A 68,638-nucleotide genomic window follows, 5' to 3' on the forward strand; every position below is an offset into this window, starting at 1 on the left:
AGCAGCCTTATCCTGACCGGCAGCAAAACAAAAAATAACGCTTACTGAAAATGTTATTTATAATTTGTCACTTTTTTGTCTCTCGGCCATATTGGATTTAACAAAAATAATTTATTGCATTTGCAGCTGATGGCCAGTAGTTGATCGTGTATTTCATGATACATTAGTGTCCACTTCAGTGGTCTGTGTGCATTTATAACAATAAAAATCCACAAGAAGCACAAGAAAATGGCTTTTAGACAGCTGTCCACTGTAGTGACCGCTATGCATGAAAGGGTTAAAGGAAGTTCAATGTTTCTGTGTGACCAGATCAGGTTGCAGAAGCTGAAAGCTCATCAGAAACAAACTAAACAGAGAAAGCTTCAGGCACATCCCATACCTTTATTTTATGAAAAATTATAATCGCCTAATAAATCCCAAACTATCTGGATTCAAAGCATCTGAGAAATTAAAATGAGAAATACAGACCTCCACACTCAACATTACATCTCATTTTCACCGTATTTATGCGGTCATGATTAGACACTGTCAGTTTTTTTTGGGGATTTATGGAATCAGTGATAATAATTACATAAACAGGCTGCTAACGTACGCCACGTCCCAGATATTTGACGCAATGTACTGAGGGAACCAGCAGTGAGCGAACTCAACCAGTTGGTCCCAGCTTCATGAACAACAGCAGGCTGTGAGCGTGGGAACAAACTGAGAGGAGGAGGGAGAGAGGACGATGTACGGCTGCAGGCAGAAAAGACCGGCCTCATCCTGATCCTCAAAATAATTCATCTGGGTGACATTTTAATTTATTTCTGATTTGAATTTAAACTCACAGGGTGGCTGCATATTAACTAAATGTTCTATTTTTTTTTAAACGTAAGCCTCTCTAAATGACGAGTCACCTGGCCAAGATGACACCGACACAGACACACACACAGTGAAAAACATAAAGGGCGACTGATAGCGTAAGCAATAAACCTGAACAGTCAGATGTGGCGATGTGGTTGGAAAACGTCTGAGCAAAATCATCAACCAAAACATTTAAATCCAGATGTTTAAATGTTTAAAACAGGCTTAAACTCACCCAATAGAACAAGTTTGGTGCCACTTTCAAGAATGTAGAGCAAAATATTTAAATGTTTGTTTACACTTATCTTGGTATAAGCGGGTGGCATTAAGGCATTTTGTAAGTTTATGTTATTTTTGATGTTAGAAATGGAGGTAGAATGTCAAGAATGGCTTCATAAAGTGGTTCAATCTTTACTCAAACCAAGCAGATCATTGAGTGTTGTAGTCAGGAATTAGTTTGAAAGTTTTGATAAATCTTCAAGTTCTACAGTAGAGATCACTGAGATGTATTTAAGCACTATAAACAGCCATTCATATAAATTATAAATCCATATCCAAGCAAAGACATAAAAGTCACTGTACTGAGTCACAAAATGACGATAAGATCAAATATAATCAATCAGTGTATTTCTACCAGTTGCTCACTGACCACTCCTATTTCTGTGTAAACACCAACTCAATCTCTGAAGCACCAGTTTTGATTTTGACTTGAAAAACAGCGTTATTTTTGCTCTTTATCATTCAAAACTAGCTTAGAATAGCACAAAGTCTGCTGAGCATTATTAAAATGCTGGAGTTGTTGAAGCATAAGGAGCAGATCTAACAATATCGTCAGCATAAAGATGGAAACTGGTGCATATTAAGACCGCTGACGTAGAAAATACAAAGAGGAGCCTCAGAACTGATCCCTGGGGAACACCTTCAGCCGCACAAACAACACTAGAGGTGACTGATTATTATTATTACTTCATAATTACATCAAATGTTTTTGTCCAAAACTGACGCTATTCATGTGCAATTAGTGCATAAAAAGGTGATAATAAGGGTTATAACAACTAAATATTCAATTTACCTTTACTGTTTCATCTTGGTATGAGCTGTTTTGATTGATATTTAAACTTTTGTCTTATATTCCAGCCTCTTTGTCAGCTGAGCAGGAGCCATGGAGATTTAATTAGCAGAGGGCCAATAACTCCCTCAGGTTGTGGGCCCAGAAATGTGACAATGCTAGTTTCCACTTTTAGCTCACAGTGTCTGATATCACCAGGACGCTCGAGGCCAGTGGTTCAGGCTTTATTAGATCCTGATACCTGAACTGTCGACTCTCGTGAAGCTACATGCTGTTGCCTCACAGCAATACCTCGGCCTCTGGCAGCAGCACGTATCACCTTAGAAGGACAGGAAGGAGCCGCATGAATGCATCAAGGAAGCAAAGTTACTAGGAAATCACCTGGTCAAAATCTTGGTGACAATGTGAACGACGACGAATGAATAGAAGAAGAAAAAATCCTTGATTTTAGTTGGTGATTTAAGCATTTATTTGAGATTGTCTAATAATTTTAGCTTTTTATTTTTAGAGGTCATGATGAGTTTAGCTAATTTTGAATCCTGACCGGCCTGCAGTTAATCATCAGACAGCAGATTTAAAATTAGAAACAATATTCCACTGGAGCACGCCTGTCCTTCACCCACAGCTGTAGGTCTGGAGGGTGGAGAGGTAAAACATCCATCTGGAGACGCAACGCATAATCAGTAACACACATGTTCACCACGATCTCCAAACACAACGTGTGCCTTCTCTGACATGTCCTTACATAAAACTGACATTTCTGCATATTTAGTGGGATTTTATGGAATAGACATGATTGTGATGTGAAGGAAAAGAGCACATTGTTTTTCCTGTTTTTCTCGTTAGAGTCAACTGGAAGGAGGATGGATCAAAGCATATCTGTGTTAGAATGTCCTAGTCAAAGTTCAGATATATGTGTTGTTCCAGCACATAAAATCCTGATTGAATGTGCTGAAGCTTTTGGATTTAACGTCATCTCAGACATCATTCGGGATTTAACGTGAAAAAGTTTCATGAAACGTAAACAATTTAGCAAGGCGCTATATCGCTGTTATCCCAAATTACAGATTTAGTTTTTGTGTCTCTGTTAATGTACTTTAAATCTGACAAATTCCTTCCTTAATACTGTTATTTTTTGACTAAATAAAAAAAAACAATAATCAACTATAATCATACACAAGACAACAACAAAGCAGCATAAATGTTGAACAAATGAAAAAATAATGATTTAAGAGTTTTTGTGATTTTGAGAATAAAAGCTCTTTGTTACAACACGCTCTCATCACACTGTTTTCCAAATAGGAGTTCTTGTTGTAATTACCCAATATCTATGTGAACATGTTTGGGTCGGGGTGAACAAATCTGTGAAAACGAACGTCTACACACGGATTAAAAGCTTTTTCAGGTCGCACTTTCTGCCTGCTTTCTCTCAAACCGATTCCTTTGATTTCAGACTAGCGGGATCAGACTCTGTCTCAGACATCATTCGGGTAAATTTCCACTGGACTGAACTACTAACTCGCCTGCCCTCAATATTTTTCTAATACAGGTCACTGGGCTGTCTGTGCTTGTCACAGAAAGACTCAAAAGATAAAAAAAAAAAAAAAAACACTTTGTCCTAATCAGCAACAGCAGAATGACATTAGGGTTTCTAATTAGAAAACTTAGTAGAGTTTTTTTTTTTTTTGAAGAGATCAATAAGTTTCAATCAAATGTTAAGCCTTGAGCCGAGACCACTGACTGTGCTAGAGATGAGCTTCTGCTGGCGATTTCTCTTGATTTCACATATTAAAAAAAAAAAAAAAAAAGGACTTTACTGAAAAGTTTTGGTTTCCTTATATGGTACACAATAACTATCTAATAATAATGCATTCCCCGCACTTCAGTTCATTGTCATTTATTGTAAAATATTGTCACATGTGAAATTATATATATATATATAAAAAAAAACACAGACAAATATATAACATGGTGGGTTATTATATTTAGGCTACATGTTGTCCTAATCTACGAGTTCATATTTTGACAGAGTCTTAAAGTTTAAAATACAGTTTACATACTGACTGCATGTAAACTTTTGAATTTGTGGAAAATTAAAAAAAAAAAATGAAAAAATGTTCTCAGCAAGTTTTCTGTCATTTAGCAAATAGAAATAATTTTCATAATTCTAACTAAGCTAAAACAAGAAAGGTTTGGTCTGATTTAACTTCAGACAGTGAAAATAAAATGTGTTCTCATCTTTTTATCCGGTGTATGCAAACGTCTGGTTTCATTTTATTGATTTGTATAATCCAGGGAGTCATTTTTGCCCTCAGTTCAGCTAAATACACTAAAACTTGCTCAAGGACACAAACATGACATTTTAAAAAAAGACAACTTAAAATTTTTTCTGGTTATTTAGTATAATTTAGTTAAGGAAATTTAATGCAAATATTCCAGGAAAGAACTTCATTTGTTATATCTATATTTAAAACATTAGCTTTTTTTTTTAACCTAAAGCTATTAAGAGCCATTTTGACAGGTTGCAGACCCTTTGCTGTGGCCAATAGTGACTCCACAGTATTGGTTGAAGTAGATCGGTATAGAAGCAGATTTGTCTATGTAAGGTTATAACATCAGGCGAATCAAAACTGAACAACTTGGACATTTGCTGCTGATGTTCAACTCAAGTTCGAGTAAACGGTTCCTCAGTCAGAGTCTGGTGTCTCTTGATAGTTTGTTTCTATGGTCTTTCAAAGAATAACCATGACAGAAATATTCACAATGGCAGCCATGCTTTTATCAGAAGTGTCTGCTGACGCTCGTCTCCTAACACTCTGCCCTCCTCTCCGCCTCCCTGTTGCCTCTTGATGATCGATGGCAGGTTACTTAAAATCCTTCTCCTTCAACGCCTGCACTCGTTTACTGTTCAAACTCTTGTTCGCACACATTAGGGATCGCTTTTCTTTCACTAATTGGTTGTTTTTGTACCTATTTCATTTTATTTCTGCTGATATTATGACAATTATAAAAACTTTAGTTGCAAATAAAAATTCATTATTGTGCAAATTAAATAAATCTCTTTTACATTTTAACTTTATGACACTTTCTGAAGACATTTTACATTTTCTTTCGCTGCAACTTTACAAACCAATGTTTCTCTTATAATTTGCTGGAATCTCACAGTCGGTTCTAGTCGACTTTAAATAGATTATGCAAAGTGGGATTGAATAATTTGCTGTCATTTCCTACCCAAAACAGACCGGCGGGAAGCAAACAAAAAAACAGCTGAAGCACAGAACACAGACGGAGTAAAATGACCCGCATCCGTCAGCCCACATTCAGGAGCTTCAGCGAATCCACAGAAAGTTGATGCTGAGGCAGTTTGCATAATTTCACACAGCTCCTTCTGCTTGTACTCGGTAGTAACCTGCTGGGCTGTTCTGACGAGATTCAGAGAAGCAGGATCTGACTAATTTATTTCTTGAAACCGTAAAGTTCACAACGTGCTCCTACCTTTTTGTGAAACTTAAAACCAGTTTCCCCTTCAGCGACAATAAGTACCAGACTACTTCCTGGTTCAACTTTAGTAAGTTTTGCATATTGACGAGAAATATGTTTATATAAAGTCATAAACCTTATGTCTCCTGTAATCAACAGGATGATTGTAAATATATAATGCACAATATGTGTTATGGACACACACCATGGTTCAGACCAGTAGTTAATCGTTACAATGACAGTCATGCTGACGTTCTGTTTGTGGTTAAATAGAAAAGAAACAAACAAAAAAACTTCGCAGCACTGAAAGCGTCAACCTAAGGAGGCTGGGCTTCCACTGATTCTTATAGACATCTTCTTCATATATTTCATTATTATCAGGTTTGTGAAAAATGTTTAAATATCTACCTGATTTGCTGCCCTGGTTTATTTCAGAGCTTCCACACGTTAAAAACCTGATCAGGGTCAAGTTATTGCACTTAATTTAGACCTTTGACCTCACTAAATGATCACCAGGTTCAACTTTGACAATCAAGCTCTTCAAAACAACATGTCTGGATATTTATGAAAAAAAAAAAACTATAGGAAAGTTCACACAGTTGTAGCTATTTATAATGCTATTTCAGATCACATGAAGGCAAAACAATGCGGAGCATGCAGGAGGAAGCATGCAGGTCGGCAGCACACGGCGAAAGCTGAATGGAGGGAAGGAGGGAGGGAGAGAAAGCAGGCGTGCCCATTCAGCATGCTCCGGGGATTACAGAAGCCTATTTAAAGTTCAGCGCCACAGACGCTTCCCCCCATGTCGAGAGGACAGGAGGCAGATCCCCGGGACGTGCAGGACGAGGCAGAGCTGCTTGGAGGGTTTTTAATTTAGAGTGTGCAGCGACAAGGAAGCAGCAGAGGAGACGGACTGATCAGAGGCGCTTCGGCTGGAAAACCACCAAATACTTACGCTTTTTTTCCTCCACACATTAAACAGGCCAGGTAGGAAAAGCAACTTTCTTTGGATTTGAAATGAAAAAAGTAAAATAAGTACAATAGTAGTGGCGTGGATTGTTACAAAACCAATGTTGTATTTGCTGCAATATGAAGTTATACAATGATTAGTTTCTAGGAAAAAAGGAGGTGTGTCAGTAAGACGTTCCTGGTTTTGATCTGACAGCGAGAGCCGCTAGGGAACTCTTTCATCGAAAACGGTCTTGTCAAGCTTCATTCTTTACGCCTGAATCAGTCACTTATTATTACAGTTAACTGTCTGCAGGCAATACTGACCTTTTTCATAGATGTTCAGCCCTCCCTCCGCTGTCACACTGAGGCAGCACCTCTCTCTCTCTTAGACAAGCAAACATGAAAGCTGAAAATGCAAACACAGTGTTTATCCATGCAGATGACGAGATTACTGAAACACTGTTTGATGAACGAGAGCTCACACTCTCCCAAGTTTTACCGAGAGCAGAGAACAGCCTCTTAAAGTCCATCAAAATGGACCAGAATGATTTCATTAAAGACGACCTTAAATGTTTGAGAAGGTGATTCTTGATGCAACTTAAGACGCTTTGTTGCTGTTTTACTTGTGTTGCTTAAGTACATGGGTTACATCACTATGAGTAAGTACTTACTAAAGGAAACTGTATGCAGATTAGGAAGGAGGGACTTGGAAAGAGGAATAATTTCCTTCTTTTGACTATGTCAGAAAGGTGTGCTCCATCTAGGCATTTTTATATATTCATCAAATACTTTCTTTCACTTACAAAACAATTGACAAATCTCTTGTTCAAAATGTACTTCTTTTAAACAATGATGGAAATGATAGTTTATATGGTCTCTAGATGATATTAATGTAAATAACTAAGAAACCAGGACAGTTGGTCTGAAGCAGAAGCAAACAAAAGGTTCTGCCTGAGGCCTCCAATATATAAAATATATTAAAACAGTAACATATTGGTCACTTATACTGCAGGCTATTGCTTTTATGAACAATACAGTCATAAAAGAATAGAAAAGTGTGGACCTTTTTCTCATTTTAGCTGCAGATAATTGATACCTGCAACACAACTTTTTATATCCGCAATTTCTGTTTAGTGCTTTGAATTTAATGTGAATTTAAGGACTCACTAGTTAACTAAGCATGTATTTAAGGCACAAAGCTCTTATGATTAAGCGTGGGTAATTTATAGTAAAAGTGCCGTGAAGAACAGCACTCGCTGGTCACAAGTTGAAAAAGACTCTAATTTATCAAACTTCGACTGTATCAAAACGCAGTCAGAGGGAGAACTGAAGGTATTTCTCCACATGGTTTGCTTTGGTTGCAAAAGAGTGAGAGAGAGCAACACTTCCAAGCACATAGCCAAAAGACTGAATGTATTCAGTTTTTCAGTTTCTGAGTGTTTTTCAGAAAATAAGCTAAATAATTCATGCTAACAGCAAAAAGGTTTTAAATACATACTTTGAATTAAGTTATATCTTTATTTCCTTGTAGTTGTTAAAGGGAAATCAAAATTGACTACGATCCTTGTTAAGATATAAAAAAGGAACAGAGATCGAAAATTTAATAGGAATATCTTTGAACAGACACACTCCTCGGTGTTCACGCAGACATTTTGAAATGGTTGGACGGCAATTGTTGCAGACAGGTTGAACTGAAAAGTGAATACCTCCACAGACGTGCATAAACATGTCATTAAAACGATGAAGACCTGTTACGATACATTGGCACAGATCATAATCGGGCCTCCAGCATCGAGCGTTGAATGAAAACGTAAAACAACATTTCAAGTCTAAGCATTAATATTCTTCATCTCCGATCCTGTACCACTGGCCTCTTTTGTGTTTTCTTCAAAACTTTTCTTTTCCCCCTTCCCCTTTGCAGCCAGTGTGTAGGTCTACGTGTTTGCCATCTGAGGTTGTTTTTCCCCTCCAACATCCCAGCTCTGCGTTTGCTGCCAGACCCTGACAGCCAATCCGGATCTGCACCCAAAAATTCCTCACCACTGACCAGGGCCTTAAAGTTCTGGGTGTTTGTGTGCAGAAAAATACAAACTCGGTTTTACCCCTACTTTTTTTTTTTGTTGCTTTCTTTCATCTTTTAAAACGAGTGCTATATTTTCTGAGCCCCTTGTTTCTCGGGTAGGATGTATAAATCCAGCTAAACAAATGGACTCACTGTCCGTAAGACGTCTAACGTTACAGAGCCACACCTGTGTGAAACAGAGAGGAGGAACGAGGAACTGAGGACGAAATGCAGCTTTTTACAGCTGAAGATTACATAAGTTTCTTATGTTTATTGGAAAAAAGTCTGTAATGTCCCAGCAGCAGCAGAGTCTGTGTACGCTGTCAAGTCTCCAATGGAACCGCCTCACTGAGTCAAGCACCAGCAAAAAAAAAAAAAAAAAGACAAGCACACCGCTCTCCTTCATGTTGCAATCACACTTTAGTGTTTGTCATTAGATATCCAAATCTGTCCCTCTGTGAACAATGGGGCTCAGGGGATTAACACACTCGAAGGTTTTCCCACAGAACGGCGCCACGGTGGGCATTTTATTTCAGCGAGGCCTGGGAGAGCTCGAATGAATCCTCCAGGCATCTGCATCCACCTTTATGCTTTCTAAAATGTTTTGTGACTTTAAAAAGACGTGAAGGCTTTATTTGCAATTCTCCTAGATCACCAGGTGTCTGTGGTGTGAAATGTCTTAAGAAATCGCACCTTGGCAACACAACTCTCTGAATCGCATTCCTGCTTTAAGTCGGAAAATCAACATGATTTGCTCACATTGATTGTTCAGGTGATGTGTAAACAGCAGCAACAGTTCACAAAAAAAACCTCATGTCAAACACGCAGTTCGGATTAGTAACATATAATCGTCTACGATAGTCTAACATATTTTAAAGACAGATTGAAATTCAGATCTCAGATTGATCTGAGTTAGAAGTTAAATGGGTAAAAGTTAGCTGATTGCAGGGAGTCTTTGACTTTGCAGCAATTCCTCGTACAGAGCAGCCATGTGAAGGCAAGTTCATCCTTCAACAGGAAGAAGAGAGACACACAAACACCTTTCTGTGTCCACATGGTTGACAGCAGCAGTAGCTTCGTCGGTGGAGCAGCTAAACGGTTAAACTATGAGGCAGTGGAACAAGCAGTAGGATAAAAACTGGGACCGAGTGCATCGTCTCAGGAGAACGTCACATTGTTGGCAGCAATATGGCAGCCAATGGACCCTTCCAGAGAGGCGACTCTGTTAATAAATGTGGAAAATATGAGTGCAGAAAGATTAAATCAGACAAAAACCATCAGAATCACAAACAAACCGTATCTTTCAAGATGTTTTATGCACTTTGAGACCTCGTTGGATTTTTGAATTTGGAGTTGATGAGAAAACTTCAGGAAGTGTCGCTTTTGATTTTTGCAACCTGTAACCTAGAAGCGTCGCTCACACTACAAAAGGACATAATTACACAACTTCCTTAACGCCTTTGTTACCTTATGTCTCCGGTACTCAGATTGGGCTCCTTTGTTGTTAATAAGCTGAACTTTTAATATTGGTGAAATAGTAAGCAATAGCTGAAAATTAGTGTTTTGAACAGGGATGATGAGTTTGTAGGTAAGGCACTTTGCCAATGTTAAAAATGCTACAGTACTCTGGGCTTTTTAGGATGCTGACTGCTCATAAATATCACATACAACCACATGAAATCATTTTGAAAAATATGTCATAGGAGCTCCTAGAAAAATAAATCTAAAAATATAGACTGGATCTGTTTGTATTTAAGTTATGGATCACTAGGACACGTTCTGTATCAAACACTTGCAGCTTTTTGCCATCATCAAACAGTTAACAGTGATTTATCAGAAGAGTACTCAGAACTCTGACAATCATCCAGTCCTTGCAGACCGTAAAAAGAAACTATTATAGTCTCTCTGGTCCCTGCGCTCCATTTTTAATGACCCATTTGTTAACCTAATTAGACTCAAATTAAAAAAAGACACTTTGTGTCTCCAAGCGAAGGACCCCATCGTCTTCGGTCAGATGAATTGTTCAGATTTGGTCTGACTTGTTTTGTCTGGAAAAGAAACTATCCCGACTGAATGGTGTAAAACTAAATGCTAAAAAAAAAAAAAAAAGCTTGTATGAATAAAATATGCTGGTTGGGAAGAAATGTGTTTCCCTGCAGATATCTGGACCTGTTCGCCTGTTTTAGCCGGTACATGTTTGCATCACGTCACCTCGGTGTAAATCCACGGCCGACTGTTACTGCGTAGCTGATCTGTTCCTTGAAGTGCATTAGAGCGCTGACGTCCCTTGGCCAGGATTAGGGAGCGGGAGGGACGGCGGTGGTGATGGCACAGTAAACAGCGACTGAGTGGCGGGTTGCTGGGCCACACTGCCATTCAGTGATACTGTCAGCCCACATTAAGCTGCCGTGGCTCTGAAGTGCAGCATCATAATCCCATTAAACTGTGACCAGGTGACGAGACGGGGGGAACTGCGAGCCGAGCTGCAGGCGGATAAACCTGCTTTATCGAGAGCTGGAGAGGAAATGAAAGTCACTGTTGAGTTCTGGTAAATTCATTTTATATATTTACGTTTGTTCATTCCTCTCTGCCTTCAGACGGCGCGGTCATGGGTGTGAAGATGCTGCAGTGTTTTCCTTTCTACAGACGGTGCAAAGAGCGATGCAAGAGCAGGGAGGCCCCCCCGGCAGCAGGTGGGAACACTGTTCACGTTTTGTCAGGTTAATGCAAACTTCTTTGTAAGGATTTCACATGGCTACCACAAGTTAAATAGTAGTGTTAATAAGTAGGGGCGAGGATATGGACTTTAAGTTTTATTACAATATTTTGTGGTACTATTGTGATGACTATAAGAGTGAAGATAAGAATTATTTATTGCAACTTTTTCAGGGAATTGTGTAGATGCCATTTACTGCTAAATTGTAAATGGTATCTACACCATTTACAATTTCATACACCATTTCACCCCCATCATGAAATGGGGATGATTACCATGAGCAGGGAAACGAAAGCTAGCCAGAGTTGACCAGGAGATGAATGAGGACAATCCTATTAGAAGCAGTAAAAAACTTGTAAACAAAGACATTTTTTTAGCTGAGAAAGAGCTACAGTAGAATGGGTTTACATGCGTATTAAAAACATATTAATGGATTAAAATGGGCCGGTTGAAGTTCAGACCTCAGTCAAAAAAAACATGTGAAAATATTTGAAAAATGATCATTGATGCTGTCCATTCAGTTTGACTGAGCTTCAGCTATTTCGCTAGGAACGGGCAAACGTTTCCGTCTCTAAGACAGAGGCGCTTCTACAAAGTATAAAAATGGGTGCAATGCTTTTCAAATCATTGATAGAGTCGTTTCAAAGCATTGTAGCATTTTTTTTGGTCACATATATAATAAATGGACAATTCCAATGGAAAACAATAAAGTCAGCAGCTGTAAAATGACCAAATGTAAACAACAAAAACAAAAATTAAAACGTATGAATACTTTTGAAAGGCTATGTCAGTGCAAGGTGCCCAAACAAAACACTATACGAGTATGAAAACAAAAATGAGTAAAGTTAGCTTAATTGTTTTGTATTTTACACTAAGAAAAAATTTAGAGTAAAGTTAGCTTAACTGTTTTGTGTTTTACACTAAGAAAAAATGAGTAAAGTTAGCTTAACTGTTTTGTGTTTTTCGCTCACAGTTCCCACAGAGGAGACGAAGCCTCGTCTGTCCTCCACGACGTCCTGGGGCAGCGAGGGCGAAGGGGCGGGGAGCCTCAGCCGGGGATCCCAGATCTACTTCTCCACCAAGGCCCGGCTGTCCTTCAGACACCAGCTGGACAGCAACATCAACGCCGTGGACGCCACCTACTGAGCAGAGCGGAGAACTGCAGGGGAGGCAAACGGACTGGGAGTCTTCAAGCGTGAGCTTTGCCTTTACCCTGAGGAAAACAGACTGGATGTGTCAGTTCAGCTCTAAAAAAAAAAAAAAAAAAAAAAGGAAAAAGGAAAAATGAGGACTCATTATAGAAACTGATGGGACGGTCGTTTACAGCTTTCTTCACCAACAAGTGCATTACTTTTTTTTCATTTTGCAAGTTTTCTATTCTGCTCTTTGTGTTTTGATATTTGTGATATAATAAAAATTCTTGTTTTCGCTTTGTTCATCAGATCATCACGGCTGATTTTAAATTGACCTTTTTTTTGTTGTAGAGATTTATTATGACTAACTCAATCTGAAGCACAGAACTATTAACTTGTTCCAGTATGTTTGACTTTCTAAATTCACAAGCTTGTAGTGAATTACTAAAAAGCAAAACATGATTTTTAATATCTTTTGTTACAAAGGTCAAATATCCCAGAATTCGCACACGAAAACGTCACTCCAGCTGTTTCATGTAATGTTTTGAAAAGGACAAAGTAAACTGAGCCATACTGCGACTTTTCCATTTCTCTGCTGTTATTTAATTTTCACTCTGATCCAAACTCTGAAATATGAAATGTTTTAATGCTACTTTAATGTGCTTACCTACAATAACATGTTGACATATGTGGGGATAATTTCCTTACTGACAACCTAAACTAATATATTCTGAGCTGCAGTGGTCTGCTAACAAAATTTGTAATAAAACCTGTTTTTATATCAAGTGACTCTGATGTTTTGCTTTATTTTACATTTTCAGTTAGACATTTACAATCACTCATCACGGCAATAATATCATTGATTTATTTTCTTTTTTTAAATTATTTTTTATTAAGTGAGGACTTAATATGAAGAAATTGACTAAAAATGTGGTCAAAATCAATTTCTCTGTTTCTCACCTGAACAAGGAAATGGAAAAACTGAAAATAAACTCCTGGGAAAGAGCAACAAATTAAGCCACAAATAGAGTTCAAGTATCCAACCAGAACTAAGACAAAAGATTATTGATGGACACAAATGACACAAACTGATGTGTGATTTGGTGAGGAACAAATGAACACATCTTAAAAGAGTGTGTATGTATACATTTGGGCTTTTGTGGATCACTTTCGTCTTGCGTGGATTAGAGAAAAATCCAAAATAAATTTAATCTTGTCCTACCAAGTCTTGCTTTTAGAATTCCCCAGAGTTGTTTGTTGCCAAATCGTTCCGCAGTGTAAAATAGAGTCAAATCTGTCATTAAATAACCCAGAATGAATATAAAATTTTCCAACCAAGTAGCAAAAGGTTCTCTCTCCACATTCATCTAAAACACAACACAGACGAGGCATCTTGTCCTGAAATATTTATTAAAGAGTATTCACAGTTATAAAAAAAAAATTAAAATTAAAAAAAGAAATCAGTCCTAAATCAAACTCCACACACACACACACAGTGGCATCCTCACTGTGTGTGTGGCTTGGAGATGACTCCGTCTGGGTATCGCTCCTTAAAGCGGGCCACGACCTCCGGGTCCAAAAGATGAATGCCGTCCAGCTGGTTCCCCAGGGTTATCCTGGACAGAGCGCGAGAACGCCAACATTTAGTCCACAAAACAGGTTTAAGATTGACATTTCAAAATTCCACACTCACATTTCCTCATATTTTTTGGAGCATTCTTGACCTTTGAGTGGAAAACATTTACCAGAAACCACAATGAAACTCGAGTCTGATCAGGCGAGAGGTTATGTTAAGGCCTCTGCTCTGACTTTTACAAGATTTATTTTAACATTTAAAACATCTAAGGATTCTGTGCAGCGTCGTTAGTAATTTTTTATCTTTTTTTTTTCCATAAAAAGTGAGCATTAAGGTTTAATGTCTTGATTTAAACCCTGATTTAAGGTGGCATAGAGTAAAATGGTCCCGGTTTAAGATTATATTTATCCGTAGATTCTTTCAGTAAAATAAAAAAGATCTGTGAAACGAGACATAAAAATTATTGGTGAGACGACAAAAAAACCAAGAGCAAGAAAAAAAATAAAAAAAAGACTTGAATCAATCTAAAAACAGAATCTTCATTTTTCCAGATTCAGATCAGAATCCGTTAGGTGATGCAACAAGAAATTCAAATTCAAAAACATTATCGATCCCACAGGGAACCTAAATGTTGACGTAACTCATATTAATTCAACATTCCTCAAAGAGTTATTATACATGGTGATGGCAGTGGGCAGGAAAGATCTCCTGCAGCAGTCTGCGTCACAGTGAATTTGAAGAAGCCTCTGACTGGAGACACTCGGCGACAAAGACGATGAACTTTGATAAACAGATAAACTGTTTCCTCCTAAACAAGTAAAGGGTTACCAGTTGGGCTGGACGTTGTGAGGTCGTCCGAAGAGCTCGATCTTCCTGGTGCCGGGCGACAGCCGCTCGATCATGCCATAGATCTCATCTGGTTTGTGGCTGGTGGAGCGGACCTGAGTCAGAGAGCGCAGACGATTACGAGCGGACAGGAACTGGAAATAATAACCTGTGTCTGAAGATGACTGGAGCTTTACTTCGGCCACGATGACGTCGCAGTCCAAACCTCGGTTGAACCCCTGCGTGCTTCCCTTCACCCCCACCTGAAGACAAACCAAAACACGACGCCCACGTGGTTTTCAGGCGTTCGCTTTCTGCAGCGGCAGGAAGAACAACTGATTGGACTTTAATTTACCAGACAGTGCTCCTTCCCGTGGTTCAGCCAGTGGCCCGTCCTGCCGGTGCGAATGATTCGCTGCAGCTGGTTGGTTTTCACCCAAATGATCTCGTCGACGCGCTCGTAGCTGAGGGGACGCCATGTTGAAACAATGAGGAGGGGAAGAATAAAGAGCGGGTAACACATGACAAACAAGCAGCACCTACCCCCATTGGCTGAGACACTCCCGGCCCAGCTCCATTGCTCTGTAAAAGGACAAGATCCATCTGTTAAATTTGGTATGAATTAACTTGCCTTAAATTGAGATTAAATATGGATTTGATGGGTATCAATGGAGGAGCAGTCTTACGACGGACAGAGTGTGTTTACTGGTAAACTGAGCGTTGAGGGTTGCTTCGTTTACCTCCCAGTGACCCAGAGGAAGAGGAAACCGTCATCCTGCAGGGCGGGAATGCTGAGTTTCCTCATCTCATCGTCGGTCAGCGTCCCGTACGGCAACTCCATGTGGATGTCCCAGGGAGGGTCGGCCATCACCACGGAGAACTTCCCCAGGATGGACATGTCCAGGTAGCGGATGTCGCAGCAGATCCACTGAGGACCAAATAGCAGCTTTACAACCCGTGGAGGGAAAAAAAAAATCTCCTCGTCCTTCTCGGCGGCGGGTTTTTCCTCGTTTCTCTCACCTGCGACGGGAAGAGTTTGCCCACGTTGCTGTCGGCGTCTTCGGCGTGCAGCCCGATCTCCGGGGTCCCCGACTGGGGCCCCATCAGGCTGCTCTCGGCCTCGGGGGGGCTGTCGATCTCGTAGTGCACGTACTTGCAGGTGTCCATGTGGAAACAGGTGTTGAGGAAGGAGCAGTCGCCGAGGCTCTCGTCCGTGTGCTTGTTGATGATGCGGCTGAAAGACAGAAGTTGGAAGCTGGTTGACAAAACTCTTGGTGCTGTAAATCTTTGCCATGTATTTAAAAAATATATGTAAAAATTTGTATTTAAATTATCATTTTAAATACTAGCAAAAAAAAAAAAAAGCTATTGACCTTTTCCTTTGATGATGAATTTGATATTTAAAGACATCAAATTCGCTCTCAGGAACAGCTTAACCCAACATACAGTACTTAATGTGCTTTAATATTAAAACCAACGGTAACAGTTTCTCATTAGTTTTCCTTTCTAAAATGAACCTCATTTAAGAATTTAAATTAAAACTATTTTCTTACACACAATTTCCTAGATGACCAAAACCATGTAGATAAACTCATAGAAAACACCACACTGTCAGCGGGAGGCATGTTTTTCCTGAATTATTTTCTTTGCTGAGCTCACTATTGATTTTTCTACAGATTTTCCATAAATAAAGAAGTAAATAATAAATAAAAGCACAAATTAACGACACTAGTAAATATTTGTAGTATCAGTTGACAGCAGGAGTTTCTACAGATGCCTTTTCTTTAAAAAAAAAAAAAACAACAACAAAAAAACAAAAAAACTTTATTTTGGAGTTTGTTTTGATTTTACATTATAATTTTTTTAAACCACAAAGCTTTTCAAATGAAGATTTTTAAGCAGCTAAGGATTGCTTACACAGATGTTTGACAGCAAAAACGCCCTCCTACCTCAATAACTGAGTGAAAATGTACACTGGTCGTTCTGATGCTGGTGCAGAATAAATATATATTTAAAGAGCAATTACAGCTCCATCTTCTGACTGAAAAGGGCATTTTGCATTTATATTGCACTGTGAAGATGTGGTGTTTATTCTCTTATTTCCATATACTTTTTAAAAGCATACACCGTATTTTTCGGACTATAAGCGCTACTTTTTCCCACTCGGCTTATGGCCCGGTGCGGCTTTTCTGTGGATTTTTCTTCAACCACCAGGGGGCTCTATAGCAGGAAGTGAATCCTTGGAAGTCAAAATTGAAAATAAAAGAAGAAAGTGCTAATTTTCATTTAGAACAAGCACATGCTAGCAGCAGGCATGACGGAGAAATTTATTCAAACTCATATGATGCAGCTTTTAAGTTGAAGGTCGCTTTGATCAAGCCACTGCAGGTAAGCTTGGCGTGAACAATCCATGGTTCAGTGTTGGAGATGCAGGGCTGCGTCTTTAATAGCAGGTTTATTAAGGACGCAGCCCTCTGCTGTGTCCTTGAGAGCGGCGGAGATATCAGTGGCTTATACCCAGGTGCCGCTTATATATGCACGTTTCCAGTTTTTTTTTTTTTGTAGGTGTGGCTTATAGTATGCACCATACTATAAGCCACACCTACATATAGTATTTTCCGGACTATAGACCGCACCGGTCTATAGTCCGGAAAATACTATATGTTTGCGCTAAATATTGTCAGAGAAATTCAATATTTTCAGAATAAAATATTTAAAACAAGTTGGAAAACCGTTAATAAATTAAAATGTTTGTTAAGCAGAAGGCATAAATAACCTACCGGAAATGGAGCTTCGTGCAGGGCTGCGGTGTGTCCCCAGAGCGGACGCACTCCTCTTTTGTCCCGTGATCGCAGAACTCCTGGACCTGAGCTCGACCACGAGACCTGAACTTCTCCACGATGGACTGCTCCTTGGCTGTGCTGGCATTAAGGAGCTCCAGGATCTCCTGACTCATCTTTAAGACAAAAATAAAATAAAAGCACTGACAATGAGACTCCTCTGGTCACTCTCCTGCCTATTCAGGTGCTTCCAGAAATATCTAAAACATCTCGTAACCTTCTTGCTCTGCTGCTCCTTGGTGGACTGCTGGTTCAGGAGACTCTCGATCTCCATGTCCACGTGAGACGACTGGCTCTTGCTGCTGCGGCCCTTCTTCTCGGCTCCGCTTCCTGCCGCCGAAGATCCCGCCAGCTGCAGCGAGGAAGCCGGCGTAATGGAGGAGGAGGACGCGTGAGGAGGAGACGCGGAGCTCTGAAGTTTAGGCGAAAAGCCGCCGAGGGTCTGGTCTTCGGCTTTTCTCTTGACCCCGGCTCTTTGGGCTCCGGACACAGAGCCAATCATGGCCCACAGTTTTGTGTGGTCCACAGCCACGACGACGGTGGTGGGCGGAGAAGAAGTTGTGGAAGAGGAGGAGATGGAGGTAGGCTGCCGGACCTCGATGAGCTCCTGGGCGGAGAACTTGAGCAGCAGACTCTGGATGCATCCGTGAGTAACCGTACCTTCCGCCTGTGTTGATGGAACGCAACATGGAAACGCTAAATAAAGGGACGGAAGATGCCTTACGTCGCTGTTGGGAGACTTACACTGTTGAGCTGATTTGTGATGGCCAGCGAGTCTGTGGGCAGCGAGAGGCTCAGATCGGAGAGATATCCCAGCAGCCTCTTCTCCAGCTCAGGGTCCGGTGGCTGCTCCGTCTCCCCCTGAGAAGTAGAGGGAGCTGATGGAGCTGGGCTGTCGCTCCTGGCTGTGGAACCCTCAGCGCTGAGCCCGCCGTCTGAGTGGAGAACAAGACTGATGAAATTTGTAGGAAAGGAATCACAGGGAGAACACCCAGGGCATTGGGTTTATTCCATAACTTTGATTCATATTTACTGCATAACTATTTGCTATGTTTGAATGGAAATATTTGAATCTAAATGCACATTTTTGCCTACTGTGTTGGTCAGTGTTTTGTAGGTCGGTATTTTGTAATACAAAATCTGGATGGAGATCGTTGGATACGTGGATAGTAGAATGGTGGATGATCGGCTGATCGAGGATCGATACGTAATGGATGGACAACTGAGCAATGAACAGTGACTTCATGCTTCGATTGATGAATGGATTTGATCGTCATATGTTAAAACAAAAGGTTACTTTTTGGTTAGTTTTCGTTTTACATATTATCTCTAATAAATGTGAGATCCTAATAATATTTTAATTTCCCGTTTTATCATCGGTGGTTCATATCAAATTTATTATCTTAATACAAAGTCAGCCATCGGATCAGTGGACTCCTAAACGGGTTGCATAATTTTTAAAATATTCAAAATGTAGAAGGTGTACATTAGTTATATGGCAGTAACAAATATTTTAACAGACACATAATAAAAGAAAAGGCTCTTTGAATATCTGATGCTTTCAATTAACCCTTGCGCGCAGGCGATCTCACTTTAATCAAGCTTTCCAGTGATTGTTTCTATTATTTTAACATAGTAATAACCGGAACAGCAACGATGTCCGCAAGCTGCAGACCCCGCTCCCGCCGCCGTGCACATCCCGAACTTCACGTACCCGTCCCGGACAGCTGCGCCGGGTCCTTCCGCCGTCGCTTCAGCCTTTCCCGCAGCGAGTCCAGCTGCTTCTTATGGGCCTGAATGTTACTCCATGTGTCTGACATGATGAGCTCGATCACCGAGCTGTGCGATCACAGAAATTGGTCACAGTGGACCAAAACACAGGGTGAAAATAATCCGCGCTCCAGACAGAGAAGTATGAGTGGTGCACAGGAAAAAAAAGCGCCGGAATGAAATACTGTTTGACAAAGAAACATTCCGTTTTGTCAAAAAAGGCTCCTAATTCCGAACATCACGGGTTGTTATTTTGTAATTTTATTTGTAATTCCAAGAATAACTTTTCTTTATTAGCATTCATTAAATATATAACAGTTATGCTTAAGATAAAACACTTTTAGATTGGATGTCCTGATTTACACTCCTTCTAGGTTGGTGGCGGTAATGCACCAAATGCTGTCTGCCAACCATCCGCAGACAAGCAAGAAGAAGAAACTTATCAAAGACAACTTCCGGTGTCCCTAAAAGTAAAAGCCCTTTTCCTTTGTGGAAAAATTGCTCTGCAGTATTAAAATAATAATAATAATAATAATAATAAAGGAACATTAGCAGCTGTCCATATAGCCAGGTTTTATGTTTAAATGTAGAACTAGTTCAAAAAACATCTGAGAATTTTTTTTTCCGTTACTCGTTGGGTTCCTCCGAAGCTGTTTTTCAAAGATGGCGGAGAAAGAGGAGAGTAGTGGAGCTGGAGAAGCCAAAACTGAGCTGCAGATCATCAAGGTAGGTTATCCTGGATCACCATCACCCAGTTTGATATAAGCAAACATAGCCTCTGACCATTGCAGGTCCTTGGTATGATATGGAGTCATAGCTTATTTTCAGTCAGCTGTTGTTATACTGTCTCACTATTGCTTTCTTCAAATACACGCTTAAATAACATTCATAAGAAAGTCTTGAATTGCGGAAAGGTAAAGTGAACTCTAAAGGCTAGTATAATTGTAGGCATCATAAGAGACAGCTTTATCATCAAGTAAGTCACATTCAATTTAGAGCTCTATGTCATGCCGTTTTTTCTACTTTTTATGTCGCTGGTGTTCGCTTAAAAATGCAAAGAAAGATTTTTGAAACAATGTCACCAGGTAACTATGAATCTGTTCAAATGTTGAGCAGATCCATAGAACAATTCGTTCATGGTTGTGCCATAGTTTTCTTCAGCTGAACAGAAACAAATCAGATGTTGCTATCTATTATCTAGAGTTAGCACACAGCTTCAGTTATTACAGCTAGGAACTAATGATCAGGCCTGAAATCAGGATAGAGTGTTTCTCTCAGACTTCCTCAGACATATAAAGACAGTTACAAAGCCAGCCTTCTATCACCTGCAGAACATTTCCAGGATTAAATGACTATCTTTAGTCACATTGATTGTGTCCTCAAAGGTTTTGTCTTGTTTTGGTTTTTCTGTCATTGTATGTTTTTTGTATCAGTGGTCTGAATTGCTCTCACCACTTGTCCTCTACCAACACAGGAGCTGGTGGACGAGCTGCATAACTTCAGAGATTGCTACTTTGAGACGCACGGCGTGGAGGAGGCCGGTCGGAGAGACGGTGACGTCAAACAGAAGATGGAGGAAACACTGATGAGGCTGGAGGAGAAAGAAGGTGGCTCTAGATTTTCATAATCAAAATGTTCATAACATTAATACTGTAAAATATCATTCACAAATTAATTTTTTGTTTGTTTGTTTGTTTCTGTCAGACATCTTAAAACACAACGCAGAGTTTCTGCTGCAAAAAGGCAGGTGTCTGAACGTGACCCCGGACTTCAGCGCTGCAGCCGAGGAGTGCTTGTCCCGAGCGGTGAAGCTGGATCCCTGCCTGGTCGAGGCCTGGAACATACTGGGGGACCAGTACTGGAAAAAGGGAGACCTGGTTGCATCCAAGAACTGCTTCACTGGTGCCCTGCAGCATGTATGTCACTTAGACAAGGAGCAGTGATTGTTTTCTCTGTAATCTAATCACCTAATCACTTCTTTATCCTTTTACTTATTGTAGGAGAAGAATAAGGTATCGCTACGCAACCTCTCCATGGTGCTGAGGCAGCTGCCAACACCCAACAAAGATCAACATGGGAAGCATGTGCTGGAGAGTGTGGACCTGGCCCGGGAAGCGGTGCAGCTGGATCCCGGTGATGGGACTTCATGGTGTGAGTAGAATAATAGCGAGTAATCTCTAGGTGCTTCTTTAAACACTTTACTTTTAATTCATTGTTTCATGTTTTTCAGGCATTCTTGGAAACGCCTACTTGTCTCTGTTTTTCAACTGTGGTCAGAACCCACAATTCTCCCAACAAGCTCTGAGCGCCTATGCAAAATCTGTGAGTTTACACAAGGATACCCTCGTTATTCCCGCTGTTGAAACTGAAAAATTCGCTAATATGGTTTCCTTCCGATGGAGGCGGCGGACAAGATTGCCAGCAGCATGCCAGATCTGCACTTCAACAGAGCCAACCTCTTCTACTATGAGGAGATGTTCGGCTGCGCGCTTGAAGGCTACAGCCGAGCGGCGGCGCTGGACCCAAACTGGGAGGAGCCGCTGGAGAAGGAGAAGCAGCTGCTGGAGTATCTGGAGAAAGTGACAGAACTCATCCAGAACAAGGTGGGGCAAGCATGCTTCTCTTTCCCACCACTACCCTATGTTTTGTTGTTGTTGTTGTAATTTCTTTAGAACAGTTCAGTAGTTCTACAACAAAGAGTTTTAAGTTGCTCCATAGTGTTGTTTTCAAGTTATTTTTCTAAAATATAAGAAAGTTTGCTATGTAGAATGCTATCATAAAACATTAACATTAATGAATGATGTAATACTATACTGAGTTGAACCTGTCTTCTTTAGTTCGTTTGTATTTTTATATGAAAATTTACATTGAGAATGCTTGAAAAGTGCTTGAATTTTACTGTGGAAAAAGTGTACAATCCCTGTTTTGACCACAAGGTGTCAGCAAAGTGCAGCTATGGTTGTTCTTTGCCCAAGACTTTTTTGTGTGTGTGTGTGTGTGCGTGTGCGTGTGCGTGTGCGTGCGTGCGTGCGTGTGTGTGCAGGGCAAGGTGAAAACCCGTCGGCTGAAGACGATGTTGTCAAACCTCAACACGTCCGCTCTGGGGCCGTGCTCGTCCCCGCAGTTCCGCGCTCCGTCCGGCCGAGTGGGCAGTCTCGAGCCGCGGCCCCTCTCCTCTCTCACGCATGGCCACAATGGCGGTGTGGCCGCCCTGGGGAAGGTGGTGTTCAGCCTGGCCTCTCAGGGTCGCATGGCCTTGTAAGTGCAACTACTCTCCAACTTTAGGCTTTATAGTTTGATCTCTCAGTCAATACTTTCCTGAGTGCTGTCTAATCAAGATGTACTTAGAAATGAGATCCACTCCTGTTACACTTTGTGAGATTCTGGTTTTTGTTACCACCTTGTTCGTTCCCTGCAGTACGTTTGGGATGGTCGACAGCGAGGAGACGTGTTTGGTGGTGATGGTTTACAACACGGCGGACAACTGGGGCGTCCTGATCGGCGACTCCGTTGTCGTCCCCGAACCCAACGTCAAGCGTCACAGCATCACACATAAAGACAAGGTCAGCATTTCCTGCGTCTTTTTGTCAGATTTCAATTTAGGGTCTGTGGGTCTAACCTCCTCGTGTCTTCTTTGCGACAGTCGTACGACTTTAAAAGCATACGCGTGGATTCTCCGCTGCTCCTCATCGTCAACGGGAAGTTACAGAACGCCCAAAGTCAGATCCCGGTTTCTGTCAGCTACCACTGAAACCTTTGGCTGGAGTGAGTCGATCGGTTAGGTTTTTCAAATTTTCCAATTCCGTGCCTGATTTTTCACCTTTTTTTCTGTAAATACCCCTCACTTTTTTGGTTGTTTATATTTATGATCCTACTTAGTTTTTTTTTCCAAAACAGGGTTATTTTATAAATGAATAAGCTTGTAATGTGGAGTCCTGAATTCTGTTTTCTTGACGTAAAGAATACATTTTTTTTCTGTGAAGTTTTTGTCTGTGTGTTATCTTAAAAAAATAATCCTTATGGTTGAATCGGCGCAAAGCCGGACATTTTAAAGACAGCTCTCCGTGTGGCACAGCCGTTTGCAGATTTTCAATAGGTAAATAAGTTATAAAACTAAGTGCAATTCATGTTTCGTTTTGTAAAACTATTTCCAGAACATTTTATTTAATATTCTCAAACATTCAGTCCCAGCCTGGATTTCACATAACCACCAGCTTTGGTTGTTTATTACGGTGCACTGGTAAACATGTTTACAATTTATACCTTCAATAATAATTCTATCAGTTAAATAAACATAAAAAATATCAATAATAACTACTGAATTATCTTAGTCAATGTGAACTAGATGATCTACACAGATGGAAAATAAAAGTCACCAATAACAAAAAAATCTACTATTACATAAGCATATAATATAGTCAATTAATGCAAGAAATACACTTATAGTATTCATAAGTCATCAGAACACACCAGAAAAAAAAAAAACATCTGTAAATTTGACAGCAAGCATAAAAGTAAAGATTTGCTTTCAGTGCTTATTGATGAAGGACTGGTTCTTGTCTCTGGCCGGAGAGCTGAACTGGAAGAAGGTCTTGGCTCGGTCGGCCTCCAGGCAGGAGAAGAAACGAGAATCGCCGAGGGGGGCAGCAGAGAGGAACTGAGGGCTTCTCTGAGGGGTCGCCTGCCGGGCCATCGCTAAGTGAAACCCAGGAAACAGACGGATGGCATTTATCGTTGCTCCGATGAACGAAGACAACTTGTATTAAACAAAAGAGTTTATAAATGTGCCTTCTCAACACTGCCTTGCATTATGAGTTTATTTTGTTATAGCTTCTTTTGCTTAAAGGTGTTTCACCTCTGACCCTGCATCTAATGGCATAAATAAACCGCTTAGGTATTATAGAGCAAAAGCTGTCAAAAACATGCTACTTCTGTTCTGGAGAAAAAAAAATAAAGATGACTTTAACACTATGCACAATCATCAGAATTACTCAAGATTTGGGTGAATTAACACCTGTAGCACATAATGGTAAGGTGTTATTTTCATAGATCATTCTTTAAAGGGGCTAAAAAAATTTAGTTCATTGGCTCTGGCCTAATGGTCTGGAAGCAGCGCACTTTGATGGGCATCACTGCATGACGCCAGGAAGGATCTGAAACTACGTTCAGGTAAAACTCTACACACTCACACACGCAAACCACATCGTCTGGAAATGCTGATTCCAGTTTTACCTGGTGATATAGTGACTAATATCTTTGTTTTTTTGTTGTTGTTTTTCCCCCACAGGTACTTACAAACTATCATTTAGGGAACCTGGTTTAAAAACTTGAAAAACAGGATGGTGTGTTTGCAATACCGATGCTCAAATCTCGATTTCCATACAGCAGCGGCGTCTCTCGCTCCCCGGCTCCCACCACCATGTTACGCAGCCTCAGGGAGTCGTACAAGCCCTGTAGCTTCTGGTATTGCCTGTTCCTCTCCATCAGCCTCTCTGACACCTCGCTGTACTTCCTCTTGTACTCCTCCATCACCTGAGAAAAAAAAAAACATTAAAGAGTTGTATCATTTCCAAAAGTTCAAAGCTGAGTTGGATATATAACAATGATCTCTATCGATCTCTGAGCATTTTGTGCAAACTGCATCACACAAGTACTGTATTGTATTTTTTTTTTCAATTAGACAGAAATTGGAGGATGTGATGAATACGTTGTTTCTTAAAGTAAGTTGCAGCTAGAAGATTTGCAGCTTACTTTCTTCAGCGAGGCGATCTCCCCCCTCATGGCGGTGAGTTCTATTTCTCTGCTCTGGTTCTGCTGGTTCAGAACTTTCTCCATCTGCTTCAGCTGTGTGTCAGCACGGGAGAGACTGTATTCTTGGTACATACGCTCCTGATGGACCTGCACACACAAAATTTGACTAGTTAGGCTTTGCTTTAAGGGAGAAAACGGAGCAGGTTTTACGTGCAAATAATGAGATACTTGACCTGGTAGCTCCAGAAGGCAAGAGCACGAGAACTGATGTCCAGGACTATGTCTGGTCTCAGACCTGCCAGCACCATGGCTTTATACTCCTCACAGGGCGACAGCTCTGTCCTCACAATGTCCAGCTTCCCGGACAGGGCAGTGGAGCACGCCGGGCAGATGGCAGGAGAGCGACTGAACTCACCAGACCCGTGCTGATCACAGAACACGTGGGAGCAGGATGTGACCCAGGCGAAGCCACTCAGCTTTGCCCGACACTTTGGGTAATTGCACAGCAGTGTGTCGTCACCGAGAGACATGGCCATCATTCTGAGGAAAAAAAAGAGCAAATTTTCTTAGAGTCCAAAATATTAATACTGGGAAAATACATCTATAGTAGGTAAGCCAAAACATTCTGGGCAATACATGAAAGTTCAGAATTTATTACAGAAATCAAATGTAGATTTTAATATTTTCTGGTATGTCATCAGTATCAATATGTAGTCTTTTGAAAAACGAGTTGTCTCAATTTTGCCCAGTTTTAAAAAAATATAACAACCCTGCCAATTCTTCCAAATTGGCCAAAATGTCTGCTGCTTTCAAATTTAAAAAAGAAATTTAAAGTGAAAATAATTTACTTTCAGTTAGTACGTAATTTATAAAGTACTAAAACTTTTCTTATGAAGTACTTTTTCCACAGTATTTCTCATCAAATAATAATGACCCTTGAGTGCTTAGACTACGTTTCAACTACTACTTTGGCTGCTAATGCTAACTTTGTAAGTTATTACATTTTCTGCTTCTTTTTACCAACTTTTAATTTTTTAAAACAGGAAACCTACAATATAAATTTACATTATATTTTTATGAAGTAAATAACGATATTTATACATTTAAAATTAAGCTATGTTTCCAGCAATTAAATGCTAAAATTAGCTAGAGAGCTAATTGTGGTTTAGCTTGCCCACTAACTACAGCTAATTAGGGTTGGTTTTTGTCGCGTCACTTCTGTGTTTATTAAAGGCGTTTCCTACTATTTATTTATTATTCATATTTTTAAAACAACCTCTTACAGCACTTTTCATTAAAATACTAAAATAAAAACATAAAACAGGCATAAAACTTATGTTTTATCATCCAACGGCTAACTCTTACCAGTTAATTCTTCCTCTAGCTGTTAGCATCAAGTGGCGCTATACTAAAGATTGAATCTGACTGTTAATAATACTAAAGATTATATTAGTTATATAAATATATAGTTATATAAATATAACTAATATACCTCAGTATTACAACCTTCAAACGACTAACGTTGATCTTATGTACCATAAGCAAGTCGGACTATGTAACCTATTATTAATTACAAGAATTAATAGTGTCAATCAGTGGCTTTCAAAGTAGGTGCCGCGGCCCATGGAGGGCCACCAGAGGGAGTAAGGGGGGGCCAGAAAAAGCTGAATGAAAAATGAAAGCAAAAATAATAATAATAATAATAATAATAATAATAATAATAATAATCATCATCTAATAAATTTACTAACCATACATTTTTAATTATATTTTTTAATCATAAAATAAAATCTGTTTTTTAATAATTAATAAAATCTAAGTTAAAATAATTTATTGAAATGTTATTTACCATGCTCATCTTTCTGATTGGCTGCCAGTCAAATTTATTAAGCTACTTTGCTCCTCAAGCTAATGTAGCAAGTGTGAAATGGACATGTTTCTGACAAGAAAGACTGAAGAACTTATGGCCAACTAAAATCAGAAGGTATGAGGCAGAGTTTATGCTAAATGAAGGTAATAATTATTCAACAGTGATTGAAAATGAGAAAAAAAAAACATTCTAAAATTTGATGTTTTTTACTTATTTTGTAGCATTGCCTGTGATTTTGCCTGTAGGGGGTTTCCACCCAGAAGTTCATGCTGTTTGTTGTTTGGTCATGCATGGAAACGTTTGGGAGCCCTTTGTATAAGTTACTGACCTACACCAGGGTCATTTTAAGCTGTACAGAATTTATGTAAATATTCTTGGTGGACTAAGAAAATGACATTCTTCTGACGACTATATATCAACTTTATTCGACAGGTTTGTGTACACAAATAGGACATTTCAAATTGTTACAACTTTGCTCCCAGTGAAGACGTTTAAAATATAAATATATGAGAAAGTTAGTTAGTTAGTTAGTTGGACTTTTCTATGTTGCTTTGGCTTCTTCGTCTCTGACTGGATAATGACAATTTATTACCAGCTTCATCCAAATTCGTCACAAGGTCTTTTGCTTTTGTTCTGGGATTGATTTTCAAGTTTTGCACCAAAATCTGTTCATGTCTGGGGCACAGAATCCGTCTTCTTCATGAACGGTATAATGGCTCGACATTCCCATGATGTTTATTCACATAATTGTTCAAAATGCTAGAAGGTGTCACAAACTCATTGAGGTTCACAATCCCCTTCCTGATAAGTTGTCTGATTTAATTTGATTTTCCATGATTTCAACGTGGTTTAGGAAGCAACTTGTTTTAATGTGTTAGATCCACAGACCTGTCTCCAATTAACTCAACTAATTGTGATAAGCTTGCATAATTGTCTGCAGTTTCCCAAATTGTACAGGGTATTGTAATCTTGACTTTGAAGAGTAATAACAATCTCTCTCTCTCTCTTTTGATGGCATTCAGGAAAAAAATAATAATTCTGGCAATTCTAATAGACCTAAACATGAAAGGTTTAGTCTGGTTTAATAGTCAATGAGAGAAATACCTGTTGTTTCTCTTAAATGCTGTAAATACCTGGTGATAATTTAGAGGGATTTCCCTTTTGGAACTGAATTACATAACTAAATCTGCAGTTGTGTTTTGAAGTAAAGGCCAGGTTACACTGTAATAATTGCTCTGTGTGTTTTAAATGTTACTTAAAACATGGTGCCTCCACCTCCTCCTCCTCCTCCTCTCTCTCCCCCCTCTGTAGCTTTTTTATCCATCTCTCCACGTGGTACAGGAGTAAAGGCAGGGGGTGAAAGAGGGGCATTGTGCTGTGCAGCAGTGGATCCGGGGGTTCATAGTGAGAGAGGGGAGATGCTCACTCAACTGTGTCCAGCTCGCCATTGTCGATGATTCCCCGTCTATTCTCTTCCTTTTAAATAGAGCTCCAGTGTAAGATGCGGGCTTTTTTGTAGTAGTGGTGGTTGGAGGGGGTAGGGGGGTGGGGTAGTTGTATTATGGACTCGGTGATAACACACGAATTACATACGTGGATGTGGAATGGCCCCACTTTGCGCACAACGCTGCTGTTGATAATTGGCCCTATGGAAATCAAAAGGTTAGAAATATTGACCGTGGCACAATAACAACACTACAAAGTCAGAATTTCATAGAGATCAGGTTATCAGGCAACCTGCCTTGTTTATAACGAGACTCACTTTCTTTAATAACTGCGGAAGCCAGGAGTCACCTGTTAGATTTGTTTTACTGTTTATTGTAGTTTGATCAAATATTAGATAATTACCATTATAGAATAATCACAGCGCCCTCCCCCCTGCCCCCCAGTTAAAAAGTCAGCACTTATGCCCTCTTAATTATTTTTATTTTATTTATTCATTTTTTTACGGCGTCCAGTAGTCCAGGGGTCACTTTTTATTTATAGTTTATTGGTTCGGTGTGAGTGCAAAAAAAGGGCAAAAAATAAATAAATAAATAAATGAAGCTGAGAGGGAAGGGAAGAGAGAACCCAGGGAGGTTGTGAGTTACACGCTATTGAAATGCAAATATCATAGAACAAGGAGTGGTTCAGTGTGTGTGTGTGTGTGTGTGTGTGTATGTATGCATGCAGCGGAGCAGCAGTAGGAGAGGAGGGGCACAAATTGGACAAGTTTTTTTTTTCTTTTTGAAGCTGGGGTGGGGTGGTGGGGGGGAGGAGAAGGGACTTTAGAAAACAGCCACACACACACCGCAGCTCCATATGACACGGTGCGGCCAGGCGGATTTCCATACAGCAACTCTTTTTTGTTGTTGTTGTTGTTGTCTTGAACTTTCTTCTATGCAGAGATTTCTCCTTTTTCCTCCTTTGAGGTTTGACTTAAGAATTTGTGAGAACTGTGCTCATTTGGGAGATTGAATGCGCGCAGGAGCTCGTTCAAGTGCGCAAAAAGAGGAAAAAAAAAAAAACAACGAAACGTGTCTGGTGCCATTCGAGCGACTGATGCCCCCCTCTCTGTCTGACTCGCCGTGAATCATGTCACGCCGGAAACAGAAGAGACCCCAGCAACTCGTCAATTCAGATCCGGGGGGCCCGAAGTTGCTGCAAGGTGAGAGACTACCTTTATCTTTCTTTTGGTCGTTTAAGTGTTTTATTTCAGAGAAAATGAAGCTAGGTGAGCGATTCACTTTTAGAGTTGGCAACAAAAAATTGAAGAGCACCGATGTTCGCGTGATCATATTACAAACAATCCATCTGAGTTGATGGTCCAAGAAAAGTTTACATGTTTGTCTTAGGTTTAAATTAGGCAGACTGTCTAATTATTTAGTGCACCAACTCCCACTAAAAGAAGCCAGAGTCACTTTGGTGGATGCCTACAAATTTCCTCTCTGTGAAGTGAATAGAGCAGGATTAGCCATCTGTGGTCATTTTCACGAGCTGCCCATCCTTTAGGAAACTAACAGGCTACTTAAGGCTGACTGCTGGAGCTCTTTTATTAGCATGAAGCACTCACAATAACCTGCGTTGTCAGGGGGAAGGGAAGGGGGTTTTTTTTTTTTTTTTTTTTTTTTTTGAGGTAAAGATTAATCTTCCACTCCTGAATTGTCTTCATTCTTTGCAGTCCATCTATACTTTTCTTCCTCATGCACCCCTCTTTTCCCATTTTCAACCCTCACAATGCCTCCTCCATCCCCTTTTCTTTCCCAGCTCTATTGACTGTATACTTCTGCACAGCTGGGGGGTTGAGATGGATAAGAAAAGGTTTCACGCATTATTGCCAAGTTAATTTATACCTCGCGCGCACACAATGCTTTTCAGGTAAAACTTTAGAAATCAGAAGTGCAAGTTTAGATTTATAGTTTGTGATAGGTTTCCAGCAGGTGCAGGTTTGTTTCTAAATAACAAGGAGGGAATTTCTGCGAGGTACAGTCTTTCATTCCATCACTATACCTCTCCAGGAGGGAGTAGTTAGTTTGTCTCTCCTTTGTTGTTACCCTCCCCCTTCTTTTTTTTTTTTACTCTTTCTCACTCTGTGCTCAAGATTCTGAAAGAATTTGACCCCTGGGCGGCAGAGGTCAGATTAGTTGACCAATCAGAGCATGTGGACAGTACCCAGAACCCTTAGCATGGCCTGACCCTCGACCTCCACTGTGACGTAAGGGGGGAGGGTGAATGAGGAGATGAAAGACGTAACTGCCGCAGGGAGGGGGGCTGGGTTAAGAGGGGTTATGGGTTGTCTAGGTGATGTCCATTGTCCTTTAAAATGTGCTGCTATAGCAACAAGGTGGTCTGTGAGCTTTTTTGTGTGCGCAAGATGTTTGAAGAGTTTTGCTCCAGGGAGCACAGATTGAGACAAGACATTTCAAAGACTGGTGGACTGTGAGTTTCTTCCACTTGTTTATTTGCTTGTTGGAGGTCATTTCCAGGCGAGCGTTTTCTTTTGAAGCTGTAACTGTATCTTGTGGTATGCAGACAAGTTTGCAAACTAAATTTTGTAAACAATAACTAAAGTCACTGAGATAAACAGTCTTGGAACGTAACTGGATATGTGGGTTGATATTGGGAACAGAGTTTTACACAGTTGTTCCTTGTGAACAAATTCCCATTTTCTGTTTTTTTAATAAGTGTTATTTCTTTCTAACCGATCCTCAGATGACCACCTGAGCTTAAAGTCACCATCCACATCTCTGGGATCAGACCTAACCTCATCAGGTTCTTCCTCCTCATCCCCCACCTCACTACAAGACTGCCAGCCACCCCTGGCCACTCGCCCGTCTCCTGGAGGGCTCCACGCGCCTTCTTTGCCCAGTGAGAGCTCACCTCCTCCCCACTGGCCCAGTCACATCGCTCCCTTTACCACCTCCCTCCCCAACACCCACTCCTCCCTCTCCCCTGACTTTCCTCACCCATCATTGTCTTCCCAGACACACTCACCTCCTCCCCTGGATCAATCCTCTGGTGCCCACAGCCTGAACCACCAAGTTAACACTCTCTCCGTCATGACCTCTCCCCCAATGGGCAGCTCTGCCACCACTACTACCTCTTCCTCATCTTCTTCTTCCTCCTCCGCTCAGCAACCTCAACCAGACAGCTCCAGTCCTGGTCAGCAGCAGTCTTCCACCTCATCAGGGGAGCAGGGGCAGATCCAGGTGCCTCAGACCCTGGCAGTGCTTTTAGAAGAACTGCGGGTCCTGCAGCAGCGGCAAATCCACCAGATGCAGATTACAGAAGAGATCTGTCGGCATGTCCTCAGGCTTGGAGGAGCTGTCTTTGGCCAAGATAACAATGCACAAGCTAGCGGTGCAGACTGCAACCAGAAGTCCACTGGAACAGCATCTTCATCACCTACACATCCTTCAACCAATACTCCAGTAACCACAGCTTCATCCCTTTTGAGTGGACTTCCTTCTCCCCTCTTTCCTCAGCCAGCCATCTCCAAATCAGGTACTTCACTAATCAATGGAGATAGATCCCAATCCTCCTCAACTTCTAGCTCATTTTCATCCTCCTCCTCCTTAGCTATTTCTTCCAGCATCAATTCATCTGTGGCCTCCCTGCACCCTCTGTCCTTGTCCCTGGGCCTGTCACCACGCTACCTCCACGAGAAATCATCCAACACCTCTTCGTTTGGTCACAGCAATGGCATGAGTTTCCAAACTCCTTCCCTTCCCACGACCAGCCACTCACAAGATATTCAGTCAAGCTCATCTCTTATCTCTGCCTCCCCGTCAGGACGCCCTCAACATGTCTGCAGGTTCTGTGGGAAAGTCTTGAGCAGTGATTCATCCCTCCAGATTCATCTGAGGTCACATACAGGTGAAAGGCCCTATCAGTGTCCGGTGTGCCTGAGCCGTTTTACAACCAGAGGAAACCTCAAAGCCCATTTCCTGAGACACAGAGAGCAGAACCCAGAGCTGTCCCTTTCTCTGCTACCCCCTGCACTTTCAGAGCAAACACAGAGTGGATCGGCCCCAGGTTCAGTTCAAAGGAGAAGAAAACGACGGGCTGATGATGACGAAGCATATAATGGAGTGAAAGGAAGTGTTCCCAGTATAACAGAGAGCATGGCTTTAGGATTATTGTCTGGTGGTTCGACTAGGCCCTCGCCTTCCTCTCTACCTCTGCCTCCCTCAGTGGACATGGCTCTTCTGTCCACAGCCCATTCACTGCTACAGTTAAACAGAGCATCAGCAGCTGTTTCTAGCACATCTAGCACTGCTCTGCCTTCATCATCTCCATCTTCCTCTTCTACTTCTAGTCAGTATAAAGGAGCTAAACAACAGCGGTTTGATGAAAACACTCCTCCTCACTCTACTCTCCACACAACTTCCCCATACTCCCAACTTGCCCACCTCCCCAAGATACTTTTTCCGGGAGGTGCATCCCCCCACCACCTTGCACTTCTCAGGCCTCCAGGTCACCCATCCACTTCCCACCTCTCCTTATCTCATCAGCTACCATTCCCATTCCCTCCTTTCCCAAAACCGCCCACCTCTTCCCCCTCCTCCTCCTCACCCACCACCTCCACCCAGACCTCAGACACTTCCAAGTTGCAGCGGCTGGTGCAGAAGCTAGAAAAGCAGCCACAAGGCGGTGCCTCCTCCTGCCCTTCTGCCTCTTCTCCTTCCACCTCCTCACAAACCTCTGCCGATGTTAATGGTGATACAAATGTACGTGATCTGACTACCACCTCAAGTGCCTATCGCAGAGAGATGTTGGCTGCTCTCGGACTGAGCCCAAGTGTCAGTGCTGCAGTGACTGGTCAGGGAGTCTCAGGTTCAGGTCCTACAACTACCACTTCAGCCCTGCCCACAGCCCCCATTGCTAATCAGTGTGGAGTGTGTATGCGTGTTCTCAGCTGCCCCAGAGCTCTTCGGTTGCACCAGGCCACACATCTGGGAGAGCGCCCCTTTCCTTGTAAGCTTTGCGGCCGTTCTTTCTCCACAAAGGGCAGCCTCAGGGCACACCTGGCCACTCATCGTGCCAGGCCCCCGAATGCCCGTGCCCTGAATTCTTGCCCACTCTGTCCTCGCAAGTTCACTAATGCCTTAGTTCTACAACACCACATTCGTTTGCACCTTGGAGGGCAAATACCACCTGATGAGGAAATTCCTCCCGACGATGGAGCAGAAACAGAAGGCGCTACCTTTAAAGACAGTCACGGTGAGCCTATTAGCTCCCTATCAAAAGTGCAAATCCTTCCACTTGCCTTAACAACAGGGTCCAAGTCTCCAGTGGATGCCCTCTGCTCAGGATCCAGTTTTAAGCAGTCCAAAGCTACTGATTCAGATTCTGTCAAGAATGAGGAATTGGAGCGTTCAACTCCAAGTGTTAGTCCACCTTTAAGCTGTAATCCCCCCTCAGCAGGAGCTGATAAAACTCTGCAGCTTGCAGTAATTGCCTCAGCTGAAAGCCTCACAGAGGAGAAAACCCAGACTGACCTAGGCTCTGCCAGTCCTTTCAAAGCACCCTTACCTAGCTCTCATTCAGTTGTAGACAAGGTAGAATCTGTTTCTGATGATACTCCTCTCTCCCTATGTGTTTCAAAGCCTGGTGTTGATAATACTACACCCAGACTAGTCAACAGTGATGTACAACGTTCCCCAAATGAGCGCGCACCAAGTCCCAGTCACACTGCAGACCCCCCATCTGTGGATCCTGTACCTTCACTTTCACCGCCCACCAGCCCTGGAGCTACCCTAGAGGCAGAGGAGACTGGTAGTGGTGTTAAACAGGAATTGCGAGGAAGAAACACTTCCAGTAGTAAAGGGAAAAGCGATGCTACTACATCCAGAGAGCCTCTTCCTATGTCTGAGCCAGAACTGGGTAAGGAAGCACCAGTGAAGGAGGATTCAGCTGCCCTGAAGAAGCTGTCGGATAACCCAGAGACTCCTGCAGGGGCATCAACACCACACGCCCAACCTGCTCGACCCGACAAGCCCTACAGCTGCTCCCACTGTGGAAAGGCGTATGCCAGCCGAAGTGGACTTAAGGTATAGTTAAACAAATAAACATTTGCTGAAATGCCTTTAAAGTAATACATTCAAGCCTATTGGTAACTAGTTGTTGTGTTTCTTCTCATCAACAGGGTCACATGAAAATGCACCCTGGAGTGTTGATGACTACCCCTAGCAAGGCTCAAACCAATGAAAGTGACCCTACAGAGGACCACGGTACTTCAAATAAAATCTCTGCACAGCAGGAGGAAAAGCAGGGACTGGCCCCTGAGAAAGGTGACAGCGCAGATCTGCTCCCAACCAGTGGTGGCTCGGCTGTGACCACTGACACCATGGACACTACAACATAGGATGTGTTTCAATAGATCCTGACAAAGGGAATGTATTTTTAATAGAACAATAATTGTTTTGTAGAGTCTGTAATTCTAACTCATAATTAGTATTTGAAAAAGAAAAATAGGTATAGTTTATTTTTAGTACTATGACAAAAAAAAATGTTGAATGTAGTATTTCTGCTGTCTATTTTTGTACTTCAAAGACCACAGTGAGGCCTTATCCTACGCCCTTCAACGCATTGTCCACTTGTACTTTGCTGACACATTTCAGCATGTACTGTATAATATCTTTCTTACAAGTAGTATACGTTGATTATTTTTTGTTTGTTTGTTTTGAAAAGAAGTGTCCAGAAGTTTCATACCAAAACAGGCCATGTTTATAATGGCCACTGAACTGTACATAAAAACTGCGGTTGCCTTTTTTTATTGCTACTGTTTCCTTTCCTTTGTTTTAATGCTGCTTAATGAGTGTTTTCTGATGTACTGAGTTGCACTGTGAGTTGCACTGTGTCCCACGCTGCCGAAACATCTGCTGAACAAACTCACCCCTGCAATGGCTGTAACCACGATGATTGTATTATCAACTCCGGGTGGTTACAGTAAAATCTTTTGTGATGATGGTGAATGTCTTCCCTGTTTTTTTTCTTTTCTTTTCTTTACTTTTTTTTTCCTGGTGCTATCTGCAATTCTGAAACCTCCAACAAGGATGAGCCCCATCCTCTTACTGCTCCCTCCACTCGATCCGCTGCTCTCTCTCAGCGCACTTGAGGGTGCTTCACTGCTTCGCAAATCGTACGCACTCACTGGATTCTCTGCTTTGCTCAGTTTAGTATTTGTATGCGTTGCCTTCTCCCTGCTACCCCCCCTCCCCCTCTCTCTCTTTCTTGTAGCAATGACAGAATGTGTTCCCACGCTTCCCATGTGATGTTAAAAAAAAAAGTAAATAAAACAATGGCAATGTGAAGTGGAGCCTGGTTTGTTGCTTTTTTTTGTTTTTGTATGTTCGTGTTTAAGCCTCTGTCTCTGTGAATTCATTTATCTGTTTAAGCATTCTGGTTGCATGACTCTTGTTCTCTGTGAGCCTGTATGCACTCTGTTGGTCAGTTTTCTCTTGTTTGTTCCAGTTCTCTGTGTGTCTGGATTGGAGGAGGGAGGCTGGTTGAGGGGGTCTCCTTTGTCTGAGGAGCTGGGCTGGCTGTCTCCTAATTCTGTCTTTTAAGCCCTCAATGTCTTATAATATGTTTCAGTTCCCCAGCGCTGTGTGTGTGTGTGTGTGTGTGTGTGTGCGTGTGTGTGAAAAGAATAATCAGAGCCTGTATGAGTGTTATTGAGGGTGCAGCTGTAGAGGCAGCCACCTCCCTCCCTCCCTCTCCCCGTGTCATTCTCTCTTTCATACGCAGTCTCTTTCATTTTCTCTTTCATTTCCCTCCATCGCTCTCTGCATTCACCCCATCATCCCCTCCTTCCCACCCCATGTAATGAGCTGACACATAGGAAGCTCTAATCCTCTCACAATGCCTCCCCCTTTCCCCCATCAAAAAAAAAGTGACTGGAAACGGGACAGGGGGCAACAGGGACCAACCTGGTCCAGCTGTCCCCAAAATGGCCGCCTTTAATCCACCAACCCCCTCCATAGTAGCTTTTTTTTTCCCTTCTTCTTTTTTTGATCCTGTAGGGGATCCAGAAACCATGACGACCGGTAACCAGGGGGAAAGAATGGCCAAGAGCAGAGAGAAGGACAAAAGCTGTGAAAGGAGCCATGTGTGAGAAGTTTGTCCACATGCGTTCATGAGTGACAAGAGACGTGTCTCAATCAAACGGCAAAGAGTGAGAAAGTCAGAGGTTTTGAGAATCCCAGAGAAGGTGACCGTGAAGGCCCTCTGGTGTCCCAGCTTTGATCACATGTGACCTGGCCGTTACTCATCAGCACACATTAATCACCGGCCTGTGGCCATCGGCCATTCACCGTAATAACTTATTAAAGGTCTTTAAGGACACATGTAGAGCCCATTAATGATGAATCAACCCCAATTTAGAAGACAAAGCGGCTGCTATCTCTTCATTGGCCTCTAATTCATTTGATTACAGTAATTAAAGCTGCCATTCAAGCAAGACTTGAGCACACCCTCAGATCAGTTGCAGATAAGGAAGAGGGTGAGTGCTCGATTTATTGAGAAAAAAAATGGAGCTCCAGATGTAGCAAAATTTCTGTCACTTAGCGCTACTGCGTACTATTGTAAACCACAAAAGGATCACGCATTATGGACAAAGAGGAACTACTTCAGCTAATGTTTTCACCTATTTGAGTCTTGATTTTTGCTTCAAAGGTTCTCAAGAGTGAAGTTGAAAAATATTAACAAACTTCCAGCATTAACTGAAGTCATGCCCCAGGAAGACTTTTCCTGTTATCTATTTACCTCTGAAGTTTTGTGATGTGAGAATAACACCTAACCCAACATAACCATTCTCTATGTTTCAATTCAAAACCACTAACTGATACGTCCAACAACAAAATTAACTCTTATTGGCCATACAAGCTAATGGCAATGTACTTATTTCCATCCCTGCTACTTTCAAACTCTGTGGCAACTAAAGCAGGCTGTAAAAAGACATGGTTTAAGATGCAATGCTGCCATCTTGGATTCTGGCATCTGGGTTAGTGAGAAAATCCTCCTCTCCAAATCAGCATCTCCGTTTCTGACTTCTTGTCATTTTTGCTATTTCAAACCAAGAAATTCCATCTTTACAATACCTATAAGAGACATAGTTACATATTATCCCTTGACCAATCATGTAGTGCTATTTGACAAATTTTTAGTTTATTTATTTACTTTGACTTAGTCAGTCTGGAATAGGTCCAAATCCCTTCTCTCTGCTGATTTATATTATGTCGTGGAACTTGGAAATCTTGGTATTTATCCCGTGAATAAATGTACAGTAAAAGCTTGAACACCATGTTATGTTAGAAAATAAAATAAATATTCTGTATCTACACTATTACCAAAAGAACTAGACGTAGTGTCAAGATATTATGTCGTGGAACTTGGAAATACCAAAAGAACTAGACGTAGTGTCAAGATATTCAGCTTCACTTTAAAGCCACAAGAGGGAGCCATAGTACACCAACTGTTTTGGTCCTTTTGCTATAACAGGGAAAAGTTTGAGTAAAACGTGACGCCACTTTTGTTACGTCATAAAATTTACTGTCAGTGGGTAAAAACTTTTGAATTGTGTTATTTTTATGAACCCAGATTAAACAACACATATTTTGAGGCTTATATTCTGGTTTTTGTCGTTTTAGTACAGGCCTACTGTCCAGTATTTAGCATACTTTTAGTTAATATTAGGGCTATTTTAGAGTTTCTATGGTAGGTTTCTCTTTCTAAAGTAATTTATAAGATGTCTTCTTTAAAAACGTCTCCAATAGTTTCTTAAACCTTTTCTTTGTTTTAAATCTCAGGTCGTCATTATTAAAGGGACCCCGCCGGGGTGTACCAGCCGTTCACCTGACGTAGCACCTTGCTTGCTTGGCTTTCGTTGATAAGTTTCCTCCCTGATTTTAATTAAAACACTTGTATTAAATAATAATGATCTCGTTGCAGGCCTTTTAATATCCGACCGAAACTCACTGAAACAAGACACAGTGTCCCAGTCTTCCTCCTGCTAACGCGTCAGAAAGCAGAAGCGCAAATAAAAGCCACAAGTGCATCATCAGCTGGGCAGAGGAGCGGCTGTGAGCAGAGTCAAAACAAGAGGAAACAGCAGCACAAAGGCAGAAGAGAGGAGGAACACACAGGAGGGGGGCTTATTATTGACTGTAACACCGGGGAGGAACAATGATATCTCAAGCTGGCTCCCATTACTGAACAGAGGCAGGACTTCACCTCATTTGTAGCCACGCTGCCCCACAGCCTCCAGGACATCAGCAGGACTGGTCCTAAAGGCACAAGGTGAGTCCTCCTCTAACAGCTGCCTGCAATCTGACATATCGAACCGTTTTCCTAATGATTCAAACAGGAGAAGCTGATAGAGGATAGTAGATTACAGCACTGGCTCCATTTAGCCCATCATTTATTAACTTGTAGTGTCATTCATTGCACACATGTTTGATTGTTTTCTGCATGTGTTGCTAAGAATGAAAGGGATTGTGTTTGGATTTGTGTTGTTTTTAAGGTGTAACGACTTGAGATGTGCAGATTTGTTGGATTCGGACAACCAGGTGTTGTGTGTTGCTACCTCAGGTCCATCTGTCACAGCTGAGCTGCCATGTAGGAAATAAAGGGATGATAATAACATAATGTCAGTGCAACCGATCTACGGTTTGTTTTTGATTTGCTGGTGAATGGTTGAGTGGAGAGGAATTATTCTGGATCCAGGATGTAACCTTCACATACTTATCAGCAGCTTTTGGACCTTGCTCTCTGTTTCTGTGAGAGCCTCACCTCTCTGTGTCTTTGGCACATGAACGGGCACTCATTGCACTGTCCTTCTTCGCAGAGACTCCTTCACGAAGCCACGTGCTGCTGGTCTGCTGCTCCCTCGAGGTATCCGAGCCGTCCAAGGCTTTTACTGTCTCCTACTGAGATTCTCTTTCAGCTGTTTTTCATTTTCACTCTCAGTTTCTGGTGTCGATTAAGGTATATCTACTGAGGTATCTCAAACCAGGTCTGATTACCCTCTTCAGTGTTTTGTCAAATGATTTCCTTATTTTGTATTTATTGTATTTGAATGAATCTTTAAACCTTAATCTGTCCATTTGAGGAACTCTTTTCTATTGATTCTTTTCACCAAGAGGAAATAAAGGCTAATATGTGGATAAGAAGTGATCAAATTCCAGACATGTAGCGCCCCACGAAAGTGTTGACTGTTTCCAAATTTGATCACTTTATAACTGCAAACTTAAATGTATTTTAATGGGATTTCGTGAGGTAGACCAGCAAAAAGCACTTGATTGTGAAGTGGAAGGAAAATGATGTTTTCGAAACTTAGAATAAAACCTGGTCTGAGTCTGTGTCAACACTTTGTGGAACCACCTGGCACAGCATGTCGTTATACGTCTCTACCAGCTCTGCAAATCTAGATACCTACATTTTTGCCTATTATTCTTTGCAAAACATCTTAAGCTGAGTTAACGACTGAATGAAGAGCATCTGTAAATGACTATTTTCAAGTGTTGCCACAGATTCCCAGTGGGATTTAGATGTAAGCTGACTGAACCATTGTACCACATGGATGTGCTTTGATGTAAGCTGTTCCCTTGTTGCTCTGGTTGTGTCTTAGGGGTCACTGACCTGCTGGAAGCTCCAGGCTCAAGCCTGTGCAGCTTCTAACAGATTGTCTTTCAGCGCTGGCCCTATATTTATCTTCATCCATTTGCCAAGGAGCTTTGAAGAGCTTCTGTGTCCCCACAGGAGAAAAGCATCACCACAGGATAATGCTGCCTCCACCGTGTCTCACAGTGGGGATGTTTTTTTCTGGGTACAGTGAAGTGTTAGTTTTCCATGCCACAAAGTTCACTTTTGACCTGAACACTTTTTTTCTGTGTCCCTTTCATACTCAAAAGAGTTTTCTTTCCACTGTTCCATAAAGAACAAATTTAAAAAGTACACTAGTAATAGCTTTAATTAATTAATTTTTCCACCTGTGGATATCTGCAGCTCCTCCAGAATTTCATAGGGCCTCTTTTCTGCTTCTCTGATTAATGTTCCGCTTGCCCAGTTTGGGTGGCCATGTTTGGCTAGGTTTGCAGTTGTACCCATAATCCTTCAGTCCATCCAGCCATTGTCTGAAGGCTGGTCACACGTCTGGTCTGTAGTATTAACATTTTCTGGTTATGAATTGAACGCAGCTCTGTGAGACAATCTAACTGAAGGTGAATGTTTTATAATCCAACTTCTCCACAACTTTCTCCCCTGTCCCGTCTGCTGGGTTATTTGGTCTTTGTGATGCTGTTTTGCTCATCAATGTCCTCTAACATTGGTGAGACTTCACAGTGCAGCTGCATATATACCGAGATAAAATACACACATGGACTACATCGGAAGGAGGATGTTCTCTCTGGATTATATTAAGGAGTATTGGCTTAAAAGAGGCTGAATGCAAATGTATTTACCCTGTTTCTTTCACTTCTTTCATCAATCAAACGTATAAAGCTAATCACTTATTGGAGGTCAGAGCTGATTACCCAATCAGAAACGTGAAAGGATTTGCTTCTTGCGACGTCTGCCTCATCATCATTATCATCATCAGACTTTGCCTGCTGAGGATGATGAACTTTGGAAATCATGTGACCTGTGTCCCCTGTGCCGACACTCTCAGTGCGTGGGCGGCTCTGAGGCTCAAACGTGCGTCTCGGTCAGTTTTCCTTCCTCAGCTTTTGGTTACCAACGAGGAGCATGTTTGCTTCCCCTCCCCGTCTCTCTGTAAATACACTCAACCTTAAAAGGCCATTTGCAGCGGGCCCCTAATGGCTCTCCAATCCACAAAACTGCTCTCCAATCCAGCAGTGTCCACAGCGGTGGTGTAATATGTTTTCATGTATATTTGTTCTTTGTTTGGCATCCCCGGGTGTGGGAAATATGTTTTTACCTCACGAGCCTTCGTGAGGTTTTAGAGTTTGTTGGGTGTTTTTGTTGCCGGGAATCAGTTTCCATGGTTGCATCCTCACTGATACCTTCTTGTGTGTTTCCTTCGCAGATGGCGGGAGATAAACGAAGATAACCGAGGGGAGTAATTTCATCTTCAGCCCCATTTTTGGGCAACAAAACGTTACCTCTGGGACTCCAACACCAACCTAAAAAAAACTGCTAGCTTGAACTTGAACAATGGCGTCCTACACCCCATCTCCCACGGAGGAAGGGACCAACGGCGGCCCGACGTCTGCTAAATCTGAGAGCTCCGAGGAGTCCATGAAGCTGAAGAAGGAGATCTCCCTCCTGAACGGGGTCTGCCTCATCGTGGGGAACATGATCGGCTCGGGGATCTTCGTCTCGCCCAAGGGCGTCCTCATCCACAGCGCCTCCTATGGCCTCTCCCTGGTGGTGTGGACCATTGGGGGGATCTTCTCCGTCTTCGGGGCCCTGTGCTACGCCGAGCTGGGGACCACCATCACCAAGTCGGGGGCCTCCTACGCCTACATCCTGGAGGCCTTCGGTGGGTTCCTGGCCTTCATCCGGCTGTGGACGTCCCTGCTGATCATCGAGCCGACCAGCCAGGCCGTGATCGCCATCACATTCTCCAACTACATGGTGCAGCCCATCTTCCCCACCTGCATCGCGCCGTACGTGGCCAACAGGCTCCTGGCTGCCGCCTGTATATGTAAGTAGACTCAAGCAGGAGTATAAAGTTTTGATTTTATTACTGTGGTTGCACATCGGAGAGAAGTCATGTGAACTTTAGGGAGTGGAGAAGTGAAAGATGGTGACACCACGGCTGCAGTCAGCAAGTCTGCAGCAGAAATAATCGCTGAGTTTAGATGAAAAGGGGAACTGAGCCGCCCTGAAACCTCAGTCAGGAGTAACCAGCCAGGGGAAAAGTTATTTTACTCAATTTAAGAAACTTAGAAGCCGCGTTCACAGGTGGACCTTTTTTACCAAGTCGGAAACACTGCGAGGTTCCTCACAGAAGTTTGTTCAGGTAACTATAGCCAAAGAGTTAATAAAACGATCAATAACTCATCAGACTGCTCACCTGGGAGGATTAGTAGAGAGGGAACTGGACTCAGAGCTTATTAAAACATTGCCTGAAAGATAAGTCGTTGGATTCAAGATAAAATGCGTTCACATTGTGCTCGATAGCTGTCAGAATTACTCCTTCCTACCTGGAAGGAATGCATTAACAAACGCACACTTTAAATACGAGCACAAACACACACACACGCACACACACACACACACACACACACACACACACACACACACACACACACACACACACACACACACACACACACACACACACACACACACATGGTCCATTCAGCGATAAGCAGCACTTAAAGGCGGAGCCAATAGCGGCGAGGTAAAGTCCTCGCTGCAGGGAGACTCTGACCTGAGAGGCTAACAGGCAGCTGACAGCTCAGCACAACAGCAAACCATAAAAATCCACTTCCTGTTGGTTCCGCCAAAAACACCATGATCAACGCTGGGCATCCACAAAGTATTCACACCCCGGGTTAAATGCCAGGTTTTATGATCAGCCTGTAATAAAAAAAATCCTTTTAAAAACACCTTTAGTGTGACACATATATTGCAGAATTCAACTGGAAAAACAAAAAACAGTTGTAAAGCTTGTGTTTTCTTTAAAATTAAACTTATTGGTTAATTTTAATATTCAGCCTTCTTCAGCCTATAACCTCCAACACGTAGCAACTCTGGTAGATGAAAAATGTTCAGCTGTCCTTGTACGACAGGATGATACTGAAGCCAACCAGTATTTGAAAACTGTATTTAGATGCAGCTACATAAATGTTTATTCATGTTTGCTTCAGTGAAGGATTGGGTTAAAGTTGCAGATATTTTTGTTTATTTTTCAGTTGACTAGTACAGGATTTATGTCACATTTAAAGTGGAAATAATTTTGACTTATGCAGCTGATTGTGGGTTGCGTAGATCAGCTGTATCAACGTAGTCTGTTATGAAACAGATGATTCTCAGTTTTAATTTAACTCCACACTATTTTTTTTTTTTACAAACAATATAATCTGGTTCTATTGATGGTGAGTAATTGATGTTTTCAACCTGCTAAAACTCAGATTCTTTTAAATCAGATACTTGAAATCTATCCAGTCTTTTCCAGTTAGCCTCAAACATATTGCTTTTCATTTTGCCACTGGGTTTAAAAAGTTCCTTACCGGGATTTAACTAAGCAAATACATAAGGGCCTCCCATTGGATAATTACTGTTTCTGCTGGCAGCAAATTATATTTAACCCTAACTGATCCAGTTAATTGTTTCTCATTTCTTAAACAGTCATGTTGGAAGGCAGATACCATAACCATGGAAAAGATGATGATCTGCAGTCATGCAAAAAAACACATCTAAAGGGATTGCTGAAACTACTGAAACTGGGTTAAGAAGTTTGACGTGTGTGAAGTGTGAGGAATTTGGTCAAGTGCCATTAAATGGGACTTGACCATCTGAGTCTCAACTGTTTATAAAAAAACATCCCAAGTGCTTAAAAAACACCCACCTAGCCAATAAGTTAATGTTTTTTGGTGTCTGGAAAAAGAGCCGTTTCAAAAACCAGCCTATTGTGAAGGGACATTCGACGGGCACTGTGCTGTTACCTAGCAACCCCAGCGAAGCCCAGCTTGTCACCTAGCAACCCAAGCTGAGCTCCAGCGCGTTTAGTCAGCTGGTTTTACTGCGGGATATGCTGTACAATGGCTGCTGAAAAAAAAAAAAAAAGAAGAAGAAAGTTTTGCTTTTGATGTTGTTGACTTACCATCCAGAAACCAGTTAGCATTCTTATTGGTTCCGCAGGAGGTTCCACTTCTGCTTTTCATTGATGTCACCTAGTAATTATAAATAGCGCATTTTTACGTGCCAGTGTAAACATTGAAGTGGAGGTTCATGGCCAGCAGCAGCTCATTTGGATTTAAAATGACAAGAGGCCTTAAAAGAGCTCATTTTAACTCTAGTAAATTGACCTTTATATCTAAGTATTTAGGAGTTTCCTGACTGTCTCTCTGCAGTCACACCAGTTTAACGGGGTTAAACTGAATCACTGTAAAACCTCAGCAAGTGCTCTTTAGTAATTACCCATTCAGGAAGCAGAAACTTGCTTTATAAATTGCAGGACACTTCCCAAACAAAAACTCTCAGATGCAAGGATTTGTGATAATACAAAGAAAAATGAAAGAAGATTTATTCAAGCAAAAAGCAGTTACAGGTTCTCATTTCCAAACCAAAAGTACATCCTAAAAAAAAAATCCTTTCTTCACATCCTGGAAATCCTCTAATAGAAGAGAAGCCCAGCCTCGAAATGTTATATTAAAATTCCCCAAACAAAAACTGTTTTGCAAAACTAAAAACTCCTGAGCAACATTAGTCCTCCAAGCTTTTATATGAGTGAATATGAGTGATTGACATATAAGGAGGGGTTACAGAGAAACATGAGAAAGTGAGAGCAGAGTCTCTGAGCAGAGGGAGAATCTGTTGATGCCTTTTATAGAGTTGCTTTCTGTCCGTATCTCAGTTTCACCCGTCTCCTTGGATACTTGTGGGAAGCTCCTCCGTCCACCGCCATACGACTCCTCCTCACTTGGCCTTGAATCCCTTCCTGTGGCTTCTGCCTGCTGTGAACTGAAGCACCTGAATCCAATAATCTGAAGGTCTTTCATATCAGACAGAGGGCCGACGTCGGGGCCTTCAGCACCAAGAGCTGGCAGTGGCTTGAGTCTCTTAATGATAAAGGCAAAGTTAGCATAAGATTAGGACTGAATTGGATAATCGTGATGAATCGATTATTGAAATAATTAAGTCAGCAATTAATTTAATTAACTAGAGCATACAGGCTCAAAAGAAGGCCATTTGGTGAAAGATCAACACACTCAGATCATACATTAAGCTAAATCTGTACAAAAATATATACATTTTACATTTAAGATCAAATAAAAACTTTGTCTGTAAAGATGCTCCATCCAGAACTTCTCAAATTGTTTTAGCTTCACCGTTATCAAATTCAGTAACAAAAAAAACCTCCTATTTTGCAGTTTTTGCTGTCCAGGCTTATTAATTAGTTGATCCAGAAAATAATCTCCAGACTATAGGGATCCTATGCTGTTGTATTTTTAAAAAATAATTGTTTATTTGCATTTATTAATGTGTTTCTAATATTGTGTAATAAAAGCTTAAGAAAAATCTGTATAATAAGCCAGAATTTTTTTAGATTAATCGATTAATCATCATTTTCGATTATTGAAGTAATCTTTAGTTGCAGTCCTTCATCACATGTCTAGAAAGTTAAATATTTATTTCTTCTAAACCTTTTGATACATTTTAATCAAACTGAACAAATAATATTCTTATTTGTGTTCATTTTACGTAGTTTATATCTGATTGTTTTAGATTTTTTCTAAATATCAGAACCCTACAATGTTTTCAGGATCCTGACTTTTAAGCATACACTTAAACCTGACTCACAAATATGTGATGCTTGTTTTTTTTTATTGTGTTTGAATAGACTTCCTGTTGATCTCAGACATGGTGTGATCCTCCAAGTGTTTAAAAAACAAAATTTTTCCTAATAAGTTTGTTAAACCAGATTTAAACAATGTCTCAGACTCGTCCTAAAACACTTTACGCAATCGTTGAACCGTGGTAAGTGAAAATGCTAAGACTCAGCCTGCTATGTCAGCTGCTTTGGAGGGCAACTAATTCTATCAGCATTCATAAAACTTGCACAACGACTAATACTCCCTCTGGGGAGGGAGTCAGATAAAAAAGGACATTTGCAAGAAGTGCAACTATGTGGAGATCTTCAAGTTTCTGTCTTTATGGATTAGCTGCTGATAAGAAGATAAACACTGTGACGCTGCTCAAGGTGAAGGTGGACAATATGTCAAAGGAAAGCAGCTCAGATCAATTTCTTCTGTCGCTGGTTTGTTAGGAGCGTAAATAGTTACAAATTTAAATACTGAGCTCAAGTGTAAACTCACGAGGTCAGTTTGGGATTACAAATCTTCCTCTCGACCTTTTGAAACTCGCCTTCGCAACAGTGTCCAATCCCGTTGAATCTTGTCACATTTTGCCGTGTTATTCAACTTTCAACACATTGTAATGTGAATTACAAACAGAACTGTGTTTAGTTTAATCTCAGTGTAGCTCTGTGAAACCCTCAGGTGTCTGTTAGGGAACAGTAATGAAATGGCATCAACATCTCACAAAAAGGAAAATGTTGAATTCATTAAGTGAAAAAGTTGAGGTGTTTGGCACGGCTGAGGTCCGAGCAAAACATGTTTATCAAAATAAAAATACAATAAAATAGCTGTGGCATCCACAAATCTGGCTTTAATGGAAGAAAGCTGATGTTCAAAGAAAGCAGAATTTACTTTTCTGTTTGACTCAAACCATGTTGGGGAAGTGGCTAAAGTGTGACAAAGATGCTCTGGTCAGATGTTAGTAAAAGGAAACTTTCTGTTCTGTCTGTGACTCATTCATTATGCGTGTCCTTCTGAACATAAAATTTCCAGGGAGATGCATGGTGGTGGCAGCATTATGCAATGGGAATGTTTTTTTTTTCAGCTGTGACAGGGAAACTGGGGACAGTTAACATTAATATTTATAATGCCAGACATTTAACTGCTGCAAGCTACAAAAAGACTTATGACTTGGTCAGAAACAGTCTGAAAATAGAGCGAGAGCTCCAGAAGATTTGTTTAGATCAAAGTATGTACATTCATTAGTGGTCCAGTCAAAGTCCAGATTTATACATCCAGTTTACAATATGTAAAAAATATTAATCTTGAGGTTCACAGATGCTTTCAATTCAAGCTGACTCAGCTTAAGTCGTATTGTAAATTCAAATTCGAGCCGCACTTTTCAGATGTGTCTCATACAAAATGTAAAACCCTGCATCAGTTCTACACTTAAAATCCAAACTAAATCCACTGAAGTTTGTAGTGGCAGTGTGACAGAACGCGAGAAGGTTTAAGGTCCTGAATCCACGGGCAAGGCGCTGTACCTGCGTGTGTGTGTCTCTCTGTGTGTGTGTCTCAGTGTGTGAGCGTCCGCCTGTATGTGCTGCTCTCAGCTGTTTCCTCGCCTGACAAACAACAGGCCGCTCCGCTTGAGTCAGCAGCAGCGTTTCCTTAGATCAGCCACACGGAAACATGCTGGCGCACGCTGGAGTTTGCAGACCACACGTCTCCACGGACTCCTCTGCTCTCTCTGACTGTCTGTCTGCCTGGCGGCTCCCCTCACAGGTCTGCTGACCTTTGTGAACTGCGCCTACGTGAAGTGGGGCACCAGGGTGCAGGACTTCTTCACCTACGCCAAGGTCATCGCCCTCATCGCTGTCATCATCACCGGCCTGGTGAAGATTGGACAAGGTCAGCTCACCGAGTCGCCGAGCCGACACTAAACGTCAATGATTAGATGATTGGCAGGATACTCTGCTGTTTTCTCATTAAAAACAGCTTAATGATTACTGAAAGTGTTTTTTTTAAAATATATTTTCATCTTCCAGGTTACACCCAGAACTTTGATGGCATGTTTGACGGCTCCTCTCAGGACCCAGGACACATCGCTCTGGCTCTGTACTCCGCTCTGTTCTCCTACTCCGGATGGGACACGCTCAACTTCGTCACAGAGGAGATCAAAAACCCAGAGAGGTGGGCAGGCCAGAAAAAACCCCCCTCTGTACCACCCCAAATGGTTTATTATGCACATGTAACAAGCAGCTTTTACGGAAGTGTTGAGCCCTCCTGCTGACCGAACTACCAGAGCCAGTTTAGATAAGATTAGACTCACCCTAATAAACATAGATGATTCAATCAGGTTTAGGTCAGGACCTTATCAATGTCAATTCCAGTTTTGATGATATTTCAATTAACTTTCCTGATTAGCAAACTAGTAAACTGATCATTTTCAAACTGTTCTCAGTCAGATTAATTGAGTTTCTTAATAGCATCAAAAAAGCTTTGAGCTGTGGAGCGAAATGGGGTTTTCAGGTTTTGCCTTTTGTCGTTGTGCTGGAAGTCGTCTTGGTGGCGGATTTGACATGGAGTAAGGCTGCATGAACTCAGGAAGAGTTAACTTCTTAGTCTAAATCAGTACATTGTTAAATTATTGACTGAATAAAGAAAGTCACATACAGTCAGTAAATCTAATTTAAACATTCAAATCAATACCTGCTGATACTAAATCCTTCAACGTGTCATTTTTACCTTTGTTTCTCTCATAAGGTCCTAAATGCATTGATTTAGTGCCCCATTAATAGTACTTTGTTCTGCACTGATGCGTTTAATCTAAATCTTTTCCTCTGTTTTGTTTAACATTTGTGAAGAAGAGCCAGGCTTTTAAATCAAATTCAAAGAAACCTGTCACAAGAGAGTCGTTGCTTTAATTCGGACAAAGGCCAGCCTGATTACGTCTGGATCTCCAGACTCTCCCAGGCAGATTAGGTGTCAAACATCCTCATCTCAGCTCTTCTCTCTCTCTTTCTCTATCTCTCTCTCTCTGAGCTGAACTTGATCTACATCTCTTCTGCTTTGCTTCCCCCTGCTGGTCGTCTCTGTGAACTGCAGAAATCTTCCCCTGGCCATCGCCATCTCCATGCCCATCGTCACGGTGATCTACATCCTGACCAACGTGGCTTACTACACCGTCCTCCCCATCAACGCCATCTTAGACAGCGATGCCGTCGCCGTGGTGAGTTCCTGGATGTTTTCGGTAAGTCTTGACCTTTGTGACGGAGGGACTGTGGTTTAAAACCTGCTGTTGTTTCGCTGCAGACCTTCGCAGATCAGGTGTTTGGCGTGATGAACTGGACCATTCCCCTAGCGGTGGCTCTCTCCTGCTTCGGCGGGCTGAACGCCTCCATCGTGGCGGCCTCCAGGTGAGGCGTTCAGATCAACAGGACGTCAGTAGGAGTCATGAAGCAAACCCATACTAACCCACCTTCTGTGTCCTTTCATGAACAGGTTGTTCTTCGTGGGCTCCAGAGAGGGACACCTGCCTGACTTCCTGTGCATGATCCACGTCCATCGCTACACACCCATTCCTGCCCTCCTCTTCAACGTCAGTCATCTACAAGATCTTTTCACCTAATTTTAAATTTACCACTAGGGATGCACCGATCCACTTAATCACTTCGGATACCAATATCTGATATCTGAGATTTGACCAGTCCAATACAGAAAAACAGTATTGAATTGATTTAAAACTTTGGTTTTTTGAAACACATACATGAACTGAACTGAATTATAAATTTATCTGATAACTCTGTACCAGAACATCACATTTAAATACACCACTAGCTTCACAAGTTTGGTCAAATATATAAAAACAGCACAACTTAGGAGTATAACACCTGATGTGAAATAAATAATAAAGAAACCGAAACTGGCTAAAACAACAGGTTGACTACTTTGGTCAAACTTGTATAAAAAAAATGCAACAAACTTTCTTTCAAATGGTTCAGAAAGTGCAATTAGGCATTATAAATATAATAAAGCATGACGTCGCTCAGAGCACAAACCATAGAATTAGATTGAATAGATCTGTCTTCATGGATCAGGCTTGTCATCTAGAATTTTTTTCAATATCAGGACAGATACCTATGTTAATATCTGTCACCAGGTTTCCTGATCTAACCAGGTTTCATTTCTCCCTCCTCCAGGGCTTTATGGCTCTCATCTATCTGTGCGTGGAAGACGTCTTCAGGCTGATCAACTACTACAGCTTCAGCTACTGGTTCTTCGTTGGCTTGTCCATCTTAGGGCAGCTCTACCTTCGCTGGAAGCAGCCCGACAGAGAGAGGCCGCTAAAGGTAGATCAGCCCCAGTCCAGACGTAGTTTCGGTTTCCAGACTCGAGCCTTCATCTCTCGTCTTTCCCTCTCACAGCTCAGCCTGATCTACCCCATCATTTTCTGCTTCCTCACCATCTTCCTGGTGGTGGTGCCCCTCTACAGCGACACCATCAACTCTCTGATCGGCATCGGCATCGCCCTCTCAGGAGTTCCTGTCTACTTCCTCTGCTGCTACACTCCGGCCACCAAGAGGCCGCTGTGGCTGCGCAGCTTCATCGGTAAGGCAAACCCAGATTGAATTAAGAACAATTCAATCATAAATCGAAGGATTGCAGGAAGTTTTTGTCATGAATTGTGAGGATGGTGTGTTCAGGTTGATGTGTGGTGTTGGTTTTCCCAACTTCCCGTATTTAATGTGCCACGTTTATCAAATTTATACCCAGTAGTTCTCCACTTAATAGTTTGGTAAAACTATCTGAATGGATCATTTTCTTGTCAGCCATATTTGTAGTTCATACTGACCACACCTTCCCAATTGGATGTTAAATCTTAAATCTTCTTCTCGTGTGTTTCTTTCAGCTAAGTGTGGCATCCTGATTCAGAAAGTGTGCTACTCGGTTTTGACCGAGATGGACGACAAATCAGAGTAGAGACGTTTGCTTTCCACACCCTGACAGACTGAAGACGGAGTCTGACCTCTGAACTCTGCTGCTGCTGAAAGGCCCCGCAGGACAAACATCTGGGCCTGAGCTGGACGCAGCGCTCTGCCTCGTCAGTCATCTCCACGTTATTCGTTTCTCACGGTGGCCGGAGCAACTTCAGGAAGAACACTGACGTGAACCAAGTCCGCATGCGCCTGAGCATCTCGGTGAAGAAACATTTAACTGAACCAAGTATTTTGTGTGAAATCATGGAAATGTTTTTTCCTTTTACTTAAAAGGCTACAAATTATTGATGAATTTGTTTTATAGTTAGGATTTTTGAAACTGAAAGCACTGCTGACCGTACAAACAGCCTCAATGTTATTTGCACACAGAAGGAAGAGAAATTAAATAAAGTGTGCGACTTTATGTTTGTGAAAATGTTTTATATTGTCAGCTGGGAGGTCTGCCAAGGGCTGTTTTTACATAAAAACTCTAGAGTTTGATCATGTTCAGCTGCAAAAGACTATTTATAATAAAAAGGACTTTAAAACTTTAAACGACTCAGGTTTGTACGTAATAAGCAGAGTTTTGTTTGTGAGCACAATAAAACATTATCAAACACTGTGAAGTTTTAAAGCAGAGTTTATATTTGCTTAAAACACATAATCACATCCCAACACTTCATCCCTCTATTCTCTCTATAAATATGTACATAATTCTCTACAGAGGAGCAAAAACCCGCCCGGATTCATCCGATCGTGTCCTTCCACGGCTTTGCTTTGATTTCCTGTTGCTTAGCGGCTTGAGGTGTCTGCTGCAGAGGATTGTGGGTAAAAGTCTGCCTCAGTGGACCTGCAAGGCCAAAAAAAAAAAAAAGGTTTAGAAATACTTGGAGAAAAACATCTATGCTTGAAAAATTCCTTTCTCTTAGGTCTGGTGTTGACATGTTAGGCAACCCTCGGAAAAGATGATAAAAGATCAGAAAAAATAACACAAAGTAAAGCATCTCCTTAATACAACATCTTCAAACGAATCGTTCAACATTTTCAAGTCCATATAGTCATGAGCAGAATGACAGGGAATCAGTTCATCAAGGAGCTGAAATGTACAACTTTGTTCCAAAATTATTTCAGCTCTAAAGTGATTTCCGAATGTTGCACCTGAAATGTTTCTTGCTAAAACTCAACTTATTGGTTTAATTTATTTGGATTATACGAGAATTATGGACTGACTACATTTATACAGTGCTGACCACTAAAAGCAGGACAATTTTTAAAAGATACTTTATACTGACCATGTATCACAAAAAGGAAAAAACAACAGTTTTATATGTAAAATATTAGCTATAAAAGAAAGAAGATCTGCAGGAGCCTGGAGATGTTGCATCTTTTATTTGTCTGCAGGATGTCAAACTAACCACAAGAGGGAGCCATTTCCTGTAAAGTTTACATCAGGACTGTGGTTTCCACTGTTCGGACAACTTAAAAAAAAATATATTTTTATAATGTTCTGTAATCTTCACACACAATCCTGAACAGGCTACACTTTTGCTTTTGATTCAGGAGGCATGGCTTAATCCTGCAGACATATTAAATATAATATAGATTATATTTTAACTTCAGGATGTTAAAGACTCGTTTACTTATGAAAATTCTGATTTAATTTGATTAATTTACCTTTAAAGGAGCAGTTTACATTTTTAAAGCAAAAATACTTTTACCAATTCTTCTTTTCTGTTGAGTTAAACAATATTTGGGTACAAATTCATCAAATATTGTTAAGAAATAAGAGGAAACATGTCCTTGCGTGTCTTTCATAATTTTCTCATCCACCTGTAACGTTTTTGTTCATCTAATCCTTCTCAGAAAGTTAGTTTTGAAAGTATGGAAGCGTAGCGGCTCAGACCTTTAGCTGCGATGTCCAGATGATTCTTTATCCTTCTCTCTCTCTCCTCCATCTGGTGAGCCAGCTGAGCGTTCTTCCATCCTGGAGGCCAGACGAAACCAAGCTACGCTTTAGTAAATCTGCTGCCCAAATTAAGCATCAACCGGTTCATTTCTGCAGCACTGACCCTTCTTCATGCTCTCAATAAGTCCGTCGCTCTGAGGCAGCGCTGCGGTCGGGTGTTTGACCCTCTCCGGGATGTTGAACCTCCGTCTGACTGCAGGATGCCTGAGCAGAGCCACTTGACCCAGGGAGAAGCAGTTGGAGGTGAGCCAGTAGGTGAACACCGCCTGGGAACAGATAATTTAACACACACACACAGAGTGTAAGCAGCAGAGCTTTATGGCTTCCTGGGGCATCAGGGATGAGTTCTGGGGTAAATCCACACCAACCGTGGGGAAGTTGATGGTGAGAGGCAGGATGATCAAAGGCATGATTCTGAAGACGGTCTTCATGGTTCTCAGGTTTGGGTTGTCGATACCAGACTCTGCTCCCAGCTGAAACATTTAAATCAGAGATTTAGGAAAACGTTGCTCTGATTCTGTTGACAGGACAGAAAAACTGAATCTGAGGAGCAGTAAAAGTTCATCTCACCTCCAGGATGAAGAACATGGTCCCGGTGACAGCGAAAGGAAGGATGTAAAACGGATCAGCTGCACTCAGGTCAGTGAACCAGAGGACGCCTCCCGTCTGTAAGCTGGGCACCGGCAGATACGCCATCTTCCTCAGGGCGATGAAGAACGAGATGAAAACTGGCGCCTGGCGGAGATCAACACAACTAGAGCTTTATTTATCAATAATAAGGAATTACTGACTCAAAACAAGCAGCTATATCTTTCAGAAAAAGCTACTTGTTAGTTTGTTTTGTCTTATTTCAAGTGTACTAAGGCATTTGCACTAGAAACTAGAAAATACTTAAGACTTTGTGTTTTTGCAGTGTGTCATACTTAGTAGGGTTGGAAATCTTGAGGTATTTAAATCGCAATTTGATTTCTTTTCTACATTAGACTAGAAATGAACAATCAGATAATCAAGTTTTGATTATTTTAAATCAGCCATCTCTGCATCTCAATGTATAAAAAAGCTATGTTTTACACCTCAACACTAACACTCTAAGCTTTCAGGAAGATACTTGAGTCAGACCTTAACTCAGCCTGCCATGTTATGCCCCATAAGGGGCTGAAATCTTAATATATCCTTCAAGATCACAAGGGAAGGTTCATGTTGACATAAACACTAAACTATAAATCCTGATGCACCAAAACAATATAAACTGACCTGGACCAGAGGAACCAGGAAGCCTCGTAGAGGATTGACGTCATGTTTCTTCTGGAACAGGTTCAGATCAGAGTACGCCTTGGCGACTGCGAAACAATCAATCGGCAGGTCAGAATGAGGGAGAGACGACTGAAGAGCAGAAAGACGGTGAGCACAGCAGAGAGTGAGGAGACGTACATTCGTATTTATTTCCGCTCTGCTTGGCCTCGTTCATTTTGTCAGTTAGCTTGGTCATCTCAGGCAGGACGTTGTTCAGTTTGGCCGCCTCTCTCTGACCCTTCACGATGACGGGAAACACGGCCACACGGGCCAGAACCGTTCCTGGAACCAACAATAAAACAACATATAAACAGAAAAACACACATTGTCGGATGAGGACTTCAGAACAGATAACTTAAATATTCTGAAAACAGAACTCAATATTCAGAAAGGTTCTTTTGCTCACCGACGACGATCGCGCCCCACCAGGGCAGGCCCAGGTCCATGTGGATGAACTCCAGCAGACTCTGGATCAGACCCACCGGAGTGTGAGCGGCCAGGCCCAGCTCCGCCAGCCTGGGCTCTGCAGCCACGGCCTGCAGGATGTCTGCTGCGACCGGAGCGGCGTCGGCCGCCTGCTGCGCCAGAACAGGCAAGGCGTCGGCAGGCAGGGAGGCAGAGCTGTCCGCTACAGAGGCGGCCGCAGAAACACCTTCAGCTGGGATCTGGAGGTGGGAGTTATGAAGAGTTAGGATGGAAATCCAGATGAAAGATAAGAGAGAGCTGCTTTATTATTCAGTGACCTGCTGGGAGGCTGTCTGTGTGAGGGCGGGGGCCGGGTCAGCAGGGAGGGAGGGTGCAGAGGACTGCAGGACAGCAGCTGATGTCGACACATCAACGGGTTGGATCTGGAGGAAACCACCAGAAATGTAACTTATCTGTGACTGAACAGAGTTTATTTTAAGACTAAAATATGAATAAAAAATTAACAATTGTGTAGCAGGAGAGAGTTCGACATAGAAATGTGAGATTTTTATTATCAAACATTTTTAAAATCTTAAAAGAAGTGGTTGCTATGGAAACCTGGAGACTCCATGATGCCGCTCTTAGCTGCAGTTCCAAACTTTTTAACTATTGAAGCCAGTTACAGCAACAGTTTTATTAAACATGAAGGTAATCAATGCCACTTTAACTGGCTACAATATGTTTTTAAATATTTACTAACACGTGTTAACTGACCTGTGAGCTGTTCTGTCTGACTGCCACAGCGCTGACCCAGACGAACTTTCCACGGTGCCTGCGGCTGATCTGAGACCTGCTGAAAGGACTGCTGCAGCCGAACAGTGTGTGGAGGCTGGAGGTCTGGAGCAACAGCTGTACGGACAGAAACAAGAGATTCAGTACAAAATGGAAGGAAGGTTTTCATCTAATTCTGCTAGAAGTTAATTTAAAGTTAAAAATAAGTTACGTACATCAATTTATACTTTATGTCTGTACGCTAAAACGAAGTCAAATTCCTGGTTTGTGTGCACTATTTTGGTCAACAAAGCAATTCTGACACTGAAAATCTACGGATAATGTCTGAAGCTACCCTGAAAGTGCGATAAAATCATTTAAATAAGGTTTATAAACCTTACAACAACGAAGTTTGGAATAACAAAGTGGAAAATCCATTATTTACAGCAGTTAATCGACTTTTATTGACGTCTCTGCAGACTCTGTCAAAGTCACACTCATAACGCAGTGAGGAGGCTAACCGGCTAGCAAGCTAGCCGCTGAAAGCTGTTGGTTCTGCCTCTGATTTAGAAGCAGGAACAGAACTTCTCCAGCAGAACTGTGAACTGAACATACTTGGTTCTGAATGCTTGGAAGAACGGGACTGCCCCGGCTCGGTTTCCCGGTCTGCCTCAGGAAACATCTTGCTAAGCAGCTCGGAGTCACCCCGCTCCTGAAGGCAGCCATGTTGGGAGGGAGGAGATACTGCTACGGAACGTGGGAAGGGACAACCTGCCAAACCGCGAACGTGTTTTTCTATGCGTAAGAAGTGCAACGTTTTAATTATTACAGAGTGACACATTTTGACTACATTCGTACTTTTTAGAAACCTCATTTATCATAAACATAATAAATGTCTAGTCGCGTTGTTACACATTGAGCCATACTGGGACACAATATCTGGGCCAAAGTTCCGCTCCAAATTTGTAATTTATTTATTTTTATTATTAATAACTACATCCCTAAAAATCATTATGCTGACGTACCAAATCAACAAATAAATGTTTTAAATTAAAAGTACATTTTAACCGTTCCTTTAACTTGCTGGTGGTTGTTATGTGCGTAGCTCCAAATTTACTTTCACTTCAAAATTGATATGACGTCAACAGGGTTTGTTGTTGTTGTTCTTTGTTTGCGTGACTATGCAATAACTCACCTGCTGGGTTGATTATGGACTGAATTTGCATGCAGTTGGTCAGTGAATAAGGTAAATGCCGCTGGGGCACCTAGGCATGCTGGGGCCCACCAGCATGCCTAGGTGGGCCCCATGTAGGGAAAAGGAGGGCATGCCATATGGGTCCCATATGGGTTTGTCCGCTGGTTCCACGATGGCCCCACATGGGTTTGCCCATGTAGGGTCACAGCCCACTTGGGTCCTACTTGGGCCCTATATGGTGGTGGCCCACATGGGTTTGTCCATTTAGTGCCCATGTAGGGCCCATGTGGGCTGTGGCCCTACATGGGCAAACCCATGTGGGGCCATTTTGGAACCCGCGGACAAACCCATATGCGACCCATATATCAGCCCTCCTTTTCCCCACATGGGGCCCACCTAGGCATGCTGGCTGGTAAATAGCTCATTCAAATAAACTTGCTTGCATTTCCTATATGTTTTCTATTCGTTTTCTTTTTAGAAATAGTAAATTAATCTTGTGACTTAATGAGACTTTGGTAACTGGCTTAGGGGAATCCACACCCTTTTCTTCTGAAAGAGATAACTCCTCCTGCCTCTCCCTCTGGTGTTCAGATCACCTCTCCAGCAAATCTGGTGTTTTAGGGGCATTTTTGACTGTGGGAAATCCCCGCTTTGCATACTTTAACTTTCATTTTCGGTTAGAAGCTATTTATTTGAATTAATAAGACACAGAGAAAAGATGTTGAATTGAAGCACAGAGCAGCAATGTACAATGCTTGATGTCAAACATTCCAATCTGTCCTGAACTATTTAATTTCCGTGATTGACGTAATAAAATGTATGTTAAGAGGCGGTATTGTTTTTCTGACTGCATGTAACATTTTGCACTTTATTCTTCCGACTTTGAATATATATATATAAACCCAAAACAAAACATAAAAAAGTTAAAGATAGAGAGTCGTTGGCGCAAACTCAGATCATGACCTGTTTAGTCGGAGCTGACGTCTGAGTCAAAGTGCGTCTCTGTTTGGGTTGTGAACGTGTCGCGTCCAGAAAGGAAAGATGTCCATCGATCCGTCTCCATATACAGCGTTGGACAGGTAAACCGCGTTTTTATTCAGTCACAGAAACCCCGAGGTGTATTTTAATTTGTAGGAGGCTTTTTTTTATGCTGAATGTGCTCAAGTCAAGGCTGGTGCGTTCAAACTGCTACGTAAAGACACAGTTTAACTTTTTTTTTTTCTCCGTTTTTATTGAGGGCTAATTGCACATGAAAAAGCGGGATACCAAGCAGTCTGTGCTCCAGAGAAGGAAAGCGAAAGTTTTTACTTCATTTGTATGATTTCGCTTCAGGTCTTTGCTGCGAAAGAAAATGGGCTCATCTGCATCGAAGGAGAAGTGCTACGATCCCAAAGACTCGACGCTGAAATTTGTCGATGGAGATGATGATATGGACTGTAAGTAGGCTGCTGCTGCTCTTCACTTGTTTTAGCTAATCTGTGGATTAATGCTGGAAATCCACTCTACAATGCCTCTACTGAGTGACTTTGTTTGATTGTCTATAGTTTTGTGCGAAGGCTTTAAATCGCGAAGAGCGCAGATGTCCTGCGGTCACACGGTGACCCCGATGTCTCTCACTAAATGGTGTCTGCAGCAGCTGGAAGAGGTAAAAAAAGAAAAACAAAAACAAAACCACAAATAATAGGGAATTTGTATTCAGTTTTATGTAACAGTCACAGCCTGTAGGGGCATAAACAAAACCTGGAGGGCATTTACAAAACAACATACAGTCAACACTTTGCTACCCACCACCCATTAAATTGTCCAAGTTAATTAATTCCCCCCCCCCTTTTTAACAACTAGTATATTCTTTTCTCTTTTTTAAGGAGATTCTTGCAGTTAGTATGAAACACTATGTTCAAACAGTGTTATATCCAAGCACAGTTGTAGAAAATTGAGTGGGAGGAAAACTGTTAGATAAAAGTGCAAAAGCAACAGGTGTAAGCACAGCTTTTCTTATTTTATTTTTTTATTGTTTCTCTTCTATACAATTCCTATTGCCTAAACTGAATCCCGTATTTTAATTAGATGTGCGTCATAGTTGTAAAAGTTAGAATAAGGACAATAAATGATTGAAAACATTCTTTGTTTTAATTAATTCATATAATCAGAGGCAGTATTGTGCCTTGGTTCCCTACAGTTTTTAATACCCATTAAAAAGATGTTAAACTTCAAAAATATTTACTTTCTGCCAGCATATGTATTTGTGAAAGTGTGTTATCAATTTAAGATCCATTTTTGAAACTCACTGATGTCAGTATGTTGATTTTGTTGCCATCCCTTCCTCCATGGCTTTCTGCACACATTTATTTTGATATTGATTTGATATGATATTGATGTCAACATGTCCTTTGAAAATTTTATGTGGACGCCCAGGCCTGTCGGGGGACATAAGTACCTTCATAGTTTGCTTGTATCTCAGGCCGGCCTTTAGTCTGCTGACTGATGAATCTTTTCTCATTGTTTTAAAGGGAAAAAGCAAGTTTTCGTGTGGTTCCTGTAAAGCTGCGTGGCCTTTTGAGGAGGTCTGCAAGATGGCTCTCCTGACCCCTGAAGAAAAGAAGAACTTTGAGAAAATGATGAAGATCAATTCCGCTGTTAGCAGAAAAGTATGTCTTCTCTCCCTTACTTTGAGGTTTATTTGTTAAAAATACTTTAGTCGACAATTTATTCTACATCTCCATCTTCCTCCTCCAGTGTCCTGGATGCAAGTCTTTTGTTGTTAAACAAGATGAACTTAACCTTTGCGTCAGCTGCACAGCCTGCACAGAGAAGAAAGGACGCCCGTATGAATTCTGCTGGCAGTGTCAGAGGAAGTGGAAAGGTCCGAAGCCGCGTTCGGACCGCTGTGAGAACGACGGCTGCAGCAACACGGCACTGCAAACCCTGAGGACCTGCCCAGAAATCGTCTTCGACACGGTGTGGGGAATCAGCGGGTGTCCCTCCATCCGGGCCTGCCCCACCTGCGGCTCACTGCTGGAGCACAAGCGAAACCACTGCAAACACCTCTACTGCGCTCGATGCGAGGTCAAGTTCTGCTTTGTGTGTCTGAAGACTTTTGCTGAATGTTCGAAAACAAGCCACATATCAGGGCCGTGCTCCAGCGGCGTCGCTCCCAGACAGACGGAGATCCCCGTGTGGAGAAAAACCTAACGCTTCGCCCACAGAGTCCAGCACTTCCGTTTGCCTGGGATTAATCAGCGCCAATGTGGCCAAAGGTATTTAAAGAACCGTCTCTTGGAGACAGACAGTATTTCTGCTCAGGAATGTCAGAACGTTGGAAATATTGAGCAGAAACAATTTAAAAGATAAAACCAAAACCTGGAATCGTTTGTTTCAGAATCACCATGGATTCATGATTAATACTTTTGTAAGTATTAATACTTGCAACAGTATTAGTGTTCTACAAATCTTTCCACTTTTGTCACTTCCACAGTCACTGCAATGTGGTTTCGTGGCGTTTTATGTCATAAACCAACAAAATGTACCCATAAATGTGGTGTGGAAGAGAAATGATAAATGATTTACAGTCTTTTTTTTATTATTCAAACAAAACAGAACTGTACAACGTTAACGTTTTGTTTCTTCTCTATAAGTTTGCAAATTAATGGAATTTATTTTCGTGCTTTTTTACACGTCCAAAATATTACGCAATAAATTATTTAATTATTGTTATGCTTCCTGATTTCTTTTTGTCATTAAATTGGCAGAAAATGTGAAACTTTGACACTTTTCTAAACCTTATAAACTGCCTCCTCAATAATTTGACCTACATTTCTCACACGCTTCCTTCATCTTCAAAAAAAACAAAAAACAAATCTTTAGATATATTATTTATGACAGTTAAGAATAATAAAGGACTTTTTAGGCTTCCTTGTGGCGTTCCATTTTCTACTGACACTACTTTTTCCTCCTAATGGCCTTTAGGCAGCTTTCCACATCCAAAGATTTTATTATACATAAAATAAAAACTTGACCAACTCACTAAAGAAGGCTTTATAAAATATTTCTTTGGACTGAAGCTTCACCCCATCTTCTGCACCACATTTTCTCAGTTTGCTCCAAAAATATTGACTTTTTTTTATTACTCCACTCAGTTGCAATTTTTTTTTTACTGGAGTGTGTTATTTTGTAATAAAAATGTGATATTTTTCTTAAGCTGTAAATTACTGTAAAGTCTGTTACTTTTACTTTCTGTTTTTATATTTTTATGTTTCGACTTGCCTGTGATGTTACTGCTGGTAGCTGGTAGACTGGAAATCCCCTCTATTCTATTCTATTCTATTCTATTCTATTCTATTCTATTCTATTCTAAATATATGTAGTCACAAAATTCTAGAAACTTTTTAGTCAATGTTTCTAGTTGTATCCTTTTGCCCTTCTCTATGCTGAAAACATTCTGTTGAGAGACATTAAATGAATGATAAAATAAATCCAAACTACAGTTATAAATGTAGGCAAATTAATCTACAAATAAATTAAACTAGGTAAGAAAATTAAAACATACATAATAAGCAATAATAGTTGAAACACAGTAAATTAACTGAATAAATATAGTAAAATAAGGAAAATATAGAAACTTTTTATTAGATCTTTCCTTATTCATGTCTTCTTCTGTTACTAAGCTTTAGATCTAAAGCTTAGTAACACATTTATTTATGTAATAAATGTTACAAGAAAACATGAGTTTTCACCTGGTGTGAGGGAACAGATCAGGCTTCATCACATGTTTATAGCTTGCTCAGGTCTTCAGACTGATAAGAATGGTGTAAAACAAGGATGTGAACTATTTGCGTTATTTACAATAAAACTTTATACAATAGCTACAGCTTGAAACATACAAACAACTTTACAATGAACTGATTTTATACAAAAAGTGTAATCAGCAAAGTTTAGATATTGTATTCAGTGCATCAAAAAAATTGATTTGTTGCTTCTGGGAAATGGCAAGTTGGTTCCAAAGAGGAATCAGAAACACGAGTCATAAAGTGCAGAACACAATAAAGACTGGATCTTTGATGTGCTATAAATAGTCCTGGGTTTCCCCGCTGTCCTCTTCCTTGTCGAGCATCGCTGTCCACTCCCGTCTGCAGGTGTCTCTGTCCTCCGTCTCTCAGCCGCCGCTCACCTTCTTCACCATCTGGACTTTGCTGTTGGCCTTGACGTTATAGTCAGACAGGGAAGCAGAGTCATTGTCCAGAGGTTTGTCCTCCACGATCAGCTGGATGTTCCCCACAGAGGAAGCTGCAGAAATGTCAACAAGAGCTCGATTAGTTGATCAGGGGAATCTAACAGGAGATACACTTGAAGCTTCACTGCACTTTTGCACACAAAAATATGCATATTGTGTGTAAATGTTAAAACGAAATTAGTAATCAGGAATCCCTTACACATTTCAAGTAAATTGTGTTTCAGTCTGGATATGCATCTAAGCCATTCAATAATAACGTTTTCCAAATCTTACAAGTTTCCAGTAGAGTATTTACCTGATTTGGGGAAAGTCTTCACCACGTATTTCTTCAGCTCGAGGACGGTCATCTGCCCCAGAGGACCTTTAGGGTTCAGGTAGCTGACCTCTCCATAGTTGGAGTAAATGGCGATCTGGTCTGTCCTACACATGTTGGCTTTGTCTCAGCTGCTGCTGCTCGATGCTTCGTTTGCTGTGACTCATCTGAACGCTCAGCTGTTAAATAACAAGTGGGCTGTCTTATTCTAATTCAAGGCAGCCTCTCAAAAAAGCAAAGTGAAACCAAAATGTGCGGGATTTCCAGAGTTTTAGTGTTTTGTTTTTTTCTAAACATATGACCTTATTTGAATCTTGTGGCTTTTATGCATCTTGTAAAGAGGATTTTGTTTTTAACTAGTTGAGAAATATTTTCAAAATTTATTTTCTTCAGGTGTTTATCTGTTAATATTCTGTTCATCTTATCAGAGCATTTAGATAAACATCCAGCGCAGCAGAATCCAGAGACACAACTGGAGGACCCTACACAGAAATAGCACAGAAAGTGAGGAAAGAACATATAAATGTAAAACTGAATAGCGTAAAATATACAAATATCTATTTAAAAATGAATAAATTAACAGAAATATAAAGGGATGGATTGATCCACTCACAATAATTCATTAATTTTCTTTCAAAGTTAGCTTTCAGTCACACTTCAAATAAGTCTTTATTTCTTTCATATTCTTCAAGTTTATTTAATCCTGATGTTTTTATAATACAGCCACGTGTAGTGAACCAAAGTTAAATTTTATTCGTTCTTTTGATATTATTATAACATCTCATATTAAAATGACTCATGAATGAATCTCTGCACTGACAGGTATTCATGTTTTTTCTTTAGTTTTTATTTCTGAGATCTTTAGTTCTCCTTTAGGCGGATTTTTTCATACTAACTGCAAGTTCTCTTCAACTTTTTTAGTGTATTTAATTAATATGATCTATTTTGTGATCGTTATAAGTTGTCTCTGTCTTCTATAACCCTTCTTCTAAACAGAATAACAAAGGATACAAATAATTTTTATGAACATGCAAGCAAAGCGAGCAGATGAAACAAAATGGCATTCATTAAGTTGTCAGAAACATAAAGGATGTTGGGTTTAAAAAGCACTATATGGGTTATTTTCCTGACCCAGTTTTATATCAAATATGGGACGCTCCAGCCTTTATTTGACTGCAAACAAGGGTTGAGTTGTGTGTTTGACTTTGCATGTTGAGTCAAGTTTCCAACCCCAGGATGTGGGTTAGAGTGGCTATAATGTAACTCGACCAATAAATATGTTAGAACAGAATAGCATGTAATCTGGATTAAGCGAGTTGGGCTACAACGAATCCTTTTATTATGCAGTTCAATTCTGTATTGAAATGATCAGATAAAAAAAAGACATTAAACCTCAATATAAGGGGCTTATGTTGAAAGATGCTGTACTTCTCATATTTCTTGAAGAAGTTTCACCTTTTATGCAGATATGAGATGAAACGTATATTGCAAATACTAAGAAAAAAGAATATTTTTGAACAAAGTGCATGTAAAACTTTCCATTATTATTATTATTATTATTATTATTATTATTATTATTATTATTATTATTATTATTATTATTATTATTATTATTATTATTAACAATAATAATATAATAATAATAATTATTATTATATAATTAATTATTATTATTATTAATATTATAATTAATAATTATTATTATTATTATTATTATTATTAATAATAATAATAATAATAATAATAATAATAATAATAATAATAATAATTTAAATCTGCCCTAAACACCTTGAATGTTATAAGTTGGAAATTCACAAAGAAGAAAATTCCCCAAGTTGGAAAAAGTTCAAAAGTAAAAACTATCTGGAAGACAATACTTCCTTACAGGTAAGAAAATGCTAAATTTGGCATAAGCAGCCTGCTTTACTTCCTCTGACATGTATTTCCTTATTGTAATTGTCTTCATTTGGCGCCAACCAAACGATTACTGGAAACTACCTAACTCACCTGGCTTGGTTGTTGTGTAACCATAATGGTTTCTGTTTGCTTGTCGGATCATATCTGATGCTTCTAGAGTGAGAGCAATAGAAACCAACAGCCATAATTAGACCTGTTAAGCATATCATCATTATTTAATCATGTAGCTTCCTTCAGTTGCCAGGAGAAACTTAAGAGATAAAAGATTAGAAATTTATGGTGATTTCCCTGAAGGTGGTGTGATATGCAGGATTGGTGTTTACCGTCATGGATAAGAAATGTTAATGGAAAATATTAGTCTGAAAGTTCTGCAGATACATTTTACAACACAAAATATCCCAAAGTGTAAAGGTACAATGTTTTATCTAATTGCCAAAGGTCACCCTTAATATTTTGTATTCAATCCTCTGGGACTACAAATATTTTATTTCATGGGTTTAGTCGGTTTGAATCAGTTCATACTGTGTCAATTCACAACACAAGACACTAAATAAAAATTCAGCTCAAATCAAAATCAGTTGAATCACACAGACAAATTCCAGTCAAGTGCAAACATTACAAGAACTGGTGTACCACAGAACATCAAGCTTACAGCATCACCACACTGCAAAACTTGTTGCCACACACATAGACACCAGCTCTAAAGACGACTGCTACAATCAGTCAGTGACAGGTTCAGTAAAAGTAAGATTGCCTACATCTGAGGTGGCTGTTTAAGTTAAAACATTTTTCTGTTTACAGTTATGAACCAAACTTTGTTTTAAGTGCTGAATATAAACAGCACTTCTTCTTCTGCAGCGACTGCAGGAAACCTGTCAGAACAGTTTGATGTTCTGAATTGTAATTATGTAAAACCAACTTATCTGAATGTTTGCAGTGTTTTATTAATAGATTATAACAGCATTTATTGTCTAAGAATATATTTAGCTGAATAAAATATTCCCTGAATGTTAGCTGTTTTAGTTGACAGTTTTTTAATCTTTTGTTTTATCATTTATTGTGTTCAGGTTTTCAGTTTATTGTAAATGAAAACTTGTATGAATATGTGTTCTCGTCTCAACACCAAAGAATGTGGTCTGTTGTGTTTGAAGTTAGGAAACCTGTAGCTGTGAAAGGACAGGATTCATAGAAAACAATAAACAGACATATTTAACGTGGCTAAAATATTGAAGTCAAACAGAAATAATCACACAAGGTAATAACTCATTTTTCGTATTTCCACTGGTTTACTTAAACAATAATGGTCCACAAAAGGTCCGACTTGCAGAAACCCTCAGTTTTACTGACCACTGGGAGGCGCTGTTGCTCTTTGAGTCTGAAAGTCTTCATGATAACAGTGACTATGTTTCCTGTTTACAGAGTAATACAGAATGTATCAGGGAATCCAAGAACACGAGGATGAAATAATGAACCATAACTCAATCCTCTGTGCTCCTATGATCTCTACTGTTGTTCAGAATCTACTGTGAGATGATAAACTTAATTGTTATATTTATTTCTGATGCATTTCACTCACTAGAAATTGTGCTACTGTTTGAAGTCCTGTGCAGCTGGATTTCTTTAAAGCTCAGTGGTAATTACTGAAAGGCAGCTTTTCCTTCCAGACAAGACAATAGCACAAACAGTAAGAGTTAGAATCTCTTTTTATTTCATGTAATACATTTCCTCATTGTAATTGTCCTTGTTTGGCACCACCAGATAAGAGCTGGAAACTACCTAACTTCAGTCTTCAATGTGTGAGAGGTTTCTGTTTGCCTTGTGGGTCATGTTACGTAGCTCCACCTATTTTATCTCAGGGTGTAAAAGTGCACTCAAACTCCTAGGTAACAAACCCACATTTATAAGACGGGCAATAGATACCAAAAAAAAGCTAATAAAAGCACTTTGTGCATAGTATCACTCTTTAGACATACACTGCCTGTAACTTACCAGTGCAAAACTGATAGTAAAAAAATATAAATGTTAGAAAAAAAATTACGTGACACAATGAATGTGTTTATTGCATATTCACCAATTTCGCCTAGGTCAGGACATATGACCCAAGGATGGAAAAGACAAGTCTGAAAATTCTGCAAGTTTTACAACAAAACCAACACAAGCTGAGCTTTTGTTTGTTGAAAAATGTAAATATATTGGAATATGTTTGACTCAAATCTGACTTTTAAAAATCATGTTAAGCAAATGTCATAAAATTCAGTTTAGCAAACTCGCACCATATAAGATTTTTTTCTCACCATACAGTCAGCTAGAATTAGATGCATGCAATGATTTTTTTTTCTCATATAACATACAGCTATACAACCTGGACACATACAACTGCAAGTAACAAAAAAACTCATCATGTCTCTTTAAAAGAAAAACAAAAGCCTTTGACAAGAAACTATTTCATTTTCATTTCTGTAAAATCATTAGTAAGCATAATATTTTATCCCTCGATTCTTAATATATTATGATGACTGACTTACTTTTAAAGTTTTGAATGGGCCTGTCCTGCCACCATTAGATGATTTAATTCATAAAAGGAATAATAAAATAAAAACCAGAGCACAAACCAAAGGAGACTGTAACATCCTGAGGCGCAGAACACAGTTTATCCAGAAGGTGGCGCTTATTAGAGGCGCACATTCGTGGAACAGAATATATCAGAGTGAAAACCAAAAGCAAACCAGTTATGTACCCATTTATAATGTCTTCCACTGCTTATAACGGAAGTTTTTGTATCCTGTGTTTCTGTCGGCTGGTTAGTTATTTCTTATTTTGCTGATGTTATTTTTTTAAACTTCTTTCAGTAGAACTATGTGTACTCAGTTCTGTCCTGTGAATTATGTAGGAAGGTGTTTTGCTTTTTCTGTTTACTTGTCCTAGAGCAAAGGATGGAATTTAGCTATTGTGTTAATTCCTGCATATTTACACTGCCTTGAACTGTGGTAATGTGTAGTGTTTGAATTAATTAAATTAAATTAATAGATTTTGATTAAATGTTGTTTTTTTTTGCTATAACTAGCTACAACTAGCTAGCTAGGATTCTGCAGTGTTTTCACTTTTGTCCTGAATCCTACATTCATTAAAACAGTGGTTCTGAGAATGGAAGCATGTCTAAGATGGACCCAGTATTTTAAATTATGTTGGAAGACAGCAAGGCTCTTATAAACTTCTCATATATTTAAGTATTTTAATTGTTATTACATTACTGTGCTTTTGTATGATAGTCCATCACAACACAGTGTATAACTGTGAAATTGAGGAGAAATTACATCTACATACTGGATTTTCATGATAAAAATCTGGAAACTGTGCTGGAGATTCAACATAATATGTGAAAACAGGGAATTGTTTTCACATGCAATTAGCATGTTAAGCTGCATACATTTGTAGTTAGAGTCCAATTTATATTACAAAAGATTATTTCATAACTTTATTGAAAGTTAGTTTTATTATTTTCCAGCCAGTTCATCATTACCTCCCATGTGCAGAGTTCTCAACCAATCCAGTCCGCTCTTTGTCCGGTCTCCTGACTGGAATCGTCCAGAGGTGGAACATTTCCATTATTATTTCCACATCTTTGCAAATCTGAATTCTTTCCTGATTTTCCAGGTCAGAGTGTCATAGTACATGAGTCCTTTTGATAAAAACGTGCCTTACTGCAAAGCAGCCAAATAACATGGCTGCTTTAATAACAAATATAGCATAATTATTATTTGGCTGCCTTAATAGTGTGAGATTTATTACACTGGACCTGGAGATATCAGACAGAATCTTCTGTGGGTGATCCAGGATATTTATAGATGCAGTTTTAAAATATATAAGTACTGTAAATAAGCTCTTTTTGCGGTACATCTTTTTAAATGAACTTCTCCAGGTTCTTTAGCTTCTGTGTGCTACACTTTTGCAACACATTATTTGCAAATGATCAACTCAGAGATCTAATGGGTTCAAATTAACAACTAGGCCCACCCTAAAATGATAAAACCACAGATAAATACACAAATTGCTGTTTGGATAAACCTAGTGGAAAATTATTTGGAAAGCAATTCCAGCAAAAAAAATGAATAAGAAACGTATCTTGAAAATATTTGGTTGATAATTCAAGTTTATTACAGGAAATCAGAAAACTAAAAATTCTAATTAAAACTTAAAATCAATGCAAACCTTTACATTTTGCAATTCACGGCATTTAATCACATATTGAATTATTATCTAATAATAAACAAAAAAATTCCTAATACAACAATATAATCTATGCAACAATCCTTGCTTTTCTGTACAACAGTGCTGTCCTTATACACATAATATGTCACTCATTCAAAAAGAAACAAACTTCCACGAGCACATCCATCAAGTGATATAAAAAAGCAAATGACAACACATTTATATTTTTCTTAAATTCTTCCTTTAATTGTCTTCATATGTATTCTTCACAGATGTTAATTAAGATGAATACAAATGTTGCACAACTAGGCTATTTTTATCAATCACCAGACACATGCTTATATTTCTAGAAGTTAGTCCCACCATGCATGCACCTGTAGTGCTGCTTGTACCATCACCATGACACTAGTCAACAACAGAGGAGAAGAAGAAAGAAAAAAGACCGAGTTGTAAAATTCTGCTTCTATTTAAAGCAGAACTCACAAATACACTCAAGGGGGATG

General features: G+C 40.5%; 8 protein-coding genes across 11 annotated transcripts in view; 4 read left to right on the forward strand and 4 right to left on the reverse strand.

Annotated features, from left to right (window-relative positions):
- Positions 1 to 13,681: 13,681 nt before the first annotated feature.
- mettl3 (methyltransferase like 3) lies at positions 13,682 to 19,454 on the reverse strand. Its single transcript, XM_015044196.1, has 11 exons — positions 19,210 to 19,454; positions 18,240 to 18,430; positions 17,713 to 18,162; positions 17,436 to 17,611; positions 15,676 to 15,889; positions 15,396 to 15,583; positions 15,199 to 15,237; positions 15,011 to 15,119; positions 14,853 to 14,918; positions 14,659 to 14,771; positions 13,682 to 13,870 (listed from the first exon to the last, which is right to left on the reverse strand). The coding sequence occupies exons 1-11, from the start codon at positions 19,313 to 19,315 to the stop codon at positions 13,759 to 13,761; spliced, it is 1,764 nt and encodes a 587-aa protein (XP_014899682.1). The 5' UTR covers positions 19,316 to 19,454; the 3' UTR covers positions 13,682 to 13,758.
- A 243-nt stretch (positions 19,455 to 19,697) lies between these two features.
- Positions 19,698 to 23,247, forward strand: ttc5 (tetratricopeptide repeat domain 5). Its single transcript, XM_015044200.1, has 9 exons — positions 19,698 to 19,991; positions 20,740 to 20,872; positions 20,970 to 21,181; positions 21,266 to 21,416; positions 21,496 to 21,587; positions 21,668 to 21,868; positions 22,309 to 22,523; positions 22,684 to 22,828; positions 22,909 to 23,247. Exons 1-9 carry the CDS (start codon positions 19,929 to 19,931, stop codon positions 23,014 to 23,016), a joined length of 1,320 nt encoding a protein of 439 aa, XP_014899686.1. The 5' UTR covers positions 19,698 to 19,928; the 3' UTR covers positions 23,017 to 23,247.
- A 210-nt stretch (positions 23,248 to 23,457) lies between these two features.
- ccnb1ip1 (cyclin B1 interacting protein 1) lies at positions 23,458 to 26,953 on the reverse strand. Of its 2 annotated transcripts, none has more exons than XM_015044203.1 (5): positions 26,866 to 26,953; positions 25,250 to 25,556; positions 25,017 to 25,163; positions 24,623 to 24,797; positions 23,458 to 23,960 (listed from the first exon to the last, which is right to left on the reverse strand). In XM_015044203.1, exons 2-5 carry the CDS (start codon positions 25,553 to 25,555, stop codon positions 23,794 to 23,796), a joined length of 795 nt encoding a protein of 264 aa, XP_014899689.1. In that variant the 5' UTR covers position 25,556; positions 26,866 to 26,953; the 3' UTR covers positions 23,458 to 23,793. The 2 variants fall into 2 exon arrangements, with proteins under 2 accessions (XP_014899689.1, XP_014899687.1); XM_015044201.1 differs by lacking the exon at positions 26,866 to 26,953 and adding an exon at positions 26,382 to 26,592.
- slc7a7 (solute carrier family 7 member 7) lies at positions 25,953 to 51,391 on the forward strand. Of its 2 annotated transcripts, XM_015044198.1 has the most exons (12): positions 25,953 to 26,005; positions 38,320 to 38,667; positions 39,215 to 39,261; positions 41,414 to 42,034; positions 47,643 to 47,768; positions 47,906 to 48,050; positions 48,966 to 49,089; positions 49,173 to 49,276; positions 49,362 to 49,458; positions 50,060 to 50,209; positions 50,285 to 50,468; positions 50,770 to 51,391. In XM_015044198.1, exons 4-12 carry the CDS (start codon positions 41,542 to 41,544, stop codon positions 50,838 to 50,840), a joined length of 1,494 nt encoding a protein of 497 aa, XP_014899684.1. In that variant the 5' UTR covers positions 25,953 to 26,005; positions 38,320 to 38,667; positions 39,215 to 39,261; positions 41,414 to 41,541; the 3' UTR covers positions 50,841 to 51,391. The 2 variants fall into 2 exon arrangements, with proteins under 2 accessions (XP_014899684.1, XP_014899683.1); XM_015044197.1 differs by lacking the exon at positions 39,215 to 39,261.
- On the forward strand, positions 29,130 to 35,686 carry si:ch211-212k18.5 (sal-like protein 3). 2 transcript variants are annotated; one of them, XM_015044195.1, is made up of 4 exons: positions 29,130 to 29,533; positions 31,078 to 31,869; positions 31,945 to 34,418; positions 34,514 to 35,686. In XM_015044195.1, the coding sequence occupies exons 1-4, from the start codon at positions 29,461 to 29,463 to the stop codon at positions 34,730 to 34,732; spliced, it is 3,558 nt and encodes a 1,185-aa protein (XP_014899681.1). In that variant the 5' UTR covers positions 29,130 to 29,460; the 3' UTR covers positions 34,733 to 35,686. The 2 variants fall into 2 exon arrangements, with proteins under 2 accessions (XP_014899681.1, XP_014899680.1); XM_015044194.1 differs by having other exon boundaries at positions 31,078 to 34,418.
- A 67-nt stretch (positions 51,392 to 51,458) lies between the features above and the next one.
- oxa1l (OXA1L mitochondrial inner membrane protein) lies at positions 51,459 to 56,026 on the reverse strand. Its single transcript, XM_015044199.1, has 11 exons — positions 55,887 to 56,026; positions 55,275 to 55,409; positions 54,839 to 54,943; positions 54,502 to 54,760; positions 54,234 to 54,377; positions 54,057 to 54,142; positions 53,373 to 53,537; positions 53,171 to 53,275; positions 52,906 to 53,068; positions 52,740 to 52,820; positions 51,459 to 51,686 (listed from the first exon to the last, which is right to left on the reverse strand). The coding sequence occupies exons 1-11, from the start codon at positions 55,995 to 55,997 to the stop codon at positions 51,583 to 51,585; spliced, it is 1,458 nt and encodes a 485-aa protein (XP_014899685.1). The 5' UTR covers positions 55,998 to 56,026; the 3' UTR covers positions 51,459 to 51,582.
- A 1,376-nt stretch (positions 56,027 to 57,402) lies between these two features.
- LOC106954589 (E3 ubiquitin-protein ligase RNF19B-like) lies at positions 57,403 to 60,184 on the forward strand. Its single transcript, XM_015044214.1, has 5 exons — positions 57,403 to 57,545; positions 57,799 to 57,902; positions 58,011 to 58,111; positions 58,977 to 59,114; positions 59,203 to 60,184. The coding sequence occupies exons 1-5, from the start codon at positions 57,508 to 57,510 to the stop codon at positions 59,656 to 59,658; spliced, it is 837 nt and encodes a 278-aa protein (XP_014899700.1). The 5' UTR covers positions 57,403 to 57,507; the 3' UTR covers positions 59,659 to 60,184.
- Positions 60,185 to 68,058: 7,874 nt separating this feature from the next.
- The window catches only part of LOC106954584 (ABC transporter F family member 4), an 8,479-nt gene continuing 7,899 nt past the window's right edge, over positions 68,059 to 68,638 (reverse strand). The window contains exon 12 of the mRNA XM_015044206.1: positions 68,059 to 68,638. This exon is cut by the window's right edge and continues 2,969 nt beyond it. The gene's annotated coding sequence lies outside the window, so the exon portion shown is untranslated.

This window comes from Poecilia latipinna, unplaced genomic scaffold, assembly GCF_001443285.1.
Source record: "Poecilia latipinna isolate Pla-1442-1.1 unplaced genomic scaffold, P_latipinna-1.0 Scaffold664, whole genome shotgun sequence".
Taxonomy (NCBI): domain Eukaryota; kingdom Metazoa; phylum Chordata; class Actinopteri; order Cyprinodontiformes; family Poeciliidae; genus Poecilia; species Poecilia latipinna.

Bases quoted from the DNA above. Each gene is read 5' to 3' on its own strand.
- LOC106954589 (XM_015044214.1), top strand. From the start codon at position 57,508: ATGTCCATCGATCCGTCTCCATATACAGCGTTGGACAG. The intron at 57,546-57,798 runs GTAAACCGCGTT...ATTTCGCTTCAG, and splicing joins CCATATACAGCGTTGGACAG to GTCTTTGCTGCGAAAGAAAA. The intron at 58,112-58,976 runs GTAAAAAAAGAA...ATTGTTTTAAAG, and splicing joins GTCTGCAGCAGCTGGAAGAG to GGAAAAAGCAAGTTTTCGTG.
- ttc5 (XM_015044200.1), top strand. From the start codon at position 19,929: ATGGCGGAGAAAGAGGAGAGTAGTGGAGCTGGAGAAGCCAAAACTGAG. The intron at 22,524-22,683 runs GTAAGTGCAACT...CGTTCCCTGCAG, and splicing joins TCTCAGGGTCGCATGGCCTT to TACGTTTGGGATGGTCGACA. The intron at 22,829-22,908 runs GTCAGCATTTCC...TCTTTGCGACAG, and splicing joins GCATCACACATAAAGACAAG to TCGTACGACTTTAAAAGCAT.
- si:ch211-212k18.5 (XM_015044194.1), top strand. From the start codon at position 29,461: ATGTCACGCCGGAAACAGAAGAGACCCCAGCAACTCGTCAATTCAGAT. The intron at 29,534-31,077 runs GTGAGAGACTAC...ACCGATCCTCAG, and splicing joins GGGCCCGAAGTTGCTGCAAG to ATGACCACCTGAGCTTAAAG. The intron at 34,419-34,513 runs GTATAGTTAAAC...TCTCATCAACAG, and splicing joins CCAGCCGAAGTGGACTTAAG to GGTCACATGAAAATGCACCC.
- slc7a7 (XM_015044198.1), top strand. From the start codon at position 41,542: ATGGCGTCCTACACCCCATCTCCCACGGAGGAAGGGACCAACGGCGGC. The intron at 49,277-49,361 runs GTGAGGCGTTCA...TTTCATGAACAG, and splicing joins TCCATCGTGGCGGCCTCCAG to GTTGTTCTTCGTGGGCTCCA. The intron at 49,459-50,059 runs GTCAGTCATCTA...TCCCTCCTCCAG, and splicing joins TTCCTGCCCTCCTCTTCAAC to GGCTTTATGGCTCTCATCTA.
- oxa1l (XM_015044199.1), bottom strand. From the start codon at position 55,997: ATGGCTGCCTTCAGGAGCGGGGTGACTCCGAGCTGCTTAGCAAGATGT. The intron at 53,276-53,372 runs GTGAGATGAACT...TAAATGTTTCAG, and splicing joins CCATGTTCTTCATCCTGGAG to CTGGGAGCAGAGTCTGGTAT. The intron at 52,821-52,905 runs GTCAGTGCTGCA...TCTGGCCTCCAG, and splicing joins TATTGAGAGCATGAAGAAGG to GATGGAAGAACGCTCAGCTG.
- ccnb1ip1 (XM_015044203.1), bottom strand. From the start codon at position 25,555: ATGATGGCCATGTCTCTCGGTGACGACACACTGCTGTGCAATTACCCA. The intron at 24,798-25,016 runs GTAAGCTGCAAA...TTTTTTTCTCAG, and splicing joins AGATCGCCTCGCTGAAGAAA to GTGATGGAGGAGTACAAGAG. The intron at 23,961-24,622 runs GTATTGCAAACA...GGTTTCACTTAG, and splicing joins AAATCGAGATTTGAGCATCG to CGATGGCCCGGCAGGCGACC.
- mettl3 (XM_015044196.1), bottom strand. From the start codon at position 19,315: ATGTCAGACACATGGAGTAACATTCAGGCCCATAAGAAGCAGCTGGAC. The intron at 18,163-18,239 runs GTAAGTCTCCCA...CCATCAACACAG, and splicing joins TCACAAATCAGCTCAACAGT to GCGGAAGGTACGGTTACTCA. The intron at 15,238-15,395 runs GTAAACGAAGCA...GTCCTTTTACAG, and splicing joins TTCCTCTGGGTCACTGGGAG to AGCAATGGAGCTGGGCCGGG.